The sequence below is a fragment of the Anabas testudineus genome, chromosome 21, assembly GCF_900324465.2.
Source record: "Anabas testudineus chromosome 21, fAnaTes1.2, whole genome shotgun sequence".
NCBI classification, from domain to species: Eukaryota; Metazoa; Chordata; class Actinopteri; order Anabantiformes; family Anabantidae; genus Anabas; species Anabas testudineus.
This window is the reverse complement of record NC_046629.1, coordinates 4,917,778-4,988,724: the sequence shown is the minus strand read 5'-3', so window position 1 is coordinate 4,988,724 and position 70,947 is coordinate 4,917,778. Positions and strand designations below refer to the sequence as shown.

At 38.1% G+C, this 70,947-nt stretch overlaps 5 protein-coding genes across 8 annotated transcripts; all 5 read right to left on the bottom strand.

Annotated features, from left to right (window-relative positions):
• Nucleotides 1–12,837: 12,837 nt before the first annotated feature.
• Nucleotides 12,838–15,085, bottom strand: LOC113173073 (C-type lectin domain family 4 member M-like). The gene is made up of 6 exons (XM_026376358.1): nt 14,895–15,085; nt 14,694–14,795; nt 14,424–14,474; nt 13,892–14,034; nt 13,491–13,594; nt 12,838–13,308 (listed from the first exon to the last, which is right to left on the bottom strand). The coding sequence occupies exons 1-6, from the start codon at nt 14,962–14,964 to the stop codon at nt 13,158–13,160; spliced, it is 621 nt and encodes a 206-aa protein (XP_026232143.1). The 5' UTR covers nt 14,965–15,085; the 3' UTR covers nt 12,838–13,157.
• A 5,358-nt stretch (nt 15,086–20,443) lies between these two features.
• On the bottom strand, nt 20,444–35,094 carry LOC113173074 (CD209 antigen-like protein C). The gene is made up of 6 exons (XM_033326853.1): nt 30,194–35,094; nt 30,009–30,098; nt 22,018–22,200; nt 21,575–21,717; nt 21,122–21,225; nt 20,444–20,671 (listed from the first exon to the last, which is right to left on the bottom strand). The coding sequence occupies exons 1-6, from the start codon at nt 30,261–30,263 to the stop codon at nt 20,521–20,523; spliced, it is 741 nt and encodes a 246-aa protein (XP_033182744.1). The 5' UTR covers nt 30,264–35,094; the 3' UTR covers nt 20,444–20,520.
• On the bottom strand, nt 27,309–37,958 carry LOC113173072 (CD209 antigen-like protein C). 2 transcript variants are annotated; one of them, XM_026376357.1, is made up of 6 exons: nt 37,836–37,958; nt 37,661–37,762; nt 37,148–37,309; nt 36,827–36,978; nt 36,584–36,684; nt 27,309–27,938 (listed from the first exon to the last, which is right to left on the bottom strand). In XM_026376357.1, the coding sequence occupies exons 1-6, from the start codon at nt 37,906–37,908 to the stop codon at nt 27,812–27,814; spliced, it is 717 nt and encodes a 238-aa protein (XP_026232142.1). In that variant the 5' UTR covers nt 37,909–37,958; the 3' UTR covers nt 27,309–27,811. The 2 variants fall into 2 exon arrangements, with proteins under 2 accessions (XP_026232142.1, XP_026232140.1); XM_026376355.2 differs by lacking the exon at nt 27,309–27,938 and adding an exon at nt 35,894–36,370.
• A 2,550-nt stretch (nt 37,959–40,508) lies between these two features.
• LOC113173070 (CD209 antigen-like protein C) lies at nt 40,509–48,093 on the bottom strand. Of its 2 annotated transcripts, XM_026376351.1 has the most exons (7): nt 47,985–48,093; nt 43,296–43,522; nt 43,101–43,190; nt 42,181–42,450; nt 41,734–41,876; nt 41,291–41,394; nt 40,509–40,775 (listed from the first exon to the last, which is right to left on the bottom strand). In XM_026376351.1, exons 2-7 carry the CDS (start codon nt 43,363–43,365, stop codon nt 40,649–40,651), a joined length of 804 nt encoding a protein of 267 aa, XP_026232136.1. In that variant the 5' UTR covers nt 43,366–43,522; nt 47,985–48,093; the 3' UTR covers nt 40,509–40,648. The 2 variants fall into 2 exon arrangements, with proteins under 2 accessions (XP_026232136.1, XP_026232135.1); XM_026376350.1 differs by lacking the exon at nt 47,985–48,093 and having other exon boundaries at nt 43,296–45,325.
• A 5,309-nt stretch (nt 48,094–53,402) lies between these two features.
• On the bottom strand, nt 53,403–68,155 carry parp4 (poly (ADP-ribose) polymerase family, member 4). Of its 2 annotated transcripts, none has more exons than XM_026376020.1 (31): nt 68,020–68,155; nt 67,477–67,604; nt 67,045–67,228; nt 65,553–65,661; nt 65,327–65,405; nt 65,143–65,247; nt 64,846–65,004; nt 64,303–64,440; nt 63,973–64,140; nt 62,791–62,942; nt 62,206–62,337; nt 61,608–61,706; nt 61,234–61,417; nt 60,566–60,707; nt 60,194–60,336; nt 59,848–59,979; nt 59,568–59,654; nt 59,248–59,412; nt 58,875–58,921; nt 58,580–58,661; nt 58,314–58,451; nt 58,047–58,236; nt 57,735–57,805; nt 57,236–57,423; nt 57,013–57,112; nt 56,278–56,448; nt 55,992–56,072; nt 55,187–55,267; nt 54,982–55,077; nt 54,668–54,871; nt 53,403–54,317 (listed from the first exon to the last, which is right to left on the bottom strand). In XM_026376020.1, exons 2-31 carry the CDS (start codon nt 67,600–67,602, stop codon nt 53,550–53,552), a joined length of 4,521 nt encoding a protein of 1,506 aa, XP_026231805.1. In that variant the 5' UTR covers nt 67,603–67,604; nt 68,020–68,155; the 3' UTR covers nt 53,403–53,549. The 2 variants fall into 2 exon arrangements, with proteins under 2 accessions (XP_026231805.1, XP_026231806.1); XM_026376021.1 differs by having other exon boundaries at nt 67,477–67,693; nt 68,020–68,139.
• Between the last annotated feature and the right edge of the window lie 2,792 nt (nt 68,156–70,947).

Genomic DNA, 70,947 nt, shown 5'->3' with positions numbered 1-70,947 from the left:
GAGGGGTTTGGTCGTGGATGCCGGTAAACCCATCAGTAGTGCATTGCAGTAATCCAGGCGAGATAAGATCAACGCCTGTACAATGAGTTGGGTTGATCTGCTGATCTGCTGAGTCTCTGTGATCCTGCTGCTATGTCTTTGTCGTCGTTGATTATTTTTTAAATATTATATATAATATATATATATTCATGGTTCACAAAAGTCGCAATCAAGGTTGTTCACATTTTCAGACTTGCCGGTCATAATCCACATTGCTTTTCAAAATGACAGTCTACAGGCACATTTTGGGGACTTCAAGGACCAGGTTTTTCAGTTTCTCCATAATTTCTACAGAGAATCATACAAAGAATCAAAGTATCTCACTGTGGAAATGCATGAAACCAACAACTGCTATAGTGATTTTAGTGTGTATAGTTTAAATATAATGTTAAATTTTAAATTTAGGTAAATTGCCTGTAGACCTGTTGGGTTTAACATTGATATATATGTTTTCCATTTCTTATGAAAGTCTCCAGGAAGGTCAGATCTGCTGCCCAGACTGCAGCACGTGTAAATGATGAAAAGGTTTCCTGGTTTCAGTCTGTCACTGCTACAGCATCTGAGGAAGTGTGAAGTTTCTGTGGCTTTAATGGTGGTTATTACACACCATACAGCCATCATGAAGAACAAACAATTGAACTAATTCACATGGCCTCAGGAGAACATACAGTACTATAACATATCACCTTTGATCATTTGATGTAAATGAACATGATTTGCCACCAGGCCTCTACCTCTGGTGGTTAGTGTAGTGGTAAGATCACTGTGATCACTGTGATTACTGTGTGATCCCCAGCCACAGTGGGGGTTCAAATCCCTTGTAGGTTGTTTGAATAAAAGTGTCTGCTAAATGTAAAGTCCCATGATAAAATAAGACTTTAAGACATAAAATAGCAAATTACAGTGTCTAATTATGACTTGAGGTTTGGCTGAAATGTATTAAGTTTATACCAACACTGCAAAACACTGTTAAAGCTTCTCGTCTTCCAGACTAACTGAACAGTACTGCCAGCAGTGCAGAAATATTTACTTTTAGAAGTATCTGAGTGAGGCTCGCCTTTCTAGCCAATCACAGATTTCTACTATTCCTGATTGATGATTAAGATTTAGAACTTTTTATTATAGAAATTTCACAACAATAAGTTAAGTTCTGTGCAGAGTCCAGAACAGGGAGAGGGATGTTTACGTGGAGCACAGTGGGTTTATTTGAAGTCTAATGTTGTATCTTGTAGTTCCAGTAAATATCTGTTCCTGAAAATCATTGGTTGACTTTATGTTAACTTATGACATGAACACTCACAGTGGACACCGAGGCCGATGAGTCCAATGAGCAAGGAAACACTCAGCAGCACCAGAGACAGAAAAGCAGCAACAGGAAGTCTCCTCTCTGAGCTCCTGGAACCTGAACAGAGACCAGATCAGTTAATATAATCAATGATACAGAAGTAATAATAGATGAGAACAGATTTATTAACAGCTCAGTGTGATAAAACATTTGTACCTGTCTGATCTGTCGATGGTCTTAAATGATGAGATTTTTTATATTCAACATTCATACAAATTTCTTCCATCGCTCATTAGATGGTCAAATATCTCCTGGAAGATCAGCTCTGCAGCACAGACTGAAGAATGAGTGAAGCAGAAGTTGTGTTTATTTCAGTCTCTTGATGTTTTATCTTCTGAGGAAGTGACGAGTTTGAAATATGACAGAAGGACTAAAGCGCCCTCTTCTGTTGGTATCTGTAGGATGTTGTGTTGTGTAAATTAAACATCTTTTGCTTGTTGACAACATGAAGATATAGATTAGTGCGGTGAACACAGATCAACACACAGAGTGCCATCAAGCTTCACTAAAAACACTGAAACCCACATTGATTCTGCTCTGAGGATCAACTCTGACCTGTTTGTTTGAGGATTAAGAAGTTAAAGACACTTTAAAAGTTTTTAATTTTACTCATGTTTATATGAAAAGTCCCAAGGAGTTTAATATTTAATATAAAACAAAATTAAATTGACTCACACTAAAAACTTTATTCTAATATACTGAAGATTTAATAATCATTGAAGAGCTGAACTTCACTAACATCCTTTTCTGGGCACAAGCTGCTGCACTGTTCCATCTCTAGGCTACAACAGAAGGTGGCGACAAAGATCACTCAGCAACAACAAGAGAAACTGATGAGAACAAACTAAGGCAGAATGAGGAAGAGCACCGCTCAGGTAGGATAACATTCACGGTACTGGAGGTTTAGCCAGAGGCAGGTAAAAACAGAAGTCACGTCCGGTTAGGGGGGAGCCAGGCAGAGACAGGTTTCAGGACAACAGGGTTCATATCAGATAATCAGTCCATAGATAAATGCTGGATAGTATTGCTCTCAAAGCGATGTGAGACTATCTGACATACCTGCTAAAAAAAAGGGACAGGGGAGACACAGGTCCAGACAATTTGCAATTAGCAGGTCAGAGGAGGGAGAAAGCAAGGAATAGGCCCAACCAGGAAATCAGGGGCAGACAGGCAGAAGGAGCAGGAAACATCAGTTACTGTTATTCTTAAACGTTTTGTCTTGGTCCAGTGTGGGAATGCACACATTTGTCTCTCTGTTGTATCAGGTAGATATTTTTTTTAATAGTACACTGCTGCACATAATAATTAAACTATAACTTGCAGGGTGTATTGTGAAGTGTAGCCAGAATTACAGTTGATGTGATGTAGTGTGGGGTAAAATCTCAAAATGGTTAATGTTGCTGTTTGTATCACATCATTTCTTTCTTTCTACATGACAGAGGCAGTGACCATACTTACGCAGAATCATCACTTATACCGTAAATTATTGAATGTAGAGAGATAAAAAATAAAAAAGATAAAAGAGAAAAGATTTTATGTATGACATCTAAGCTTCACCAGTGTTACAATATTTTTTCACAGATCCATTTCAGAGTATTGTTACAGGACAGGTCATTCCAGTCTTGGAAGCTGAAACTCTGATATGTCCACAGTCCTCTTCACCAAGCTCAGGACTTCCACCACCATTACTAGGCTGCCCACTCCCCCAGTACCTAAGAGCATAATGAACAAAAGACACCATGCTGATGATCTTTTAACAGACATAAACACAGATCCTTAATGTAACTTTATGTTCTGTATGTTGCCTCTTGCATTACATATTATCTGCAGTAACAAAAGGACTAATGGGCAGAGTGAGACAAAGCATCAGTGACAGAATCTAGAGGATTGTTATCAGACATGTTCTTTATTTGAAGTAGCCATTAACAATTTGTGGTTCACACTTTGACTGTGACACTTCATCTGATCTGGAATGTGTCCATGATACCGAGTTGTGGAGTTCCCAGACAACTTAGTCACAGTCACTCCTAAATGACAGCAGTGACACAAGCAGAGTTACAGAGAGACACTGTGAGTTAACAGTTAGATCTGCTTCTTTTTTCTTGCAGTCCTCTGGAGCTGTTGTCCAAGAATCAGGCTTATTGGAGAGAAAATAGCAGGAACCTCAAAATGTCTTCCATCCTGCATGGCAAGTTTCCACAGGACAAAATAGAAAAATGAAGTAGAACATACAAAATGTAAATAAAAGTTAGTGTGTATGTGCTATTTTTGCTGTTGCATTGAGTCTGGTTGGTTGGATCCACACAGTATTACCTGCATGGCCTTCTGCGTTAGTGCAGACCTTGGAACATGGTCAAGATGCAACTCCACTGCAAAAAGACTTTGAGGTAAAACATGCAAATTTGGAAAAGATGTTTTAGTGAATCACTGAATGAGTTTGATAATGACTTGACTTTTATGTTTGCAGCCATTAATTTCCTTTTTGCCATTTATCCTGTCTGATGTCTAGAAGGTTCTGAGTCAACAGACTTCTTATAGTCAACATTGCTATAGATTTCCTAAGTTGTTCATAAGATGGCCAATGCTTTCCTAAATGGTCAGTTCTGCTGCACAGACTGCAGCAAATGCACATCATGTTAAAACCCTTTGATTTCAGGAAGCTGAGTTGCTGAGGAAAGAACAAGTTTGTGGGCAGTTATAAGACATACCATGCTGCAACCACACTGAAGCAGTGTGGTGGAGTACAAACCACAAAGAGAATGCCGGAAGGTAAATTAGTTGAACAAAGAAACTTACTTCTCAAGGGTGAAACTGTCACCGTTTTGGCCAAGCACCCGGCCAGCTGTGGATTTTCTCCAGTTCTTCCTCTCCCTCTGGTCTCTGTCCACCAGCTACTTCTCTCCCTCTGCTCCCAGTAATTGATTGCACATTGGCTCTGTGTGTCCCACTCCCTACATAAACTCTCCTCAGTCCTCTCCCCTCTGTCAGATTGTCGTCATTCCCCTGCCTGCTCCTAGTCATCCTCCTCAGCCCTGTTTTCTTCCCCCCCTGCACCCTCTGGACTTTGCCGCTCTGAACTTTGGACACTAATTACCAGTCTGTGAGTTGTCTGTCTGCCATTGAGCAGTGGTTTTCTTTTGTACTTTGGTTTCTTGTTTGTTACTTTGTACCCCACCATACTGGTAGGATTATGTTGTTATTTTGTCATCGTGCTTTTCCCTGTTTATGTAGTGTCTGTTGATCCCCCCTTAGTTCCCTGTTTTGTGTGGTTTCCCGTGAATACATCTAGTTTTCCGTTTATACCTGCCACGTCCCTTTTCATTTAACTGTGACAGAAACAGGTGACAAGAGCAGGTATCATCTCCATTGGAAAATGGGTAATTAGATAGCGAGGTGCTTGGACAACTTGGAATAACATGTATCTTAGTTAGTCCAATGCAAGATGCCATGAGGTATGTAAAGAAAAGACGAAAGGAAACTAAAAGATGAGATTTTTGACTATGACGGCCATTCAACTGAATTAGATAAGAAATAATTACAATAAATAAATGTGCAGTGTGCTTTTCCTGTTGTAATGTTGGTGAAGAGAGATTGAGACCAGGATTGGGAACAGGGCCTCGTAACACCTTTCCTTCTGATGGGCCAGTCTGAATTCACATGGCCACTAGAGGTCAGCCTTAGGTTAGATACATGTTAACAGCACAGAGGCCTTTGACAGTGTACATTTCTCTGATATTGTAAATTACAATGTCTTTTGTCCATCTACTCTGATATTGATAATATGAGGAAATATTGTAGTGGTATTGCTGCTACGAGTTGCTGCTGTCAGGATCATCCCCAACTTCTTTCTTGGAAGAGTTTTCCTGTTTAATTACCTTTAGTATACTGTGTAAGTATCCCTAAAGCTAAAACATGAATTGGCCATGTTTAGATTGTTGTTTACTCACTGTCTGGACCACATCTGAAGCCAGTCAGTCTCGCTCATTTGTCAATTAATTTGAATAGTTTTCACTATACTGGAGAAGTTCAGTCAGCTTCACTTTGAAGTTCTATAGCTGAACTACGTACTGAGCTATGATCTGTGTGTGTGTATATATACATATATATATATATATATATATATAAAAATCATGTTCTACAGTTATTTTAATAATGGATCAGAGATATGCCTATACACCAACACAGTCAAAGTAAAATGAAACACTCAAGATGTGAGCGAAGTCAAGACTTGCAGCTTTAATTCGAGGGGTTTAACAAAACTGTGGCATCAACCATTCAAAGATTTACCATTTTTATATATACACCCTCATTTAATAATAATTTATACAGATTCAGCAATTCAACACTTTTTGAATTGGGTTTATAGATTATAAAAAGCAGTCTAGCATTGTTCTGCTGAAATATGCAAGACCCTTCTGTTGGGTCCAAAATTACCACAACAGGTTTCATACACTAAGAGATGGAGACAATAAAGCACAACAAGGACACTCTGCCTTTTTACTTGCAAGGGGAGCCGGCCTGAGGTCTTAGCATCATAAATGCTTCACCCAGGATTTCCTATCTCCAACTCCGTCCGTTCCCCCTTTGTGCAAGCTTTTTATTACAAATGAGACACACCCTGAAGTCACAGATGGGGGCTGGTATGGTTAAAGGATGATCATTTCACAAGGAAAAAGAACTCCATATAAGGATAAAACACTGCTCATAGGTGTATAGCAACAAGAACTGGTCAACTCTGAGAATGCTGACCTTTTTCTGACCTGTCCTGTTTTATGTCTGTGTGCAGAATGCAGCATTAGCAGAGTATAACATGTTCCTGTTACTGACAGGATTAAACATCAAAAACAAATATCCTTCATAATGACAAGAAGTAAGAAACAATAATCAAACAAAAATGTAATAAGAGAATTAGATAATTATCACTGAGTAAATCATTTTTACTCTAACACCTTCCTCAAAAGGTCAAAAAATATGTGCTTGTTTCAGCACTGATGGTGCCTTTTTCATGTGCAAGCTTCCCTTTCCATGGGCACTAATAGACCCCAACACCAGGGAGATATAGACTTTTGAATTAAGCACTATAACAAGCTGGAGGGTAGAAAAGACAGTGGTGCTTCTGAATCCTATTGATATTTGGCTTCTTCTTTGCATGCTAGAGCTTTAACTCACATTTTTCGATGGCACGGAACTGTTTTCACAGTTTAGTATTTCTGAACCCATGCAATGACATGCATCATTTATTCTGAAATTTAAATTTTGTACAGTAGATGCAACATTTTACAGATTGGTGAACCTCTGCCCATCGTTACCTTTGAGAGTCTGACTTAAGATGCTATTTTTATACCTTTTTATGAACTCCTTGAAGCTGAAAATAGAAAAAAGTGACTACGGTGACAGCAGTCCAAATAATAATATATTAATAAACACTTTGATACGTTGAAAATATTGGAACAAAACTTGCCATGCTCAACATTGGCAAATTTTGTCCATTGCTCACAAAATGTCTTATTTTTTGAAGGTTAACTTCTGCGCACAAGCTACAACATACACAGGAAATGAAACTCTTATCAGTGTGTGATCTTTGGAGAAAAATGTATATGCCTACATCTGCCACCTCACTTACAACTAATGTCTGTACTGACAACAAAGAAGTGCAAACGGAAACAGGAAATTTCACAAGTGATTCTTCTTCAATCTCTAGCAATCTTGTTCACACTTACACATTATCTTTTTCCATAGAATTTTATTAATCTAAGATGCTGAAGAGGAAGGCAGTTTAAACATGTGCAATCTTTTAAAAGAAAAAGTAAATAGAAAAATACAGGGCTGCAGACATGTTGGTTTGTGTTTTGCAGTAAATTTCAGTTTTAATTCAAAGTCAAACACCCAGCCAACATCTTCTTCTTCTCTTTCGGCTTTTCCCATCGGGGTCGCCACAGCGAATCATCCTTTTCCACCTCACTCTATCATGAACATCTTCTACCCTAACATTAGCCAACCTCATGTCCTCTGTTATAACATCCATATATCTCCTCCTTGGTGGTCCTCTTGTCCTCCTGCCTGGCAGCTCCATCTCCAACATCCTTCTACCAATATACTCACTATCCCTCCTCTGAACATGTCCAAACCATCTCAGTCTGGCCTCTCTGACTTTGTCGCTAACACAGGCAACGTGAGCCGTCCCTCTGATGTACTCGTTCCTTATTCTGTCTAACCTGGTCACTCCTAAGGAGAACCTCAACATCTTCATCTCTGCTACCTCCATCTCAGCCTCTTGTCTCTTTCTCACTGCTACCGTCTCTAACCCATAGAGCAGAGCTGGTCTCTCCACTGTCTTGTACACCTTTCCTTTGAGTCTTGCTGACACTCTTCTGTCACACAACACTCCTGACACTTTCCTCCACCCGCTCCAACCTGCCTGCACTCTCCTCTTCACCTCTTTTCCACACTCCCCATCACACTGAACTGTTGACCCCAAGTACTTAAACTCCTGCACCTTCTTCTCCTCAGCCCCCTGTAACCTAACACTTCTACCTTGATCCCTCTCATTTAGACACATGAAGGTCAGTCTTACTACGACTGACCTTCATGCCTCTTCTTTCCAGAATCATGAATTCCTCACAAGTTTCTTCATTCTTTAGCTTCCACCACTTGGTCTTCTTTTCTGTCTTCCCTCTCTTCTTCTTCCTGACCTCCAGAGTCATCTTACACACCACCACGCGGTGCTGTCTGGCGACACTCTCTCCTACCACCACTTTGCAGTCACTAAGTCTCAAATGACCTCGTCTACATAGGATGTAGTACACCTGCGTAAACTCGCTCCAGAATCTCTCCTTCTCTTCTAACTCACAGACAACCTGTGGAGCATACCCACTGACTACATTCACCATCACCCCTTCAATTTCTAGCTTTAGGCTCATCACCCTGTCTGAGACTCTTTCCACCTCTAGGACATTGTTCATAAACTCCCCCTTCAGGATCACTGCTACCCCGTTTCTCTTCCTATCCACACCATGGTAGAACAGTTTGTATCCTCCTCCGATACTACGTGCCTTGCTGCCCTTCCACCTTGTCTCCTGCACACACAGAACATCTACCTTCCTTCTCTCCATCATGTCTGCCAGCTCTCTGCCTTTCCCTGTCATTGTGTCAACATTTAGTGTGTGGCTAGATTGTAAATGTAACAATTTAAATTAATAATAAAAATAATAATAATAATAATAATAATAATCAAGATATTAATTTTCAGGTAAAAATCTCCAGCTGTAAGCAGCTTAAAAACTATTCATAAGAAATCAGTAAATGAGAAATTTACATTTTTTAAAACTCTTACACTAAAAGGAGTCATTTTTTAATGGGTTCAATATTTGCTAGTTGTTATAAAATTTTTACACATGCACCCTAAAAGCATTGAACACATTAAAACTTTCACATGAGGTCAAGCTTAGAGACATTTAGACGTTAACTTATGAAAACCAGACTCACAGTGGACACCGAGGCTGATGAGTCCAGCCAGCAGGAGAACACTGAGCAGCCCCAGAAAAAGAACAACAGCTCCAGGACATCTCCTGGAACCTCAAAAGAGAAAAAACAACAAACAATGACAGGTAGACCACATACTATAACTTCTAATATATATTCAAACACGGTACAGTCTCTCAGCCTTCTTACCTGTAGGTTTTGTGAAAATTGTTGAATCAGCAAATTTGAAAATTTTTAGCATTGCAGTGTTGCACATTCAATGTGTCTGTTAGATTTGTCTTCTGGGGAAGTTTCTGCAGGTAAACATGTCTTATCTGTGGTCATTTAACACCTTCCTTAAAAAAACACAAACAATAATCTTGTACAGAAATACAAAACAGGAAACTCGACTATAAGCATGAAGAATATTTCTTGGGGTGAACATGTTTTGGCATCACAGAAACAGATAAATGCTAGGATGTAGTTTGTGATGTAGTCTGCTGTTCTGTTCTTGACAGTGGACAGTTCAGCGGCTAACCCATGTACTGAGCCATAATAATAGAGTAATAAAAGGGTAACATAGGAGACTGCTGACTTTGTCTTGAAAAAGGTAATTAAGAAAGAAAATAGTTTTTAAGGTATGAGAAACTTACTGTTACAGTTTGTATTTCCTCACACTTAGATCATCAAAGGCTATTTTAAGAAAGGTGTGTTGCCACACATCACCCACTTAAACTACAAAAAAAAAAAAAAACATACACAAAACATAGACTAAATGGATCAGTCTGCTTGTTTTGTAGCTTGTGCTAAAGAGTTGAGGTTCAGGTCATCAAGTCAATAATCTGAACCCTGATCCTAAGCCTTTCCAATCGGCCTTCTGGACAAACAGTATGTCCACCTTCCTTCACTGCATCATGTCAACCAGCATTCTGTCCCTACTGTCAGTTCTACACTGTTGAGTTTCCTCTTCTCTCTGCCTACGAACACACCTTCCTCCTTATTTCTTTAACCAACAGTAGGCCAGTTTCCACTGGCACCCTATGGACCACAGCACAGGTGGCAGTTGTTGTTCATCTGGGCCGCGACTGATCTGGTCTGGAAGTCGTGTTGATAATTTGCATGTTTTATTTGGCAAATGTTTTATGTCTGCTTCAGAGACACCAGGATCAACCAGGACCTCCAATAGGAGCAGAACTTTCAATAATGGTACAGTACACTTCAAACGAGTCCATATGTTTCCTTCTCCATTACTGTTTGGTACACTACCTCCACTGCTAAGGACGAGGGTACACTGCTGCATATCATTTACTTGGAAGAGGAAGTGATCAGCTGCTGCAGATCTGTTATAAAGGAAGTTTGAAAATACAAGACCAATTTCTTCCTGACTGCGGTCATATGCTGTGGATTAAAGGTCAAAGGTTGCTGGATGGTGCTCTGACAACTTGCTGTATCCAAGAGTTTGCTGTGAACCAAATTAACATCTGAGAGAAAGCTGTAGTTTTTAAGCAGTTTGAAGCCAGTCAGAAACTGGCCCAGGAGATGCAACATTATTTATCAATTCCCTCACCGAGAGCAAAGAAAGACATTTATGATAGTGTTGATAATGTCGAGTTTGGTTACGCAAAAAATACAACAATAATCTACTTTTGCCATTCTTTGATTTATTCTATTTATTGGTCTCGTCTCTTTTCAGGTTCCAGGAGCTCTTGAAGGAGTCGGTGTCTAGTTGTTTTCTATGTCAGGCTGCAGTTTGTTTTTACTTGCCTCATGTAATTGGATTCTACTGCCGGTCTGGACACACACACAGCATATCTACTATGCAATGCTGGAGTAACTTTATGACAAGTTTGTCCTTAAGTGACCCAAAACATCCAAGACCTAAACTGTAGAACATCTGTTGACAGACCTAAGTTTACTAAGAAGCAGCTTTACTGGAGAGGAAGTAACAGACACAGTTGAACATCGTCCATCCTGCAGGACAAGTTTTCTCTGTAACATAAAACAACAGACAATATTAATCATGAAATACAAAACTCCATCTACTGCCAGTAAAGGACACTATGGAGACAAGTGCAGATTCAGCACAGGGGTTATGATTTAGTGCATGTTTTAAACTGCTATTATTAAATTAGTATCTGAACATGTTACCATTAGCTTATTAATATACAAACAGAATGTGAACAATGTCTCCTCATTCTCTCGGGAACATGGAGCAAATTCATGTAGCAAGACTCACAACAGGAAAGAAAACGTTTTATCTTTAGATGCACCATGTCTCTTACAACTCTTACTCACTCTATAAGGACAAAGCTTTTTCCTCTTTTCAGTCATTTGAAGGAAGCTGGCCTTCATCTGGTCTCTTTCTTGAATCAAGAGAGTGGCCTGGAGCTCTACAGTCGGGACTTGTTTCCTCCATTGCTCATGAGGTGAGGAAAAGTCTCCTAGAAGATCAAATCTGCAGCGCAAACTGTAGTTCTGACAGGTAATGTATAGTAAATTATGAACGTGGTCTTGGTTTCTGTATTTCTGTGTTTTACCTTTTAAGGAAGTGACAAGTTTCACTTTTGCTAAAGCTGGTTTAAAGGGCCATCGTCTGCCAAGAGTGCCTGCAGCTGAACCTTGCGTTATATGAATTATTTTGTAGTGTACAGCACATCCTCCCCTACACATCCAGTACCTGGTGGCCCAACAAACAATGAAGAATACCTAAAGATCTCTTAGTCAGACCTTAACATTTAGTTCATCCAAAGCAAAATGTGAGAATTAATTCTCCATTCTGACAAACACACTTTAGGACCACAGACATGCAATGATCCCTTTGGTTCTGCTAGATGTGCTGAATGCAGTGAGCACCTCTCACTGCTACGTAACAAAAAGTGGTTTTCTTATCTTCATGTTCATCTGTTTATGAGTGAGACACAGTTTGGGCAAATGTGAGAAAATACAAATGAAAAGTATCAGAGTGAACTGAGTGATCAGGAACTTCCTGTAGAGCAGTGGTGTTTGTACAAACTTACTCATTTAGTAGAATTTAGTACTGCAGCTTTATTCAGGGTCAAGGATGCTTGAAATAGATTTTTAGTAGAGTTGATCTTGTGGTGTCATTTTAAACAATATGAATTATCATGTTTGTGTATAAAGATCTATGAGGCAGAGGAACACTGCTTGTTAACAGGCAAAAAACAGGCACAAAATCAAAGAACATCTAAAAATCTTTTCTTTAAGTGTAAAAACAACTACACAGTCTTTCAGACATTAGCTAGGACTCTAACTTAATGTGCATCACACATGGCATGTTATCACACCATCTAACTGAGGTACTGAAGGTTATCAACCACAGTGATGCTGCAAATGCACTGGAAAAAAAAATAAAGACGAAATCCTCTTTCCTCCTATGTTGTACTTCCCCAATTTCTTAACTCACTTAAACATTCTTATTATGTTATTTCAGGTCTTTTGACTGTGGTACTACACCTTCTGTAAGTCATTAAAAAATGACCCCAAATTAGCAGTTTAAATACAAAATAATATATTTACAAAAAACTAACATCTGCCATTTGTCAGTTAGCTTGGACCTTTATTTATCTGCCAGAAAAGATTTCAAACAGATTTTCAGTATTTTCACTAACGCATTGTATTTTGTAAATATGAATTTTTTTTAATTTGATGTCAATCAATTAAATGTATATTTATAGCACTGACTGTCTGTGATGATATGGGGGTGCGTCAGTGCCCACAGCATGAGTGACTTGCATACGTGTCAAGGTTTCAGTGTATCCATTCATCCATTCATTCATTCACATATATTTTATAGAGACGTATACTTGTATGTGTATTATCCTCATTTATACACTGTTGAAGGAATCATAACCTGTTGTGATATAATCAAGAAACAATCTTCAACTAATATTTTACTAAAATAACTTAATGAAATAACAGCACAGTTTCAAATACTTCTGTTTGCTGTTTATTGTTTCAGCTTTAGAGGAGTTTTCAACATCTTTTGAGAAATTCCTGAAAAATAAATGTACACGTTTCACCAAGTGTTGCGATGAGCAAACAATTTGTGATGTAGCCAGAAAATATCACAGCTGTCCATGTGTTAACATAGAAAAACATAAAAACAATAAAAGCAGCTCATGTTTTTTTACATTCAGAGGCATGAAGCATTTCTGAGAAGCATTTGTCCAGTTTCTGGAGAGTTTAGAGAAACGGTAAAATTACTGCTTTCTTTTCATTGTCACTGTGTTTTGTCTGATTATTTTAGATATAATATTACATACAGCTGTAAATAGAATCAATATTTTGAATGTCAAGGCTGAGCTGGTTTTTCACAGATCCACGGTCGAGAAGCTTCACATGAGACATCATTCCATTCCGACGACCACCCAGTTGAGATCTCGACACAGTCTTCGTCTCCGAAATATCGATTTTCATTATTAGGCTCATTTGACCCCCAGTACCTGGTGGCCCAACAAACAGAATCAAGACAGATCTAATAGAGTTTGATCTCACTACAAGCCAATTTGACAGCACAACCTGATTTTGTCATGTAGTATCTAACTATAAATCCACAATTACTAGGAGTCACATTATTTTCAGGGATATTTAGATTTAAAGAAAGTGAAACTTATTTCTGTCTTACGTCACAGTCAGTGGAGTTCCATCGACCCATTTCCAGGTCCCCTCTTCATCTCTGTCATTCAAACCAATCCAAGTTTTCAAGTGGGTGAATGTAGAGAGTAAGGCCTGGTTAACAGAAACAAAAGAAGTCACTGTATTTAATATTGAAGTTTAAACCACATTACATGAACATGTATGTGTGTACACAGACAGATGAGACATATCAATAAAATAATAATCAATCAAATATTCAGTCACATTATCAGCTCTCAAATAGAACAAAAACACAGATATTACCAGTAAACCTTAATGAGAAAATGTAAAAATGAACTTAAACTAAATCCTCATCTGAGTTTGTACCTGCAAATTAAACATCATTCAATCATTCACTCCTTGTCAGACAAACATGAACACACGCTTCACCCGTTCTTCAGCGCTGTGTATAACCACCAGATCTGCTCCTCTGGCTCTGCAGTCCTCTCTGGCTGTTGTCCAGGAACCACGTTCAGTGGAGAGGAAATAACAGGACCAGCAGAACTTTATCCATCCTGCAGGACAAGTTGTTTCTGTAACACAAAACAACAAGAAATGAGTGAAGATGCAGCTACATCTACTGCTAAAGGAAGAAAAGTAAAACACAAAGTTGGATTTACAGTACATGATTCCAGTTTGAAATAACATAAGTATTTTAACATTATTAACTGAACATGACAAAACATGACTAATGCAACTATAGTGAGTTTGGGAAACATTCAGTTCACTGTAGAAACACAAGCATGAATAAATCTCTAATAATCTTAACTGGATCATTGTGTTTGCTGTTTTTCAGCATGAAGACTGTGTTTGCTCCTTTGTTTTATTCTTTTGTTTTTATTGTCATTTTATGTACTATTCATTATTTAAATCAGTCTTAATTCCTTGTTTTTTCTTTTGACTAGTTATGTACAGCACTCACTCTGTCCGCACACTCTCTTCTCTTCAGCCAGGAAGGAAATTGAGACATGATCTGAAAGAATAAAGAGACATGTCTGTTGAACACTAACACTAAAAGAACTACATTAATTTATGTTATGTCCATATATTTCCTAAGTTTGTCCTGTGGGATGGCTAAGTGGAGCACAGTGGGTTTATTTGAAATATCATTTTGTATCTTGTAGTTCCAGTAAATATCTGTTCCTGAAAATCTTTGGTTGACTTTGTGTTAAATTATTAAATGAACACTCACAGTAGACACTGAGGCCGATGAGTCCAATCAGCAGGAAAACACTCAGCAACGACAGAGACAGAAAAGCAGCAACAGGAAGTCTCCTCTCTGAGCTCCTGGAACCTGAACAGAGACCAGATCAGTTAATATAATCAATGATACAGAAGTAATAATAGATGAGAACAGATTTATTTACAGCTCAGTGTGATAAAACATTTGTACCTGTCTGATTTGTCAATGGTCCTAAATGATGAGATTTATTATGTTCAGCATTGTTATAAATTCCTTCCATTGCTCATAAGATGGTCAAATATCTCCTGGAAGATCAGCTCTGCAGCACAGACTGAAGAATGAGTGAAGCAGAAGTTGTGTTTATTTCAGTCTCTTGATGTTTTATCTTCTGAGGAAGTGACAAGTTTGAAATATGACAGAAGGACTGAAGCGCCCTCTTCTGTTGGTATCTGTAGGATGTTGTGTGTGTAATTTCAGCATCTTATGCTTGTTGACAACATGAAGATATAGATTAGTGCAGTGAACACAGATCAACACACAGAGTGCCATCAAGCTTCACTAAAAACATTGAACTCCACATTGGGTTCTGCTCTGAGGATCAACTCTGACCTGCTTGTTGGAGGATTTACTGTAAATAAGTTAAAGACACTTTAAAATTGTACTCATGTTTATATGAAAAGTCACAAAGAGTTTGATATTTATTATAAGAATTTTTTTAAATAGACTCACAGTAAAAACTTTATTCTAATATACTAAAGATTTAATAATCAGTGAAGAGCTGAACTTCACTAACATCCTTTTCTGGGTACAAGCTGCTGCACTGTTCCATCTCTAGGCTACAACAGAAGGTGGCGACAAAGATCACTCAGCAACAACAAGAGAAACTGATGAGAACAAACTAAGTAGAGCAGGAGCTACTGTAATATTATAACAAAGTATTGGTCGCCTGACAGATAATTTTAGTTTTTAAATCACACGTAGAGAAAAATAATCAGAATCTTCCTGGTATTAACAAAAAATATTTAGTATTATGAAACTGTGTCAGCCCTATCTGTGAATTTTCCTTTGCTGATGGAGAAAATGCACAAATTGTTGTTCATGCTAATGTTTATACTACACATGTATTCAACCAAAAATATTGAGGTCTCTATAACACTTCACACAAAAATTATTTCATGTTGAATCTCTTTCACGTTTAGTCTATTACACTAAAAACAAGTTCACTTTAGTTTATAGATAAAAAAAAAAAGAAAATCACAACAGAGCAAATACGGGTTCAAGCTGTAGCACATTATTGATAAAAATCATAAGAGAAGAAGAAGTAAAACTAGCAGATCATTTTTGACTTTGTTAAGTTAAGATGTTGTGTCTTAATTGTTAATCTTAAACTGTATTTACTACATTAGTCTTGGGAACTAAAGTCTAAAACAAACAAACAAACAAACAAATTTTATCTTCATCTTTTGAACATAAATTTGTTGTATTTCAGCTGAAAGTTTAGAAAAGTGAACAAAGTTTTTTTTTTTTTTTTTTTTATATATTCACACTACTAAAACATTACACAATCCAAGCTTTAGTTTAAAAGCATTTCCAAATATAAGATTAAAATTACAGCAGTGTTATGGTAGTTCACAAATCCACTGCTAAGAAGTGCTAAATGACATATAGATACTCTAGCTATTGAAGTAATACTGTAATGAACCCTGAATTATTCTCAGCAGGATATGTTCTTCGACTGATTCACTACATGCAAACCTTAAGTAAATTAGGCCCTTAAGGATTAATAATAAACCCTAAATGTTGATGTTAATGTTAATACTCAACCACAATGAAGCCTTACTTCAGAGTCAGTGGAGTACCATCCATCCAGTCACTCAAACCAATCCAAGTTTGTTGCTTAGTGAATCCAGAGAGAAATGTCTGTTCAACATAAGGAAAGATGTAATATTTTAGGTATAAGCACAACATCTGTAGTTTGTAAGTATTCATCTGAGCATATAATTTCACACGGGTTGGAATAGTTTGGCCTCTTTCCAGGTGTTCCTTCGTTGTGTAGCTCAGCTGTCCCACAGCTCATCTGTTAAGGTACCTGAAAGTTGAGTATCATTCCATGAATCAGGTTTTTATGGTAAAATCTGTTGATGGCACGTCCTGGTTCTTGATGAAATCCTGAGGGTTGTCTTGAAAAGGAACAGTTTCACAGACACAAAAAGTCAAATAATGCTGTACCTGTTCTTCTGCACTGTCTATGACCACCAGATGTGCTCCTTTTTTCCTGCAGTCATCTCTGCCAAATGTCCAAGATCCCAACTGAGTGGAGAGGAAATAACAGGAACAGCTGAACATCCTCCATCCTGCAGGACAAGTTTTCTCTGCAACATGAAATAATAAACAAGATTTACCAGTTGAAATAAAACTATGTACTGCCAATGAAATCCAGTATAACGTAAAAGATGCAAATTTGGCAGAGCGATTATTTTTTAGTACATGACTTCTATTTGTCAGTGAAGATTGTCAGTCATTCAGGTGAGGTTATTTGAAAGTATGCACATAGAAAATGACAGATGCATCAGTACAAGCATGTTTATGCCCATGTCTAGGGTCAGCTCACCCTGTAATAAAGGGTGTTTGATCCATTCATAGACTGGAGTACAGATTTACATGTAAATATACAACCAACTATCTCCAGACTGAAGAAGCTACTTGAATGGGTAGTGAAATTTTTCTACCCAACAAGGAGGAAGTCCAGTTGCTATGACTCAACTTTCAGACAACTTCACCTGGACAACTGAGAATATTCACTGACATTTACATTTACATTTTTTTTTTAAATGTAAATGTCAGTGAATATTCTCATGAATATACTCTTCTAACAGTGCTTAAAGCAAAATTGACTTAAGACATTGAGTAGCATGTATCAAAAGAAATCACAAAAAATGTTTGCATTGCTCACAGAAAAAGAGCAGACACCACAGATAAATCTGAAAAATGTATTTGTAATAAAGAGAGAATTGGAACGAGGGGAGATGAGCAATGATGGGTCTGAGTGTACTGCTCTGGGTGAGTAGGACTTCTCTATAGGATGCAACAGCACAGCAGGTTCATCTCCAGAGATGGTGCAGTGACCATAGCTAAATGTGGAGGGAGGTCACTGGAACACAGAAGATCAGGTAAGATGAAGGAGATCAAGTGACAGTAATAGTTAAACTAGACAAAATAATGAAAGAAAAAACTAAAAAAGCAAATTTAACCTCATCCACTTCATACGACATCATGGTTGCGAGGACAGTCTCAGTGTCTTCTGACCAAACTAGTAGATACTGCAGCAACATTGTCCTCTGTGTGGTCATTTGTTGCCACAGCAACATGCACCTCACCTCATGTAATACCCATCTTCTATGAGCTTATGCTCACACCTACTCCTGCATCTGACAACTGATAGCAATCTTAATCAGCAAGTCGTAGATGGGAACAAGACAGAAAATGGAGTGCACTTGTGATTAAGGAGGAGATTTGGTTTTCTTATGATAGCATAAAAATAATAATATAATGATAATAAATAAATCAGTGACTAAAACATTAATTAATATTGTCAGTTTGTTTTCACTATACTGGAGAAGCTCAGCTTGACTAACGGAAGGGTAGAAAAGACAGTGGTGCTTCTGGATCCTGTTGATATTCGGATATTTCTTTGCATGCTGGAGCTTTAACTCACATTTTTCGATGACACAGTGAACTGTGAACCCATGCAATGATATGCATCACATTATTCTGAAATTAACATTTTGTACAGAAACACCTTTATTTGTCACATTTACATGTTACAGATGAAATTTGTCCTCTGCATTTAACCCATCCCCCTGGGGGGACCAGTTGCATACTAGCGTGGAGTGTCTCAAGGACACACCTGGTGTCCTTCTGTATCTCAAGCCAATGATCTACTCATTGAGCCACCAGGCCGCGGTACAGTAGATGCAGCGTTCCACAGATTGGTGAACCTCTGCACATCGTTACCTTTTAGAGTCTGACTTAAGATGCTCTTTTTATACCTTTTATGAACTCCTTGAAGGTGAAAATAGAAAAAAGGAACTACAGTGACATCAAGTCCAAATAATAATATATGAATAAACACTTTGATTTGTTGAAATAGTGGAACAAAACCTGTCATGCTCAACATTAGCAAAAGTGATGACATCAGCATCTACCACATCTCCAGCATGTCATAATACTTTATCAACCTCATCTGTTATCTCTTCTGGAAGGTTAGAAGGTTAATTAGACGTCAAGTATGTGTGTGCTAACCAACTGTCTGTAAAGCAACAGTTCACATCTGACACTTCTTCCCCAGTGTCAGTCACATCATTTTTTTATCTCCACTGTTCCCTAAAACAAGCTCAAATAGCATTTTTGGGGGGTTTTCTGTGTAATCTTCTAAACAATTATACTTTATAGTGTAAGGTCTTAAACCTTACACTGTAAAAGCTTTGAGATGACTTCTGTTGTGATTTGGCACTATACAAATACACACCTAGCACAAATTCAAACAGGTTGCAGCCTCTGGTGTCTGTAAAAAAGCACAAAATAGAGTGGGGGAAAATATCTTTAGTGAAAAATGACAGAGAACAGCTTTAAGTGAACACAGATGATTAGCCGTTTCATCATCTTCACTCGTTGGCACTGTCTGCTCACTTGCTAAGACTTGATCTGTGTCTCCTCTGGTTCCTGCATCCATTTGTCCATCTCATGTGTCCATCAAATAATCTCCACTGTTTTTTTAATCACCATTATGTCTCTTTGCATCAAGCTTTTAATTTATCTCCTTTTACACATGTTCTATTCACATTCACCAGATATGTTCGGGACCCATGACATCCAATCACTTTTGTCGCCCCATGAAGTCATTTAAAACAACTGTCCCACAGAAAAAGATTAAAGTTTTCTGTTCCTGTTTGAGTTCTTGTGGGAAACGACTGAGCTACATCAGGATTTACAAGAGATAATCTGGTGCTGAACACCTTTAAGAACCTTGTAGGAACACCTGCTGGAGTGTTTTTCATAAGAACGGGCAGCATCTTGACCAAGATACAGTAAATACATGTTGGAGCTGACATGTTTGTTCAATTATAATGCAGATCTTGGCCAATTCTAAAGTTATATAATATTATAGGTTTTAAATAATAATGCTATTTTATTTTTATTTAATAATTAATAATCAGAAGTACTGAACTGCCACTGTTTTGAGGTCAGATGCTGATTTACCTTGAACTTAATCTTTTTTTCTCTACCTATGTTAAATAGAAACACGAGAGGACAATGGGAATAATTAATCTTAGAATAAAGGTGGAAATAGATCTGCAGTTAAAAAAGGTGGCAGAAGGTTTTATGAATTTATGTCTGCTTCAAGACTTATTTTTAAAGTTGGACAATCTAGTGTCACAGAAGCATCAAAACTATAGGTGCTCAGCACCATGATTTAACAGTGTAAACACGATTTATTAAAAAATCCCTAATCAGGGTAATCAGTAAGAAAATTAGTCAGAATTAGTGTTTTTATTATTTTTTTATTGCCTGAGAGCTGGAATTTTAGAATAGTTGAAAACAATTCAATTGCTCAATCGGTTCATTGGACCCTGTATTTTGTCATGACGCTCAAATGACACGATGGTCTTCAGCATAACATCCACTTTTTATCTTTCAAAGTACATTTTTATCAACTTTCCTTCCTCTTCAATAAGCGACAACAAAACTTGACACGCAGAGACTCAGTGATGTTACAGTTATATTAGAAGATGTTACTCAAAGCTTTACATAATCATGATGAAGTTATTCAGCAGTATTATGGTGTTTTTTCACAGATCCAGTGCAGTTGATAACTACATGACAGATCATTCCATAGGTCATTGGTATAAGTTCTGATGTGAGCACAGTCCTCTTCTCCAAATCTAGGGTCTCCACCACCATTATCAGGTTGATCATGTGCCCAGTACCTAGGACGTCAGTGAACAAAAGATTGATGTCACTGTTTATCCCCAAAACAGCCTCACAACAATATTTAAGGACAAAACCTATTACACTATATAACCATGTAGTACTCTAGATGGCACAGCCCTCCACCACTACCGTAAAGAACCTACATCTGCAGCATGGTGCAAAACTTGGGGGCATCCTGTCTCAAAATGATGAAGAAAAAATAGTCAATATACAGATATGTGCCTCAAATGAGCACACATTAAACACTCTTACAGTTTTAAGAATTAAGTATTTATTACCAATTAGTTTGGGTTGTTTGTCTTTATCCATGAAAGTCCTCCAGTGAGGATATTTCTACAGTCTATGCAAGAATTGTTTTGGTAATTCAAACCAACACAAATAAATTCTAGTAAAATACAACGATGTAAATGTTAATCAGTGAGTGAACCACCAACGTGAAGCCTTACGTCAGAGTCAGTGGAGTACCATCTATCCATTTCCAGGTGCCCTCGTTTTCCAAGTCAGTCAAACCAATCCAGGTTTGTTGCTTAGTGAATCTGGAGAGAAATGTCTGTTTAACAAAATAAAAGATATAAATACGAGAGATATGTTACATATAACACACCACAACATGTGCAGGACACACATACAGCATTTATCAGAACATATCTACTAATGCAATGATGGAGTAGCTTTGGGCCAGTTTGTCCTTTAGTGGCCCAAAAAAAGCCCTAACCTAAACTCTGTAGAACATTTGTGGAGAGACCTGAAGTTTGCATTTCACAGATATCACTCTCCGATCACTGAATTTGAATTCTACACAATCAGGACTGTAGATTTATGTTCCCAGTTACATGTAAAGTCCTGTTTAATATTTTTTCCGTCCTTGTTCAGTCACACAAACATCAAAAATACTGCACCTGGACTTCTGCACTGTCTATGACCACCAGGTCTGCTCCTCTTTGTCTGCAGTCCTCTCTACCTGTTTGCCAAGAACCAATTTCATTGGAAAGGAGGTAACAGACACAGTTGAACATTGTCCATCCTGCAGGACAAGTTTTCTCTGTAACATAAAACAACAGATAATATTAATCATGAAATACAAAACTCCATCTACTGCCAGTAAAGGACACTATGGAGACAAGTGCAGATTTAGCACAGGGGTTATTATTTAGTGCATTTTTCAAACTGCCACTGGTAAATTAGTATCTGAACATGTTACCATTAGCTTATTAACATTAACAGAATGTGAACAATCTATCCTCAGTCTCTGGGGAACATGAAGCAAATTCATGTAGCAAGACTCACAACAGGAAAGAATGAGTTTTATCTTTATGATGAATCATGTCTCTACAACTCTTACTCTGTCTCAAATTCTGCAGCCTGTTCCTCTCTTCAGTCATTTGAATGAGGCTGACCTTCAGCTGGTCTCTCTCTTCACTTGTGTTAACTAGTTTAGCCTTCAGCTGGTCTCTCTCTTTAATCAAGAGAGTGACCTGGAGCTCCTCAGTCTGGTTGGCAATTGAACCACATCCTGAGTTATGGTCTGAAATTATTAAGAGACAAAAAATACTGTATGAATTTCTAGAATTTCTATCAAACAATTTTTGCTTCAATATTAACTGAAGTAATTCAAACAAACAAACAAATTACTAAAGTGGTAACTGGTCCCAAAACCCATTTTTATGCTACAAAACATAAAATACATATGAAATATATAATATATATAATATATAATGTCAAAATAAAAGATGAACTCAAGTTCCTGTTTGTCTAATAAATCAAATTGTTTTTTCTTCCTTATTAAAATTTAGCTTTTTGTGTTTACAAATTATAAAAGAAATTAAAATCTCACACCAGAATGAGGTTTAGATAATATATAATAACATGTTTAAAAAGAAACAATTAAAAATAATAATAATAGTAATAAGAAGAAGAAGAAGAAGGAGAAAAGAAAAGTTTAAAGAGAAAGTTCAGATTTAAATGCATCAACATACACTAAAAGTTGTTTAAAAGAAATCAGTAAATGAGAAATTTATTGTGAGTCAAAGTTCAATATCAAGAAACAAGTAAACTCTTAAACTAAAAGGAGTCAGTGCAAGTTATGTTTTTACTGGTTCAATATGTGCTAGTTGTTATAAAGTTTTCACACATGCAGCCTAAAAACATTGAACACATTCACACTTTGAGATGAGGTCAAGCTTAGAGACATTTAGACGTTAACTTGTGAAAACCAGACTCACAGTGGACACCGAGGCTGATGAGTCCAGCCAGCAGAACACTGAGCAGCACCAGAATGAGAACAACAGCTCCAGGACATCTCCTGGAACCTGAACAGAGAAAAACCAACAAACAGTTAATCACATGACAAGTAGACCACACAATATAACTTCTAATATATGATCAAGCACGGTACAGTCTCTCAGCCTTCTTACCTGTAGGTTTTGTTGTTGAATCAACAGACGTGATCATTTCAGCATTGCAGTAGATTTCTTCCATTGCACAGAGGACATCAATTTTTTCTGAAGGGACCTGTGAGCTGTTTGACACAAGCTACAGTACAAGCAGACTTTTCATCGATGTGTCTGTTTAGTTTGTCTTCTGAGGAAGTTTCTGCAGTTAAACATGTCTTATCTGTGGTCGTCTAACACCTTCCTTAAAAACCAGAAACAATAATCTTGGTGTACAGAAATGCAACACAGGAAACTCGACTGTCTTGACTTTTAGCCAAAAGAATATTTTTATGGGGTGAACATGTTGTGGTGTCACAGAAACAGATAAATACTAAGATGTAGTCTGCTGTTATGCTAACCCATGTACTGAGCCATGGGGTAACACAAGAGACTCACTTTGTCTTGAAAAGGTAAAGAAAATGTTAGAAACATACTGTTACTGATACAGTTTGTATTTTCTCACACTAAGATCATCAGAGGCTATTTTAAGAAAGGTGACATGTTCCCACACATCGGCTACTTGAAACCACAAAAAAAAAAAAAAAAAAAAAAAAACTGACATTAACTAAATAGTTCAGGAAGCTTGTTTTGCAGCTTGTGGTAAAGAGTTGAAGTTCAAGTCACGGTCAATAAGTCAACCGTGATCCTAAGATTCTATTCTCTCAAAAACCAGAGCCCCCCACAGAACCATACTCTGCACCCACAGTTCAATTGCCAGCTTGTTTTAAACGTGCATTTCAAAATGTAAAAATAACCAGAGGATGATACAGAACATTTGTAATGTGAAAAGAGAAAATAACACTGGTATAAAACCCGTGTTAACAATAGTTTCCTATCAGAATACTTGATAGACCCAAACTGTGCTAGAAGTGACTTCAGATTTGATTAGCTTCATGCATAGATTCATTACTTAAAATGTGATGCTATCAAATCAAAGTAATGAACCAAAGACAGGAAAAAATTGTGACTCTCCAGAAGAAACAACATTAGGACTTTTCCTGAAAATAAACTGTAACAACAGTTTTGAAGATGCAGAAATCATCCTGAGCACAACTTCCGTATTAAAAAAGAAAAACACACGAAGGCCATTGAAATAACTAGAAACTGATGAAAGTAATAATAAATAAAACATTAACTCACAAAAATCCGACATTGTTTTTGAGTTGTGGTTCAACAGAAATGTGTCTTGAAATGTGTCTTGTCTTTATTTTGTAATCATACTTACTGACTTCATAATGCAACATTACGTCCAAATCTGAATCAAGCAAGTTTCTTATACCTGTGTAAATGGAGTTCAGCTGTGGCTTATTTTGAAGAAGGTAACAGATGGCCACAGATCATTCTTTAGAAACTTCCTCATGAGATGAAAGTCAGATGCACTAATGAAAAGTCTCAGTCTTCTTGGGCTGTAGCTTGTGTTGAACCTGCTGTCTACTGTGAGTCTGATTGTTACGTCAACTTGTTATTTTCAGAAACATTATCTACTCTGAATGTTGTTTTAAAAGACTGTTCATACTTTATTCTGATGTATGTTTGTCTTAATTACTGGCTCTTCTCAAATGGCATTTTGATGTCATATTGTTTGAATGCATGCAGGTGAACACTTATTCAGTCTTTATATAATGTAAAATCTATACAAAGGGAAAAGACAATGGCTCAAATTTTCAACAGGTAGCTTAAAGTGATAGTTCACACTCACCCATCTAATAGATTTTTGCAGGACTGGCTATTTGTTAGGATGAAGCACAACTAGGTAGCAACTACATTATGTGATTTCACATGGTATTTAGTGTTTTACATGTCTCTTCATCATTTCGGTCATTTCAGATTGTTACTCAGGCCCCAGTGCAGCTGCAGGACTCTCCACTTTAAAAGTAAAGGACACAGCACATGGTCTCTTTGGAGCAGATAGAGTTTTGTCTTCACTGATTTCTAATGTCTGTTGTTTTACAGACAAAACTTGTCCTGCAGGATGGACAATGTTCAACTCCTCCTGTTATTTCCTCTCTAATCAGACTAGCTCTTGGACACAAGGCAGAAAGGATTGCATGGACAGAGGACCAGATCTGGTGGTCATTGACAGTGCTGAAGAACAGGTACAGTCCATATGTGACTGAAAGTGTGAGGAATGATGTAATGTAATATAATATAATGTAATGTAATTATATTTCATTGTCATCTGTCTGTTTCTTACACACTGTTCTCATGCAACTTAGTAAAAGGTGCACCTGAAAATAAATGTGGTTAAAATCTTTGATTGTTTGCAGCACATCAGGAATCAACCACTTTAATGAACTGTTATAATTACACTGTATTACACTTAGTTTTATGTGGTTAAAACTGAAACATAAATACTGTGGCTGTCTTTTCATACTAAACAGACTTTCCCTTTCTAAATTCACCAAGTTGGCAGCTTGGATTGGTTTGACTGACAGAGACAATGAGGGAACCTGGGAATGGGTCGATGGGAATCCACTGACTCTGAAGTAAGAGAGAGAGTCAGGAAGCAGCATTAAATTTAAAGTCTGTGAAATAAGTCAGAGGTAAAGGAGAAATCAGATCAGTCATCTTTGATTTGTTTTGTTAGGTACTGGGCGCAGAACCAGCTGGATAATTATGGTAAAAATCCCTGGGATTGTGAAGACTATGCAGAAAAACTAGTTCGTACTGCAAAGTGGAGTGACCTGCCCTGTGAAAACACTCTGCACTGGATCTGTGAGAAGATACCGTAACATTGCTTACACATCACATGATAATCATTTTACAGTGTAAGCTATGATTATGTCTTTAGTCAGTGTGTGTGTATGATCACTTCCTCTGTCATTTATATATTTCATTTACATATACTGATATTTTTCTGTGTTAAAAGAATATTGTGGCTTCTCCCACACTGATTCCATCGAGGATATTCTGAAGACATGTTCATAAAACCTCTAAGTTACAGTTAGAGTAAAACATCATAATATAAGCCTGTTACTGATAATTAGTTCAACACCTCACAGTTCCTGCATCAGAGTGATTTAAACATAATGTCAGAGGCAGTTTCCCTTAGAGATCAGTGGTTCCTGGGTCAGTTCACCTGTTTGTTGGGTACCAGAAAACAAGGTGACTGCTGATGTTTATCTTTTAACAAAGTTTGACGTATTAAAGTTGTCCAGCTAACGTGTGTGTTGTTTAATTTATGTTCCTGTTTCACTGTATCTTCATTTATAGACAGTGACTTTTATAACTGTATGTATATAATTATAGTCCTGATGTGTTGCCTCTACAGTTGTCAGGAATAAAGTTTGAGACGAGGATTAGTAGATCTTTTATTTATCGTTTATGATTAAAATAGCATTCAAATGTTGACTAAGAGGACCACAGAGATCAACATCTGACTTTCATGCAAGTCAAGAAATTCACCAGTTAAGTTGAGACAAAGCACGTCTGCTAATTGAAAACCATTCAACATGACTACTTCATGGTGGTACGACTCCCTCCTCCGGCCAGCTGAGGCAATGTCCCTGGAAGATATCTCTGTGTTTTTGATTTCCTGTTTTGTGTTTTTCCCTCACCTCCGGGGGCATGTCTCAGCTGGTTCGCGTGGCAGCAGGTGTGTGTTTTTAGCAGGTGTTTTGTATTTACTCATTAGTGTGTTGTGTATTTCAGTTGATGTCTGTTAGTTTGTCATTTGCTACTGTGTTAACTGTCCAACCTCCTTTGTTCCCTGCTTCCTTCATTCACCTTTTCCCCGGCCTCTGTCTTTCATCTCCACGCAGCTTGTTGGTTAGCAGTAGTAGTTCATTAGTTTGTCCCTTCTTTTGAAGTAGTTTTCTTTGCTCCTTTGTGTTTGCATTGCGCTTTATTTATTTTTTTGTCAATATGCAATATGTCATTTTACCAGTAGAGGGTGGTAGCATATCAATATTTATGGAGCTGATCTTAAGTTCATATTTTACCATTTGATTTAAACTGGTCTCTTCATCAGGTCGTACATCCCAGTTACTGTCCTGTTACTGTTAGACAATAACACCCTTCACCCAGTGAACGTGTGTCACCTCAGTCCACAGGGTGTCACACTTGGTTTCAGTGAAATGATGAATTGTTTTTTCATCACTTCATGTTTCATGTACAAAACACATTCAACTCACAGACAAACATATTAAGACTACATACTTCGCCTTTGAATATTAGTAAAGTTTATTTTCAATGAGTGAACAGTGTGCAGTTAGTAATTAGATCTGCTGTTAACACAGAACATCACACAAAATACTTTAAAGAGCAGACATGCTCTTCAGCTCGAAGGGTTGTGTGCTGATCAGCAGATCTAAAAACACTGGGCTGTGTAGACCATCTAACGCTGCATCATAGTCTAAAAGGAGAAATAATCAAACAGCTTACAACTGAAATAAGAGGTAACGCTTTTTTTTACTCTACTTAAAAAAGAGAAGTCCTATTTTAGAATATGAGGAACTACGAGTTTACAAACCCAAGTTCTCATATCGGCCTTGTGGTCTTTAATCCCACAGCCATAAAATAACAAGAAATGCAAAATCGAAAAATGATTTAAATGTGTCCTCCAGGAATAAATCACTTTTTCTTTTTTAGAAATGGTTTAATTACAGTAAAACACTGCTCTGGATAATTGATCTGAAATTTTTGTTACCTTTACTGAAAGTACTGTTTAAATATAAACTGCAGCTTTCATTTAAACAAGCAGTGTTAAGCATTTTTTTTACAGATCCACTGCGAAGTAGCTTCACACGACAGATCATTCCAAAAATGATCAGATCTTAAATGTGCACAGTCTTCTTCACCATAATTATCAGGCTGATTTTCTGCCCAGTACCTACAGTAACAGGATAATAAGGAAAAGAATCAGTGACACCGTCATCAGATTTGACACTAGAAGCACAGTTAGCACTGTAAATAGGAGTGATACATTAACATAAAATAAAATTATTACATGTGATAAAAACAGTTATTGTAGTAAGTCAGAAGCTCTGTGCAGTAAAAAATGTTTTTATGGGTAGTGTGACAGCTATGACCTGCTCATTTCCATATACATACCTTTTTTTATTTGCTAAACAAGTATTTGTTACTTCTAGACTGTGATTTAGTACTAAGAGGATGTCCCAGTAACTCCCTAAAAAGCCTTCAGTTGATCCAAAATGCTGCAGCCAAAGCTCTGACAAGAATTAACAAGAGAAATCATGTTTCTCCTACTTTAGCTTCTCTTCACTGGATCGCTGTAAAATCCAGAACAGAATTTAAAATTCTACTACAAGGCACATAACGGTACTCTGTGTACTTAAAACACTAAATTGAAAACTGTCCTTATTAATCAAGCTCAGCAGAGCGGACCCAGGTGATTCTGAACCATTTAAACTACTGGAGGACCTCTGTTTGGTAAGTTGCAGGCTGTAATTCACAGTGTTATAATTCTAGTAATATACAAAGATGTAAATGTTAATCAGTGAGTGAACCACCAACGTGAAGCCTTACGTGAGAGTCAGTGGAGTACCATCTATCCATTTCCAGATGCCCTCGTTGTCCACGTCAGTCAAACCGATCCAGGCTGAATAATTGGTGAATCCAGAGAGAAATGTCTGTTTAACAAAGTGAAAGATATAAAGACGAGAGTATAACCACAACATGTGCAGGACACACATACAGCATTTATCTGAACATATCTACTATGCAATGATGGAGTAGCTTTGGGACTAATTTGTCCTTAAGTGACCCAAAAAAAGCCCAGATCTAAACTCTGTATAACATCTGAGGACAGACCTGATATTTGCATTTCACAGATATCACTCTCTGATCACTGAATTTGCATATTTGTACAGTTACATGAAAAGTCCCATTTAATATTTTCTCCGTCTTGTTCAGTCACAAAAACATGATCAAAAATACTGCACCTGGACTTCTGCACTGTCTATAACCACCAGGTCTGCTCCTCTTTGTCTGCAGTCCTCTCTACCTGTTTGCCAAGAACCAGTTTTACTGGAGAGGAAGTAACAGACACAGTTGAACATCGTCTATCCTGCAGGACAAGTTTTGTCTGTAACATAAAACAATAGACAATATTAATCATTAAATACAAAACTCCATCTACTGCCAGTAAATGACACTATGGAGACAAGTGCAGATTTAGCACAGGGGTTATGATTTAGTGCATGTTTAAACTGCTATTAGTGAATTAGTATCTGAACATGTTACCATTAGCTTATTAACATTAACAGAATGTGAACAATCTATCCTCAGTCTGTGGAACATGAAGCAAATTCATGTAGCAAGACTCACAACAGGAAAGAAAGAGTTTTACCTTTATGATGCATCATGTCTCTACAACTCTTACTCACTCTGTTTGGATAAATTCTGCAGCCTGTTCCTCTCTTCAGTTATTTGAATGAGGCTGGCCTTCAGCTGGTCTCTCTCTTTAATCAAGAGAGTGGTCTGGAGCTCCCCAGTCTCTTTGGCAATTGAACCACATCCTGAGTTATGGTCTGAAATTATGAAGAAACAAAAAATACTGTATGAATTTCTATTATTTCTATCAAACAAATTTAGCTTCAACATCAATTGAAGTAATTCAAACAATTTTCAAGTAGTCAACCATGTTAGAAAAGAAAAGTTTAGAGGTGAAGTTCAGTTTAAATGTATCAACAATACATTTTCAAGTAAAAACTTGTCGTAAGCAGCTTAAAAACTAAAAACTGTTCATATTAAGAAACAAGTAACATTTTTAAAAACTCCTAAACTAAAGGGAGTCAGTGCAAATTACTTTTTTAATTGGTTCAATATGTGCTAGTTGTTATGTTATACATGCAGCCTAGAAACATTGAACACAATCACACTTTCAGATGAGGTCAAACTTAGAGACATTTAGACGTTAACTTGTGAAAACCAGACTCACAGTGGACACCGAGGCTGATGAGTCCAGCCAGCAGGAGAACACTGAGCAGCCCCAGAAAGAGAACAACAGCTTCAGGACATCTCCTGGAACCTGAAAAGAGAAAATCAACAAACACTTACAGATAGACCACATAATATAACTTCTAATATATAATCAAACACGGTACAGTCTCTCAGCATTCTTACCTGTCTGTTTTGTTAATGTTGTTGAATCAACAGACTTTATAATTTCAGTATTGCAGTAGATTTCTTCCATTGCACAGAGGACGTCAATTTTTTCTGAAGGGACCTGTGAGCTGTTTGACACAAGCTACAGCACAAGCAGACTTTTCATTGATTTGTCTGTTCAGTTTGTCTTCTGAGGAAGTTTCTGCAGTTAAACATGTCTTATCTGTGGTCGTCTAACACCTTCCTTAAAAAAAGCAGGGTACAGAAATGCAACACAGAAAGCTCGAGCAAGTAGTATTTGCAAGGGACGAACATGTTATGGTGTTCAGCAGCTAACCCATGTACTGAGCCATGGGGTAATATAAGAGACTGCTGACTTTGTTTTGAAAAAGTAAAGAGAAAATGTATTAATCGTTTTAATGTGTGTAAACTTACTGTTACTGATACAGTTTGTATTTTTTCACACTAAGATCATCAGAGGCTATTTTAAGAAAGGTGACATGTTCCCACACATCAGCCACTCGAAACTGCAACTGTAGCTTGTGCTAAAGAGTTGAGTTTTAAGTGATGGTCAATAACTTGAACCATGATCCTAAGCTTCTAGTCTCGTTGCTTTTCTACCCAGTCTCCTGGACACACAGTATGTTCACCTTCCTTTTCTGCATCATGTCAACCATCTCTTTATGCTTCCCTGTCATAGTCCCAGCATTCAAAGTCCCTACTGTCAGTCCTACACTGTTGTCTTCCCTCTTCTGTCTCTGCCTACGAACACGCCTTCCTCGTTTTCTTCTTCAACCAACAGTAGCCCATTTCCATTGGCACCCTATAGGCCAACAGGACAGGTGACGGTTGTTGTTCATCTGGGCCGCAACCAATCGGGTCTGGAAGTCGTGTTGATAACAGCAGAACATCAGGAGACACAGCAAAGGAGACACAGCAGAGGATGTATGTTTCTACACTTCCACAGTGCCAACGAGTACATCCCCTTCCTTTTCCATCACTGTTTGGTACACTGCAGCGTATCATTCACTTGGAAGAGGAAGTGATCAGCTGCTGTTTTTCTTATTCAAATTTTTGCTGACTTGTTCCTCACTTGTGAGTCGCTTTGGATAAAGCATCTGTCAAGTGACTAAATTTAAATGTATACAACAATTTCTTCCTGACTGCTGTGAATTAAAGGTCAAAGGATGCTGGATGGTGCTCTGACAACTTGCTGTATTCAAGTGTTTGCTGTGAACAAAATTAACACCTGAGAGAAAGTTGTACTTTTTAAGTAGTTTCTTGTAGAAACACATCGCACTCACCCAAGATAAAAAAAAGAAGACTGGATCTTATAATTATGAGATACTGTAGTTAAACTTAAGAGATACAGATCTCATGATTATGAAATACTAACTATAACTATTACACTTAGTATTACAGTTGAACCGGAGTAAGAAGGGGCTCATATGGACACATTTGACACAGAAGTGGAAAATGAGATTGACAGACATGTTGAACATAGATTCTGTTTAATGTCTTGTTGTCTGTGTCTGCAGTCTGTTGCTATATAGTTTCTCAGAAGCCTTGAGGAAGTAATGGGCCTAAGTGATAAAAATACTTCACTTACTTAAAAATAATCACGTCACATCACTTACAGCTCGAAAAGTCTTGTATGAACATGCAGATATAAAATGCATAATAGCACCTGTCTTTTTCTAAATCAGTTTTGTCACAAATCTAGGGTCAGACTCCATAGTCACAGACAACTCAAGAGAGAGAACTGAATTAGAATTAATTTTGGCGTGATTTCCAAAATGGCCGACTGCTGTTGAAAGAACGTGGTAACTGGGAACGGAGGGAATCATGACTGCAACTGCGGAAAAACAGTCTGGCGAGAGATAGAGGTTATCACAAGCATAAAATAAATCTGAAACCCAGAACAAAGCAACCGCCTCCAGAATCCGAATTGCTACAGGCAGGTCGAGATTCCGGTCGGGGGTCATGCATGGTGAGGCGCAATCCAGGTCAAACACTAGAAGACAGGTCCACAGAGAATTCCATTTGACAAAATCCACAGTAGGAAAAAAAGTCCAGGTCAAACATTAGGAGGTCCACACAGAGTCAGAGCAGGGAAGGAACAACGAGAGAGAGAACAGATAAGAGGGAACATTCACGGTACCGAGAGGAATAAGCAGAAGGCAGGTTGAGGTCAGGCAGGTCTGGTAGCAAGTCAATCCGAAGTAATGCTGGATAGTGTTATTCTCAGGAAGGCATGAGACTATCTGGCAAGGGAGGAAGGCAAAAGGATCTGCTTATATAGGGAGAGAGTCACACAGGTGTTGTCCTGTGTAGCTGACCAACTCTGTAAGTCGGGGCAGGCCTTAGTCGTCTATTGGCCGAGGTCTCAAAGGAATGAACAGTTGGGGCAAGTGAAGCGCAGGCTCTACTCCAGGCCAGGTGGCAGCACCGAACTGAAGCCTGTATGGATGAGACCATTGATTCCCTCTCCTGAGGATTAAAAACCAGACAAAAGGCAGACAGAAATTCCCAGAGGTGACAGAACTCAGTCCAGAAACAAGCAGTGAACTGGGGACCTTTGACAGATACCATGTCCCTTGAAGTCGGGGGAGGCGGAAAATATGCTGGATTAGCAGATACGCCATTTCTGTAGCAGATGGAAGTTTGACCAATGGGATGAAGTAAACCACCTTGGAAAAGCGATCCACAATGGTCAGGATGGTGTTAAGGCCTTAGGAAAGGGGAAGTCCAGTGACGAAATCTACAGAGATGTGGGACCAGGGACAACGAGGAATGGAGAGTGGGAGAAGGTGCCCCACAGGTGCTCGATGTACTGGCTTGGCCTGTGCGCAGGCAGAACAGGCTGAAACGAAGGTCCAAACACATGTTCCACATGCTCGGTTTCAGATTTGGAGAAAATAAGGATGTAATCAAGATAGACAAAAGCCAAACTATCCTAACTTTCCTAAAACATCATTAACCAGATTTTGGAACACAGTAGGGGCATTTGTAAGTACAAAAGATATGACCTGGTATTCGTTCAGGCATGAACTGGTACTCAAAGCGCTTTACACTGCAACTCATTCTGATCTGACTTGAACTTGGGGTTCAGCATCTTGCCCAAGGACACTTTGGCATGTGATATGGCAGCTGGAAATCGAACCACCAATCCTATGATTGGCAGACAACAGCTCTACCTATTGAACCACAGCCAAGCCACATGGTAAGAGTTGCGAAGGTCAATTTTCATAAAAATGAACGCGTGCAAAACAGGCTCCCTCTTGGTGGTGAGGTACTTTGAAGGAGGTCTATGGCACAGTCAAAGACTCTATGTGGCGGTAAGGTGGTGACTTTAACCTTATTGAATACCTAGGTGAGAATTACATCACATCACTTACAGCCGGAAAAGTCTTGTATGAAAATGTAGGAGGTCAGTTTATTCCATTCAAGACAAATGTGTCACAGCTCCAATGATGTGTGAACCACAAAACCACAGAATGTCATGTTTCACATTTCCTCTGGCCTGTTCTCCTCCACCCACCTAAATCTGTTTCCTCTCTCTGACATTAGCTCCTCTGATTATAGACGAGCCTGTTTTCCACATCATTTTCCAGATTCTCTATTTTGCTTTGGTTTCCAAAGTTTCCTATTCTCTCTAATGTCGTCTGTGTGGTGATTTTGGACCTCAGCCTGTGTTTCTTAGAGTTCCTCTCATCCCCTCCTCTGGATTGTTCTCGACCACCATCTATCTCCAACTGTTTCATTCACTGAACCCTGTCAGAAACTGATCCAGGAGATGCAACATTATTTACTAATTTCATCATCAGGAGCATTGAGAGCCATTTATGATAATGTTGGAAATGTCGAGTTTGATTATGTAAAAAAAGATCGTAAAACAAATCGTGTAGGTAAGAATCATCACAGACATCATCTGTTCTTCTATCATTTGATTTACTGTATTTATTGGTCTCATCACTGTTCAGGTCTCAGGAGCTCTGGGAGGAGATGGTGTCTAGTTATTTTCTGTCGGGCTGCACATTGTTTTTACTGTGGCTTGTCTCATCATTATCGTTGTCTACTGGGAGTCATTTTTTTATAAGTTTATCACTAAGTCAACGCTGAAAGATGTGTTTAAGATTTAAGCTTAAAAGTTAAAATATTTGTTACATAATTCCAAGCAGGAGTCCTACTCTACATAACACAAACCTCAAGCCATCTTTCTTCAGCATTAGATAATTATAATAATAATTACAATGGTTGTTAATTTCTTGTGTTGTGGGTTTAGTGTTGGTCTCATAAAATTCTAATAAAATGCATTTCTGTTTATGGTTGTTAAAAAAGATGTTGTGAGTCACGTAACAGCATATAACTTGAGAAGTATTCATGTGATATGTGACATTTAGACCCGATCTTAACTATTGTTCTGTTGAAACATCAGAGAATCCTGATTTATATAATTTTTAATATGATTGCAAAAAGTTTATTCACTTTGACAATCTTGTCATGCTACAGGTTTAGCTGTGTGTGTGTTTAGCAGCTCTCATATAGAAACAAAAAAATGTATCATGGCTAAATGTTCTTTTGACAAAAACATTTAGAAATGAATTGTTATCTTTGTTATCTGAGTAATATTTGATGGTGATATGACTAAATAAAACAATGTATTCAACAAAAGGACTGAGCAGAGCTTTAAAGGTTATAAACTAATTCCAAACACAACAAAGTCATGAAACAGCATCTGCCACTATAATGTTAAAGTCAGAGGAGAAATCACATTACTCATCATTATTGTTGTTTCTTTGCAGGTTGTTTTTTGTATGTCCTGTTTATTATTGTTGGTACCATCATTTTTTCCAGGCCAGTTTCATTAGTTTGTTTTTTAATTAACTTCAGTTTAACCACAACTCTGGTCCAATGTCTGATTTTCACGAGTTAATTTTAAGCCTGTTATCAACAATTACTTCAACACCTCACAGTTCCTGCATCAGAGTGACTTAAACATAATGTCAGAGTGCAGTTTCCATGCTGATGTTTATCTTTTAACAAAGTTTGATGTATTAAAGTTATGTTGTCCAGCTACCGTGTGTGTTGTTAAATATATGATCTGATCAATGAAGGAAGCTTCTTTGTTTCCAGACAGTGACTTTTATAATTGTATGTGTATTATTGTAATCCAGCTGTGTTGCCTCTACAGTTGTCAGGAATAAAGTTTGAGACGAGGATTAGTAGATCTTTTATTTATCGTTTATGTTTAAGATAGCATTCAAATGTTGACTAAGAGGACCACAGAGATCAACATCTGACTTTCATGTAGGAATTAGATGTTTGAGACCATCAGACATGATTTGAGCAGTCGCTATTAGAAATGTTTCTCACGCTGATGGTCTCAGACCAAATAAGAAGTCAAGAAATTCAATAGTTAAGTTGAGACAAAGCACGTCTGCTAATTGAAAATCATTCAACATGACTACTTCATGTAGAGGATTTAAAAATATCAACCACAGCAGTGACTAGTTTGAGACAAGGGAGGCAACAGAAGTTATGTCAGAGTCACACAGGACACTGACACCATCACACCGGTTGAACCTGTGTTTATGATTTAGAGTTTTAGTTTTAGTTATTTATTTAGTTATTTATTTATTGTCCATCTGCAATATGTCCTTTTACCAGTAGATGGCAGTAGCAGATCAATACTAAATTCAAGTTCATATTTTACCATTTGATTTAAAGATCAGATCCTAAAGCTCTTCAGCTCGAAGGGTTGTGTAGTATTTTGATATTGCATTAACATTAACGTCGGTCAGTTAGGCATCAGTCATATCAGCAGTGAAATTGAACATGTGAAGTAACATCGGCCACACTTTATTTTCACTCTACTTAAATAAGATAAGTCCTATTTTAGGACATGAGGAACTAAGAGTTTACAAACCAAAGTTCTCATATCGCCCTTGTGGTCTTTAATCCCATGTGCTTTCAAAGCCGTAAAATAACATAAATGCAAAATCAAAAATTGATCTGAAATGTTTTTATAATGTATTAATTTCCATTTTTTGTGGAGTGTTTTAGTGTTAAGCATTTTTTTCACAGACCCACTGCAAAGAAGCTTCACACGACTGATCATTCCAAAAATGATCAGATCTTAAATGTGCACAGTCTTCTTCATGATAATTATCAGGCTGATTTTCTGCCCAGTACCTACAGTAACAGGATAAGAAAGAAAAGAATCAGTGACACCGTCATCAGATTTGACACTGCAAGCACACTTAGCACTGTAAATAGGAGTGATACATTAACATAAAATAAATTTATTACATGTGAAAAAATTCAATTAATAGAAAACTAATTGTAATATTTTGCATCAATAATTAAATATGTTGCGGTCAGAAAATAACCAAAGTGAAGCCTTACGTCAGAGTCAGTGGAGAATTATCAACCCATTTCCACGTCCCCTCATTTTGCTTGTCAGTCAAACCGAACCAAACGTCCTGGGTGAATCCAGAGAGAAACGTCTGTTGGACATAAAGAAATACTCACTAGTCACTAAGCCTTCATAACCACAGTGAGAGAGTGAAGAGACCATGCTGCCATATAAACAGTTTCTACTGTAGTTGGTGTGTTTTGTGTTGTCAACAACACACAGTCGTACTGTACCTGCTCCTGACGACTGTCTATAATGACCAGATCTGCTCCATTGGCTCTGCAGTTCTCTCTGCCTTTTTCCCAAGTATCAGACTTAGTAGAGAGGAGATAACAGGACTGGCTGAACATCGTCCATCCTGTAGGACATGTTTTCTCTGTTTTCTCTGCATCAAACAAGAATGATTGCAAGACCCATTTCAATATAATTGTAAATTATGCCCAGGTCCCAGATGGCTTCTTGAAATACTGAAATATTTTACTCTATATCTTCTCTTTGATCATATTTTGACAAATTTAATTTTATTTTGACCACTTGGTCCTAACTTCACTCACTCTGTTGGGACAAACACCTGTTCAGCTCCTCAGACACGTCAGAGAGTCGAACATCCAGCTGAGCTCTCTCTTCAGTCCAGTTATTACAGGCCTGGACATATTGAGTCAGGTTGGCTTTGATAGAGGACAGTTCAGCAGATAATCCATGTACTGAACCAAAGTCTGAAAAAAGATTTATGTCTGTGAAACACAATAAAATCTGCATTTACACCTGAGATATTCACTGCATTATATAAGGCTGAAGAAAGAATATCAAAAGATGAAGAAAGATAGCCACACAAAGGTTTCTGAGCACGTCATCAGAATGATTTTCCTGTTAAAAGGGGAACAAAAAGCTACTGGATGAATGCTGAACTACGTCCTAAAACTTGTAGAATTTAAAGAGTTTCTTTTTTTCTGTACATTTGTAGCAAAATGTAATTGAAAACAAACTAAACGAGAAAACTGAAATACAACAGACACAGATCCTCAAAGTCCAAAAACCTGTGTCAGAGTAGACTAAAGCAGACTCACGGTAAACACTGAAGCTGATGAACCCGACCAGCAGAACTAAACTCAGCAGTCCCAGACAGACAACAACAGCTCCGTGAAACCTCCTCCCTGAGCTGCCGGGACCTGAACAGAGACAAAACCACTGAATCCAATGTTACGACAGCAATAACCCGTGTGACGGACTGAACATCCCTACCTGTTGGATTTATTGAAAGTGCTGAGTCGCCAAACTTCTTCGAAAACTCAACATTAGCATATGTCTCCTCCATTGATGCCAGTTATTCAGCAGGTATCAGCTTCTTCAACACATTCTAGTTGTTTCAGCTACTTCTCTGATGATTTGAGGAAGTAACAACACGTCACGCCTGTTTCTTGACTCTGCTTGAGTGTTGGTGCTTGATAACAAATGTACATACATACAGTGGTGTGAAAATATGCTGCTGAGTGTTTGCATGTTTCTCACAATTCTGCAAAGATAAGTGGACCAGAATTCCTCCACAGCGCTGCAACAGACTCATTTCAAGTTATTGCGAACGCTTAATTGCAGTTGTTGCTGCTAAGGGGGGCAAACACTTTCTCACACAGGGCCATGTAGTTTTGTTTTACCTCAATGATAAAAACCTTCATTTAAATGCATGTTGGGTTTATTTGTGTTATCTTTGACTAATATTTAAATGTGTTTGATGATCTGAAACATTAAAGTTTGACGAATATGCAAAAAAAAAAAAAAGAAATCAGGAAGGGCCCCACATTTTCACACCACTGTATATTCACAGAACACGTACTTCAGAGGGTTTTGAATGAAAACAGGCACAGAAAAAGCAGAAGCTCTGTAAGACACATACAGTATGAGTGAATTTTTAACTTCTGAGGAAGTCATGAGTTTCAGAGGAGATAGAAACGGCATGCACAGCAAAAACACAGAAATGAAACTGAATATTATTGAAATTCTATGTCTGGCTGTCATGCAACCATATACAGAAGTTTATTTTAGTTAATTTAATGTATAATTATAATTACATGAAGTTAAGTGTCTCTAAACATAAAGGATTGATTACAAGAGGAAACGCTAATGGAATTATGAAGGCTTTTATGGAAATGCTCATTTCCCCACTTGCTTGACTTAACACAGGGAAATAACCCCCCAAGAGTGACCTCAGAACAAATGTCTTTCAGTGTATATTGATGTCATCCCACAGACGTCCTCTGTGAGAGAGAAAATGTTTACTCAGGGTGAAACCAACATAGCTACAACTCTGCAGACTGTCAGCGTGGGTAAAACTAGACAAGAAGAGCACAGCACAGTCTGAGGAAGAGTTGGACTTAAATGGTTTCATCCCCGGTCGGTTCGATTGTTCTGGACAGACACAGACCTGTGTTATACTGCATCACGCTAAACCTCCCAATTGGTGCACGACTGCTGTGTGGACAGAAGACACAAGAAGAGATACTGAGAGACAAGAATTTTAATTTAATTTTTTAAAGACAACATGATCTAAAATATAACTCAGGAAGGTGTTGATCGCTTTATAAGACTGAGAGGAACATAACATAAAGTAATGTACCAATGGACCATGTGCTATGTTTAACTTGTTTCTTAGGCAGATACCTGCTGTCAGCTGTTGACACTGGGCTCATTGTTGCTTCAGGATAAAACAAAAAGTGCTAAATGTTTAAACTATCATGGAAGTGATAGTTTGTGCTTTATAATTGCTGTCATTTCACCATGTATTATAAATATTGACCCATTTTCATTCATCTATTTTACATATTTTACATATTCTGTACATATAGTTAGTTAATAATCCTAGTTCGCACTGTAACGTGGAATGACCTGCGCTGTGAAAACACTACACTGGATCTGTGAGAAGAAACCATAACATCGCTTACACATCACATGATGATCCTTTTACAATGTGAGCTATGATTATGTCTTTAGAAATGTTTCTCACTCTGATGGTCTTAGACTAAATAAGAATTCAAGAAATTCACCAGTTAAGTTGAGACAAAGCACGTCTGCTAATTAAAAACCATTCAACATGACTACTTCATGGAGGGGATTTAAAAATATCAACCACAGCAGTGACTAGTTTGAGATGAGAGAGGGAGCAGGAGTCATGTCAGAGTCACACAGGACACTGACACCATCACACCGGCTGAATCATACGTGTGTTTATGATTTAGAGTTTTAGCTTTATTTAGTTATCGCCAATTTGCAATATGTCCTTTTACCAGTAGATGGCAGTAGCAGATCAATACTAAATTCAAGTTCATATTTTACCATTTGATTTAAACTTGACTCTTCATCAGATCATACATCCCAGTTACTGTCCTGTTACTGTTTAACAATATCACCCAGTGAACGTGTGTCACCTTAGTCCAAAAATAAAATGTTTTTTCATCATTTCACTTTTTCATGTACAAAACACATTCAACTCACAGACAAACATATTAAGACTACATACTACCCCTTCAGATATTAATAAAGTTTATTTTCAGTGAGTGGACAGTGTGCAGTTAGTACTTAGATCTGCTGTTAACACAGAACATCACACAAAATACATTAAAGATCAAACATGCACCTGTGTGCTGATCAGCAGTGATCAGCAGATCTAAAAACACTGGGCTGTGTAGACCATCACAGATCATCAACACTGCATCATAGTCTAAAAGGAGAAATTTTAGGATATGAGGAACTATGAGTTTAAAAACCAAGAATCTCATATCGCCCTTGTGGTCTTTAATCCCATCTGTGTTCATGTGTATTAAATATAAATATAACATTATTATATTCATATTAAACATATAAAATAACATAAAATGATTTTAAATATGTTTCAGGAATAACTCCCTTTTTCTTTTTTTAAAATGGTTTAATTACAGTACAACAACACTGCTCTGGATATTTGACCTAAATTGTTTTTATAATGTTTTTATTTCCTTTTTTTGTTACCTTTACTGGAAGTACTGTTTAAATATAAACTGCAGCTTTCAATTAAACATGCAGTGTTAAGCATTTTTTTCACAGATCCACTGCAAAGAAACTCGACATGGCTGATCATTCCAAAAATGATCAAATGTTAAATGTGCACAGTCTTCTTCATGATAATTATCAGGCTGATTTGCTGCCCAGTACCTACAGTAACAGGATAGTAAAGAAAAGAATCAGTGACACACACATACATATATCTATATCTATATCTATATCTCTATCTATTCTAAAAATATGTCTTTTATTTGCTAAACAAGTGTTTGTTACTTCTAAACTTTTATTCACTACTAAGAGGATGTCCCAATAACTCCCTAAAAAAACTTCAGTTGATCCAAAATGCTGCAGCCAAAGCTCCGACAAGTATTAACAAGAGAAATATCATGTTTCTCCTACTTTAGCTTCTCTTCACTGGACAGAATTTAAAATCCTTCTTCCATACAAAGCACGTAACGGTACTCTGTGTACTTAAAACACTAAATTGAAAACTGTCCTTATTAATCAAGCTCAGCAGAGCGGACCCAGGTGATTCTGAACCATTTAAACTACTGGTGGACCTCTGTTTGGTAAGTTGCAGGCTGTAATTTACAGTGTTATAATTCTAATAGTATACAAAAATGTAAATGTTAATCAGTGAGTGAACCACCAACGTGAAGCCTTACGTGAGAGTCAGTGGAGTACCATCTATCCATTTCCAGGTGCCTTCATTTTCCACATCAGTCAAACCGATCCAGGCTGTTTTCTTGGTGAATCCAGAGAGAAATGTCTGTTTAACAAAATAAAAGACATAAAGACGAGAGATATGTTACATAACCACAACATGTGCAGGACACACATACAGCATTTATCTGAACATATCTACTAATGCAATGATGGAGTAGCTTTGGGACCAGTTTGGTCTTGAGTGGCCCAAAAAAAGGCCCGGACCTAAACTCTACAGAACATCTGTGGACAGACCTCAAGTTTACATTTCACAGATATCACTCTCTGATCACTGAATTTCATATTTCTACACAGTAAGGACTGGAGATTTTGTTCCCAGTTACATGAAAAGTCCTGTTTAATATTTTCTCCGTCCTTGTTCAGTCACACAAAAATACTGCACCTGGACTTCTGCACTGTCTATGACCACCAGGTCTGCTCCTCTTTGTCTGCAGTCCTCTCTACCTGTTTGCCATGAACCAGTTTTACTGGAGAGGAGGTAACAGACACAGTTGAACATCGTCCATCCTGCAGGACAAGTTTTCTCTGTAACATAAAACAACAGATAATATTAATCATGAAATACAAAACTCCATCTACTGCCAGTAAAGGACACTATGGAGACAAGTGCAGATTTAGCACAGGGGTTATGATTTAGTGCATTTTTCAAACTGCTATTAGTGAATTAGTATCTGAACATGTTACCATTAGCTTATTAACATTAACAGAATGTGAACTATGTTTCCTCAGTCTCTGGGGAATATGAAGCAAATTCATGTAGCAAGACTCACAACAGGAAAGAAAGAGTTTTATCTTTTTGATGCATCATGTCTCTACAACTCTTACTCACTCTGTTTAGACAAATTCTGCAGCCTGTTCCTCTCTTCAGTCATTTGAATGAGGCTGATCTTCAGCTGGTCTCTCTCTTCACTTGTGTTAACTAGGCTGATCTTCAGCTGGTCTCTCTCTTCACTTGTGTTAACTAGGTTGGCCTTCAGCTGGTCTCTCTCTTCACTTGTGTTAACTAGTTTAGCCTTCAACTGGTCTCTCTCTTGAATCAAGAGAGTGGACTGGAGCTCCTCAGTCTGGTTGGCAACTGAACCACATCCTGAGTTATGGTCTAAAATTATGAAGAGACATGTCTTTGAAACACAAAACTGTATGAACTTCTAGAATTTCTATCAAACTAATTTCGCTTCAATATCAATTGAAGTAATTCAAACAATATTAATAAAATTAAAGTAACTGGCTCCAAAACCCATTTTTATGCTACAAAACATGTTTCCTTTTTCTGTCCATTAAATGAAAACATAATGTATGTAGACATTCAAGCATAATATAAATATGATGTTAAAATAAAAGATGAACTGAATTTCCTGTTTGTCTCAGTAACTTTGCTCTACTGTAGAGTTGTTACAGACTCTGAGAAACAAAATACCACATTGATATGCAATTCAAATAGTTTCTTCCTCTTTTTATAAAAGTTTAGTTTTGTGTATTGTAAGTGTTGTAAGAACAAATGTAAAATGAACATTAACAATAAATAATAATAATCATCATAATCATCATAATCATCATTTTTCTATAAAAGATCAATTGACCTTAAGACATGTCAGGAAAAATGTAGTCAAACATGTTAGGAAAGAAAAGTTTGGAGAGAAAGTTTAGATTTAAATGTATCAACAATACATTTTTTGGTTAAAAAACGTAGTCATAAGCAGTTTAAAAACTAAAAACTGTTTATAAGAAACTTATGAAAACCAGACTCACAGTGGACACCGAGGCCGATGAGTCCAGCCAGCAGGAGAATGCTGAGCAGCCCCAGAAAGACAACAACAGCTACAGGACATCTCCTGGAACCTGAAAAGAGAAAAACCAACAAACAGTTAATCATATGACAGGTAGACCACACAATATAACTTCTAATATATATTCAAGCACGGTACAGTCTCTCAGTCTTCCTACCTGTAGGTTTTGTTAAAGTTGTTGAATCTACAGACTTGAAAATTTCAGCGTTGCAGTAGATTTCTTCCATTGCACAGAGGACATCAATTTTTTTCAGGAGGGACCTGTGAGCTGTTTGACACAAGCTACAGCACAAGCAGACTTTTCATCGATGTGTCTGTTTAGTTCGTCTTCTGAGGAAGTTTCTGCAGTTAAACATGTTTTATCTGTGGTCATCTAACACCTTCCTTAAAAAAACAGAAACAGAAATGAAACACAGGAAACTAGACTTGCTCGACTATTAGCAAGAAAAACATTTGCAAGGGACGAACATGTTGTGGCGTTCAGCAGCTAACCCATGTACATTTTACAGGACACAGCTGACTTTGTCTTGAAAAGGTAAAGAAGAAGTGCTTTTAGAGTGTTAGAAACATACTGTTACTGTTACAGTTTGTATTTATTCACACTAAGATCATCAGAGGCTATTTTAACCCTTTCATGCATGTATTTTGAAAGCCACAGTCAAGATTCTTTTTTCTCAGTGCTTTTATTACCCTTTGGGCATTTTAAAGCGAGGAAGCAATTTCACAAAAACACAGAAAGAAACTATATCTGAAAGCTAAGAAATTATCTTTGAAATTGATCAATTTGTTGTTACTACTGTTTATTTTTTAACGGTTTCTAACACTACTAAATGCATTGCAAAATCACTAAACTCTTTATTCTTGAACATTGCACAGTTGCTTTTCACCCTTCAGTTTCATTTGTGCTCCCTGGAGCCGGTTGATTCTGCATGTGCCAGTGCCATAGATGCCCTGTTGTTGCAATGCCTGAATGAGTGGAATGGTGCCAAAGAAATGATCAATAACACCTTTGATAAAAAGATTATTTTTCTGTATGTCATCACAGAGATACATGACTACATCTGCAGCCATTCCCAATTCACTGACTTGACCAGGCCTAGAGGAACCCTGATATATATCAAATCTGTGCATGTATCCAGAGGCCCCTGATCTGACCCAAACTTTAACACCCCAGGGTTTGGGTTTTTTTGGAATATACTGCTTGAGGGACAGATGACCTTTGAAGGGAATGATCTGTTCATCAATCAATTGGAATCGATTGCTGAATGGAAGGTTTTCTCAAGTACATCTAACACTGGTCTGATTTTATTAGTATTAGTATTTCATTTATCAGCTCTTCTGGAAATAGATACATGAAAACGTCCACTGGTTAAGTTCCCTCGACATTTACACTGCACGCTCCTAAAAAGGAGGCAAATCTCCTTTGAAGTGGTTGTCTTTGGTTTTCCAGACATAACTTCTTTTTTTCTTTTCTTGAGCTCTTTTAGGTGGTGCATCCTCACCCTCAACTCCCTCAGCATCCTCAGTTTCATTGTCACTACTGGCTAATCCTTCTTTTTCTGAGAGCCATTCTTCATCACTGGTACTAGCATCATCCTCACCTGATGCGGATGTAATTTGCTCCACTATCCTGTAGTCCTTTCTATCAAGCTCTGCACTTAAACTCTACATAATACATATACATTACCTGTTATACACATAATAGAACTTATCTGCACAAAATAAAGTTTTTGTTACAAAAACTGCTAATTACATTGTAATAGCATAGATAGATTGATTTACAGCCAAAAACACACTGCAATTATATTATTTACAATAAAAACAAAGTTCTGATAATTTAATGAACTGTTGTTAAAATATAACCAGCAATACATGATGTCCAAATTAGTGGACAGATAAATAATCCAAATTTCCTTGATAAAATCAATACTTTAATTTGAATTTAAATTTAACAACAGTTATATATTATAATTTAGATTTAGTTAGATATTTTAATTGTTATATTTTTTTTTTACCTCCAAGGGTTTCCTCCTATAAAAGTATTGACAAGATATTCCTGAGGTAGTCGTCCCATGCACGTACAAGAACACAGCTTTTAAATAGCTGTCAACTGTAGTGACCAGTATGCATGAAAGGGTTAAGAAAGGTGACATGTTCCCACACCTTAGCCACTTGAAACTGCAAAAAAAAAAAAAAAAAAAAAAAAAAAAAAAAAAAAGGCCTAAATGGTTCAGTCTGCTTGTTTTGTAGCTTGTGCTAAAGAGTTGAGGTACAAGTCATCGTCAATAACTTGAACTCTGACCCTAAGCTTCTAGTCTCGCTGCCTTTCCACTCGGTCTCCTTGACACAGTTTGTCCACCTTCCTCCTCTGCATCATGTCAACCACCTCTTTATCCTTCCCTGTCATAGTCCTAGCATTCAAAGTCCCTACTGTCAGTCCTACACTGTTGTCTTCCCTCTTCTGTCTCTGCCTACGAACACGCCTTCCTCCTCTCCTTCTTCGACCAACAGTAGGCCAGTTTACACTGGCACCCTATAGGCCAACAGGACAAGTGGTGGTCGTTGTTCACCCGGGCTGCGGAAGTCGTGTTGATAATTTGCATGTTTAATTTGGAAAATGTTTTATGTCTGTTTCCGAGACACCACAATCACCCAGGACCTTCAATGGGAGCAGAACATCAGGTTCTTAACAAAGGAGACACAGCAGAGGATGTATGTTTCTACACTTCCACACTGCCATCGAGAACATGTGTTTCCTTCTCCATCACTGTTTGGTACACTGCCTCCACTGCCGAGGACACTGCAGCGTATCAATCACTTGGAAAAGGAAGTGATCAGCTGCTGCAGATCTGTTATGAAGACTGTTTGAAAAAACAAGAACAATTTCTTCCTGACTGCGGTCACATCTGCTGTGGATTAAAGGTCAAAGGATGCTGGATGGTGCTCTGACAACTTGCTGTATTCAAGTGTTTGCTGTGAACAAAATTAACATCTGAGAGAAAGTTGTACTTTTTAAGCAGTTTCTTAAAGAAGCACATCGACTGGATCTTATAATTATGAGATACTGTAGTTAAACTTAAGAGATACAGATCTCATGATTATGAAATACTAACTATAACTATTACACTTATTATAACAGTTGAACCAGAGAACAAAGTGGCTCTTATAGACACATTTGACACAGAAGTGGAAAATGAGATTGACTGACATGTTGAACCTAGTTTCTGAGAAGTTTTGAGGAAGTAATGGGCGTAAGTGCTAAAAATACTAGGTGAGAATTACGTCACATCCCTTACAGCTGGAGAAGTCTTGTATGAAAATGTAGCAGCTGTCTTTTTTTGGTTAGTTTGGTTCATTTAAGAGAAATATGTCACAGCTCCCATGATGTGTGAACCACAAAAATCACAGAATGTCATGTTTCACATTTCCTCTGGTTTGTTCTCCTCCACCCACCTAAATTTGTTTTCTCTCTCTGACATTAGCTCCTCAGACGAGCCTGATTTCCACATCATTTTCCAGATTCTCATATGATAATGTTGGAAATGTCGAGTTTAGTTATGCAAAAGAAGATACAACAAATCGTGTAGGTAAGAATCATCACAGACATCATCTGTTCGTCTATCACTTGATTTACTGTATTTATTGGTCTCATCTCTGTTCAGGTCCCAGGAGCTCTGGGAGGAGACGGTGTCTAGTTATTTCAGGCTGCAGATAGTTTTTACTTGTCTCATTGTTATCGTTGTCCACTGGGAGTCTGTTTTTTATAAGTTAATAAATAAGTCAACGCTGAAAGATGTGTTAGATTTAAGCTTAAACATTAAGATATTTGTATCAAAACGTAAAAATAATCAGGTGTTTTTTCATGTACTTATCAAAGATAATAATTTGACAAAATAATAATATACAGAAAAGTATGTATATTTGGCCTTTATTTAAGTATTCATACTTAGATATTTCTATATTTCATGTGTACTAACAAGTATACAGAAATACCCTGCATGACTTTTAACAGTCTTTTGAAGAGAGTAAGTACGGCAGGTAATTAATTGTTACTAATTAATCATTATTAAGAGGGTTAAGCAGTCAATCGCTCTCAATTACTCTTACAATTAGTAAGATAAATAATACTTTTTGCAGATTAACCATGTTACATAATGTCTTTAACTGAGTCAGGCAACAGCATATAACGTGAGAAGTATTTGACTATGTGACATTTAGACCCGATCTTAAGTAGATTTTGATCAACTCAACACTGGGATATAACTGATTTTTCCATTATAATTAATTTTCTATTGTTCTGTTGAAACATCAGAGAATCCTGATTAATATAATTTTTAATATGATTGCAAAAAGTTTATTCACTTTGACAATCTTGTCATGTCAAAAAAATGTTTAATGTTATAACAGAGGCAACAAATTATTTTTCACTCTACTTAAATAAGATAAGTATTTTAAGATAAGAGGAACTAAGAGTTTACAAACCAAAGTTCTCATATCGCCCTTGTGGTATTTAATCCCACACGTTTTCACAGCCATAAAATAACATAAAGTGCAAAATCATAAAATTATTTTTAAAGTTCATAATATGTTAATTTCCATTTTTTGTTACCTTTACTGAAACTACTGTTTAAAAAGCAGACTCACGGTAAACACTGATGCTGATGAACCCGACCAGCAGAACTAAACTCAGCAGTCCCAAACAGACAACAACAGCTCTGTGAAACCTCCTCCCTGAGCTGCCGGGACCTGAACAGAGACAAAACCACCGAATCCAAATGTTACGACAGAAATGGCAGAAAACAACTCATCTGATCACAGCTCCGTGTGGCGGACTGAACATCCCTACCTGTTGGATTTATTGAAAGTGCTGAGTCGCCAAACTTCTTTGAAAACTCAACATTAGCATATGTCTCCTCCATTGATGCCAGTTATTCAGCAGGTATCAGCTCTGCAGCATGGCCACAGTTACACATGAATCCACACATTCTAGTTGGTTTCAGCTATTTCTCTGATGATTTGAGGAAGTAACAACACGTCACGCCTGTTTCTTGACTCTGCTTGAGTGTTGGTGCTTGATAACAAATGTATACATACATACATACATACAGTGGTGTGAAAATATGCTGCTGAGTGTTTGCACGTTTCTAACAATTCTGCAAAGATGAGTGGACCAGAATTCCTCCACAGCGCTGCAACAGACTCATTTCAAGTTATTGCGAACGCTTAATTGCAGTTGTTGCTGCTAAGGGGGGAAAACACTTTCTCACACAGGGCCATGTAGTTTTGTTTTACCTCAATAATAAAAACCTTCATTTAAATGCATGTTGAGTTTATTTGTGTTATCTTTGACTAATATTTAAATGTGTTTGATGATCTGAAACATTTAAGTTTGACGAATATGCAAAAAAAAAAAAAAAAAGAAATCAGGAAGGGCCCCACATTTTCACACCACTGTATATTCACAGAACACGTACTTCAGAGGGTTTTGAAAGAAAACAGGCACAGAAAAAGCAGAAGCTCTGTAAGACACATACAGTATAAGTGAATTTTTTAATTTCTGAGGAAGTCATGAGTTTCAGAGATGGAAATGGCATTTACAGCAAAAACACAGAAATGAAACTGAATATTATTGAAATTTTATGTCTGGCTGTCATGCAACCAAATACAGAAGTTTCTTTTAGTTAATTTAATGTGTAAATATAATTACATGAAGTTAAGTGTCTCTAAAAATGAAGGATTGATTACAAGAGGAAACGCTAGGTTCGATTGTTCTGGACAGACACAGACCTGTGTTATACTGCATCACTCACTGCAGGTGAAACACTTTCTCTGTTGCCCCTTTTTCTTTCCATTCTTTCCCCTAAAGTACAGGAGGCAACGCCGTGTGTCCACATCAGAGTGAGATGTGAAGTCTGCATGTGGGACTATTTACGTTCTTTGGCTCCTTCGAGTTTCCACACCTCTATAGAAAGGTCCTGTTTTGACAGGTTTAATAATAACAGCATGAAAAGGTAGCGCGCAGAGCAAAACGCTAAACCCCCGAATTGGTGCACTACTGCTGTGTGAACAGAAGACACAAGAAGAGATACTGAGAGACAAGAATTTTAATTTGGTTCATGATCACACACAAACAGTGTCAACCTCCACCATGACATCTGATAAAGAAAACTGCCTAAAAGTGCAACTCTGCTGTTTGTCATTAACTTTCATAACAAAATGACAAAATGAAAATCAAACACTGTATATGTAAATGAATCAGAACTGCTCACAACAAAAACCTAAACACGAAGACAACATGATCTAAAATATAACTCAGGAAGGTGTTGAATGCTTTATAAGACTGAGAGGGACATAACATAAAGTAATGTAACAATGGACCATGTGCTAGGACATGTTTCATAGGTAGATACATGCTGTAAGCTTTCATTGTTGCTTCAGGGTAAAACAAAAAGCGCTAAATGTTGTTATGGATTTATTATGAGATATGTCCTCTGACACCACATGTTCACTGTATAGGTGTAAATGTACAGCGTCTTTCAAACAAACATTTACATGCACTCAATAAGAAACTAGGTGAGTAAACGTTATTTAGGAAGTATACAGTTAAAAGACAGGGCTTCCTTCTGGTTCTGGTAGGTCTCTGACAGTGATCCTATGAGAATGTATCTAAACTTAATACTTGCATTCAGTGACTCCTTTAAACTGCAGGAGCTGCTGTGTCAGTATCAGCTTGTTTGTCAATGGGAAACTTTGGAACATAAAGTGAGACACACTCTTCACATAAACTTAAGTTACCAGTGGCTCCCCTACTTTATTTCTCTTAACTCTTCTGAGAGTTCCAATAAAATTTGACTAACAAGATAAAATGTGCAGGATTAACATTTGATGTTTTATTTTTATTCAAAGCGACTTTCAGGGGTACAAGGTACAAGACTGAAACCCCGGTCTCCCACAAAGGGGACAGTGATCTTATCACTGTTACCACTATGCTAAGCAGCCACAAGCGAACATGGATACAGCGAGCGAGTCCGTGAACAGTCCGATCAAAAATCAACATCAAATCCATCTCATATGATCAGGACTCAAATTACCAGACTGGTAACACTCTTGCTCAGTTTGTCTTTTTTACTTTTTTCTCTAAATCCTAAATAATGTTCTCTTTCTCTCTCTTCATTCTCTTGTCATCTCATCCCTTCATTCACTCTCTGAAAACTGGTCAAAATATTCTCCCCTTCTTAAAAATCTCACTGTGCTTTAACCTTTTCTCAAACTTGCACAGTATGAAAGAGAGGAACTACATATTAACAATTTCAATTAACAAAAAGGTAACACAACTGACACTGAACAGACTAACTTCCATTCTGCAGCTTACTATTTGGATTAAGTAGGGACGCAACGTTCCAAAAACAAATGATGCTAGTGAGAAAGCCCAATTTTAATCCCACCACATTTACATGCAGATGCTTCTATCTAAAGTGACTTAAAAGTGAGGAACAAAGCAAATATCTCAGCCAAGGAGACAGACTTTAAAGTAAGGGGCTCTGGAGCTGAAGCTGAAACGTTTTGCCTGTTTTTTGCCTGAAGTGAAGGGACCACAAGACGTTGTTCGCTGGCAGAGCGCAGTGAGCGAAAATGCTGCTGAGATCATTTTGTAGTTAACAGTCAGAGCTTTACATGCGATGCAGCAGCGCAGAGATCTGAAAAGTGGTGTAACCTGTTTTATTTGGCTGATCAGAAATGAGATGTGCTGCTGCATTTGGACCATCTGGAGCGGTCTCATGGTGCAGCGGGTAGTCATGTAATCAACCTGAGATATGACCAGAGCTGGGTTGCATAGTCGGAACAAAGATATAGGTCACCTATGCCTAATTGTGTAGGTTTGTCCACAGACACTATTAACACTGCTTGGATTCACCATCCAGACAAACAACATCAGTAGACAGGACAGGACAGGTCAATCTGTCTGTTCAAAAAACACGTTTCATATTGTTTCACAAAATGCAAAGAAAGAAATACGTATCTATGTAAAAACTAATCAAAAAGATAATCTTGTCCCTACAGAAAAGGCAAACTGGTGTCGTTTTCTGATCTTTTCTCCGCGCTTCCTCACTCTTACTTGTCCACTCAGCAGGATATTAGAGGTACCGGGGTCTTCTGCAGCTTCAGCCCACTGAGAGGTGAGAAGGGAGGGAGGCGCTCATGGCCTAGCAGCTGACGAGTGGAGGACTCCCAGCTCAAACCGAACTCCAGGCGGCTGTAGGCGCATGGATACTGCCGGTCAGCCCAGCAAACCCAGTCCACTGCCCTCTTCACCTCCTCCCACCACTCAGGCCTGGAAAGGAAGTCGGTTTTTACCAAAAGATGAAGGTACTCTACTCTTTAAAGGTCCATACCCAAGCTTCTTACAGTTACACTAGATCAATTCAAGCCTCTATGCTGAACTCTGGATGTATGTGTATTTTGAACTTAAACATCAGAGAGTTTTTGTCTCAACAAAGTAAAAGTATTTTTCTATGTTTATCTTGTCGAGTCTAGTTGTGCACAGACCTGGGCTGAGCCTCATCCAGGGAGAAGAGGGTGCGGAGCAGTTTGCCTGCCTTCAGCTTCTCCACCCTCATCAGCTGCAGAACCAGAAGAGTTGCCACCAGCCTCAAGATGTCTGTATGGGCCCTCACACCTAAACACACACAGACACACACACATTTACATATTTTACATTTGGTGGGAACAGGTTAGGATCAAAGCTCAACTCCTGTAAAATAATCTATTTAAAGGCACCACAGACAGTGTCTTTATTATCAGTGCACAGCAGCATAAAGAAACAGAATGTAAAGAAAAGTACAAGTATAGTGTAAAACAATATTTATATTTGCACTGTGTATGTATTTACTGCAGATATGCGTTGTTCTCTTACTCCGCCATTCAGTATCACAGTATTTACACGTTTACACACGTTCTCAAATGTTTACTTACTAGCTACTTGTAGTAGTAACTTTTATACCTTTTATGTTTTTTTTTTCATTTCAAGCCTGTTTGAAAAAAGAAGCCTGACATATTTGTTTGTGAGGAAAAAAACCTGAACCTGACCTAAATCCCCTAAAACATGAAAATCTCCAATATGATGCAGTAGATTCTCTGCTGACGGATGATTTAAACCATCCAGTGCTTAATTTCATGTATTTTAAATTCATTATTAAATATATTTATAAGTGTGGTTTTTACTGTAAAAGCCTGGAATAGTTTCTAAGTTCTCACCTAGAGAATTGATGCCCCTGCTTTTCAGAAACACGTTGGTGAAAGTGTCTACGTCAACATTTATGAGTTCACCCAGCTCTGTGGTCAACTCCCAGTAGCCCTCCTGTAAAACACAGACAAACATAATTTAAAAAGAGGTAAGTAGCCGTCCTTAAGAGAAAAAGGCAGCCATGGCAAGTCAGAGCTGAACAGAATTAAATCTAATCTTAGTTCAATCAACACCACGAGAGCCATTTAATTTTAGTTAATAACAGATCCCATTCATATCATAGAAACAGCTTTGTTTCTCACCCATATACAGATGGCATGTTTGTAATATTTTCCAACAACAGTATTTTACTTTCATATTTTTATGCAAACATTATACAGCTATACTGTGTGGATGCATGGAAAACCATAAAGCACGTTATGGACAGCTATTACTGTCAACCTAGTCATTGAAAACAAATTAAACATTCACATGCTGTATTAGAAGCAAAACTACAAATGCACAGATAAGACACATGTACCCGTTTGTCTGGATTCAACCTATCTTGAAGTCAACATACATCATATCACTAAAACACCCAATAAGAATGTGAAATATCTTACTGTGTGCTGCATCTGGAAGATCTTTGTCCATTTGAGCTTCAATGCGTTTTCTGTGTCTGCTCTGAAAACACAAAACCACAGAGGACTCTCTTAGTGACTACAGGCAATAGCGAGACACTTCTTGTACACTGAATTAAATCCACATACTCATCTATATATAAACACACACTTATGCTAAGTTTGTCAAATATGGATATGGAACACTCGCAAAGAACTTTTATATTTAGTCATGTCAAGTCAAATACTTGCCGTAGTCTACCATTTGTCAACCAAAAATATTTAACAAGAATTGTTCTAAGTGAAACACATTGTAATGAAAAAAAAAATTTATATTTATATTGGGACTTACGTGCTGCATATCACTGGGTACGCCCTTCTTCTCAATGATTTAGCACAGAAACGTGAACGTTTTGCTGGGTCCAGTCCTGACCCAAAAAGTGAACCTCCTTGTGGAGGGCATTCTTGAGAAATTCCAAATGAGGAAGTTTGAACCAGAGACTGAGGAGTATATGAATCTACGGTTGAAAGGCCAACGAATGTATGTGATTTATTTGTGTCAGTGTAACTAGAAAATGACGCCATTGATCCAATTGGACCTCCAAAAGCTAATGGTACTCGACCCAAAAGGCACTGAGGCTGGAGATGATTTCACTGTGAGCGAATCTGCACAATGCAGACTCAGATCAACTGGACCAGGTGCCGCATTAGGTGCAGAACCCATCAACCCAATAGAGTGGGTGGGGCTTCTTTCTTTTTCTAGAGAATCAGCAGCGAAAGAATGCATTTGGATTTTTGAAGACATTGCACTCATGGGGGCTTGTTGAAGCTGCATTCTGACTATGGCCTGTGGTTTAGATAAACGGTCGACAGCAGGAGATGCAAACTTCTTTTCCTTCCTTTTACTTTTGGGGCGCCAATGTAACTCACTCTCTACAGGTAGTGTGTCACAAAGATCAATTACAGCTTCAGGTTCAAAAAAAGCCATTGGGAGAGGAGGAGTTTGACATATGAGTCCCGTTGGTAGGTAAGGAGGAGGAAGAGGTGAAACTGGACACGGAGGTACAGAGCTAGAATGAGCCGAGTTAAAACTATAAAGTATTGGAAGTGTTGGAGGTGGTGGAGGTGGTGGAGGTGGACAGGGTGGAGGGGGAGCTGACAATATGGTGAGTGATTGCAGTTGAGGAACAGAGGGGGAAGTGGGACAGTAGGCAATTTTTGGGGGTGGCATGAAGTCTCTTGAAGCGTCTTCCTCCTCATCTGCATCGCACAACATTGCACTTTCAATCATTGCGTTTCCATATAGGTCTCCATCATATGATATGTCATCATACGCCTGTAAAAAGGCAAAAAGAATCAAGAAGGATAAAAAAAAAAATAGAAAAAGGAATCAGAACTGATTTTTGCTCACAAATTAAATAGCTACAAGACAAACGTGTAGTGTATATTTACTGTTGTTCACGTACATAATTATTATTTATTATGCAGGTTCTTTCCTCTACACTGTGCATGCATTAAAATTAGCAGGTCAATCTCAAACATTCATGTTTTGCCGTCACTCCCTCACTTTCATAAGCACTAACTGGAGCTTCTTGCCTACTAATCTTGAATTCTTCATTATAAAGAAGAGAAATTCAGGATCAATAAACAAACAGCTCTGAACAAATTACAGACAGCTTGACCTACCTCGTCTTCATAATTGAGATTCATGTCCATCATTTTGCACTTTTCATAACAATAGTCAACCTCTACATAATTGTCTTCATCATCTTCATAATAGTCATCACTTTCCTCTTGAGAAGTCCAGCTGATGTAGGGGAGGATGTCTACATCTTCCTCTGCAATCAACTTGGGGACATCTGTGAAGCCCTGGTCCGTCTGTTCTGAATCCTAAAACAGAGCGGATGTGTTTAGTTCGTTTGGAAGCTACAGGGCGGGGTCTACCAGAGGTGAATACAAAGACCATTATATGTGATAAAAAAGCTCAAAACTGCACAAACCCTTTCCTCGATAGCCACAAAGCTGGTGAACTGAGACAGAATGGAGAACTCTTTGCTTAACTCAATGATGTAAGACTTCAACTCCGCTTTCTTCCCCTGGAAAAGCAAAAGTCCACGTCAATATGTGGAGCTCAGGCCAAAAGACAAACAAGGTGCGTTTATTTTGCTCTCAGAAAAGCTGTGACAGTGACGTACACCAACACACCTCATGTTCAGCTTCATCGGTGTGCAGGTTTCCATCTTCAAAATCCCTGATAAGGGCCCTCGCTGTGAGCTTGTGAAGAAACTGGAAACACACACACACCAGTGTGAATAATTGGGAACACATTTACATGCACTGCAGAAAGTAAGTGTAGCTTGATAAATGTGTACACACAGTAGATGCAGCAGATTCTTGCTTTATATCATCTTGTCTTATTTTCTAAGGTGGCTCACAGATTTTAACCGTTTAGTGGTAGAATATATAGCTTCACATTTTGTCAGATAAAGTCTGGCTCTAAATGTTGTTTCATTTCACCAGAATCGCAATGATGTGTGATTTTACAGTTATTTCTTCATTTTGACATATTGAACCTAAAAAGCACACAAGAAACATAAAATCAAAATAGAAAAAGTATATGTTGTTCAATGTGAAAAACAAAAACTTGTTTCTACTGAAATGACAAGAAATGACAGAGAAATACAAGGGAAATCATTAATGGGTACGTAACTCACTAACAGTTTTATTTGCCCTATGAACGACATTTTATTGGATACAGAAAGTCTGAAGTTCAACCCAAATTGAAGTTGAGGTGAATTGTGCTACTGTCTTGTTGCTACGTTGTCTTAATTGGTCACGAGACTTGGACACGCTGACATGTCTGTTGACCCCAGGGGGTTAATAACTCGACTTACTGTAACCTGCTCACTAAAGCCAATGTAAACAAAGTCAGTATGTAGAGAGTAAACTTGTTGTGTGTTGTGTGATCGGCAGCAGAAGCTGTTGAGACTGTTGAGTGTTCTGTTCTTACTGTGCCCCTCGTCTTCTGCAGCTCACTGGTCGACACCATAGTTTTAAGCTCCTGACCACTCAGGTTTCCAAGGAGGGTGGCCTTGTATGAAGTTAAAATCCTTTTAGTCATTAAAATATGCTGCAAATATTTGCTGATTTTTAGATTCTTCAGTAAAAATTGATGAAAATCAGTGGTTTTAACAGTTGCTTAAAGCCCTTTAGTACTTTAAACTAGCTAATAATATTTTATAGACTAAACAATTACGGTGTCATTCAGTTTTCATTCATGTATAGAAGCTGTGTACCTGAGTGCAGTGTGGCACAAAACCATAAACCAGAGTGTGACAGTCACTGAACAGAGCATGGATCTGCTTGGGGGCCTGCACAGGAGTGGGTGCTGATAGGCTGAACTGCTGCCACTTCACTGACACTGAATTGCAGCCAGGAGACGCCATCCGCTTCACCTGACACGCCACCTGCAGCCAAAACAGACAAGTTAACCATTGTTGTTTCACTGTATGTATGTGATAATGTATAAGAAGCTGCATGTGTTAAATGGGGCTCCATGTTGAGAACTGCATATACACAGAAAGAACACAACTCATGCACGTGGTCTTTCCAAACTGCAATAAATATAAAATAGTGCCAGAGCAAGGCCTTGATAGAAGGTCCATTTCTGCATAAGTGTTACATCATAGCAGCTAACAGTCAACATCTTTATGACAAATTAGGTGACAATGTGAAAGGTATCACTACTGTTGACAAACCAGGAGCGAGGCAATACCTGAAAATTCAGCTCTTCTCTGTTTTACAGAGGTTATAATTGATAAATTATCATTGCTAGTAAATTTGCCATGTCAACACCAAAATATGTGTTAATTTGATGTTTATTTGATGTTTATGTTTATATGAAAAATAGTTAAATCTTAATTTTGGCTTTGTTTACATCACATTGTTATTAAATATGAGTGTATGGGATAATTCACTCACAATAATCAGTCATTAATTATCTATGATTGACTAAACATAGTCATTGTCACCTTCTCTTGCCAGTTGTGTTTGGTTTTTGTGTCAAAGAATTCATAAGCGCCACCTCCTGCCTGGGCCAGGGCTCTCAGCATGTGTCGATTGGCTGTTGGGCTGAGAAGAAAAAATACTCAGGTTTAATACATATGTCATCAAAAAACGCTCAGTGTGCAGAGCTGCTGTGCTGTAGACAAATGGCATAGATGAAAAATGTGGATGTAAATGTGTCTGTAACACCTGAGGCCACAGGTGAAAAGGCGGCTGTGCTGAGCGTTCTCTCTGAGTAGTTTCAAGGTGAGCTCTGCGTTCTGGATGTGACCGTCTGACAGCAGCAGAATGTTCCTGATGCCGCGCGTTGGAGGCAGCAGGTTGAGCGCTTGCAAGGGTCGCCATAGCTCTGTGCTGCCCCCTACTGGAGTAAAGCACTGACAACACAGAGAGGAAGAGAGTTCTAAGAACTCAGAGGTATATATAAAGTAGTATATATATGTCTGATGAAAGAGACTGAAGGTATGTCAGACTGTGGACTGTCAGTATTATACTTTATTTTGTAAGGTCAGAAACAGGTTATAGTTGAATATCTTAAACTTTGGTACTCCAGCACTCAATACTGTAGTTCCAAAAAAAACATGCTCGCCTCATTTCAGAGTTCTGCAGGAACACTACTCAATAGTCCTTATAGCAATAGCTTCCAGGCTGAACTGCAGTATCAAACAATCTGCCAGTCATAACTCACCTTGAGGAACTGCTCTGCATCGTGATAAGCTTCAACACGGGGCTGTGCTGTTATGAAAGCTTCTTTGTGATCTGACAGACAGAACACAGTGAAAGTCAGAAAATAACTGTCTTGTACATAGTTATTTTTTAAAGTAGTCTGTCATCTGTAACCTGTCATCTTCAACTGAAATTTTCTTTAATGTTAACTTTAATGGTGACAGGTTGTGAACAAAAAATACAGTTTTATTTTATTTTTGGGAAACTGTTCCTTCTGTGTCTGTCTACATTCTACTACTGCATACATAAAATCTACATAAAAGATAAAACTGACCTGTGCCGAACAGAATGACATTAATTTTGAGGTTATGGTCAAGCGTTTTCAGGATTTGCAGAGCGATTCTCTGAGCTGTGCAGAGAGATTCCCCCCTCATGGACTCTGATGTGTCCAGTAACAGAATGACTTCATCGGATGCTGAGCTAGAGCTGATGTCGAAATCTGGATAAAAGACCAACATGCAAGCCTAAGGGGGGGGAGAGAGGGATTAATGTTAAAAGTAACAGACTGAGACAAAGAGAAAAGAAAGACAGACAAACAGACCTGGCTGTCCTTGTCTGGGTGTTTCTCCACCCACATTCTGGGCAGGTGGACATCAGAGAGAGTGATCGATAGCTGGAAACCTTCTGAACCCATGACCTGTCCTGGCAGCACACTCACCACCGCCTTACAGTCAGTTCTCTATGGGATAACACAAAAAGAATAATCACATAATTTAACCTTTTGTATTATACAACATCACATTAAAGAGGATTTAAAAAAAACAAAGTAATGACATTTGAAAACACCCATATTTACACACAGATTACCTTCGTTTTGACTTGGTGAGTAATGCATTGGAGCCTGGAGATCTCATAGGGCATCTCAACTGACATGTCCAAAGTGAACTCCCTGAACAAAAACAAACAGGGCATTGGACAGAAACTCTATTTTACACATTTTGATGTACAAAATAAACTCGCAGGGAAGAACACAAAGGCAAACACTAAAAGGACAACAAAGATTCTCTATGCAAATGTTTTTATGAATGACTAATGAATGTCTTTGTCAATTCATGTTTGTGGATCATGTAGTCAAATTTTTAAACCATATAATATAGTTTACCTTGTACTTGATGCCTCATCAGTCACACACACCTTTTCCAAAGTGACCTGTTGAAAGATGGAAACACACAAAGACATTTTACTTTTAATGCCAAGCTTCTGGTGTCCTCCGACATGAGAGCTGTTATTTAATATCATACAAATTCCAAACACAATTTAAAAGGATGTAGCAGTTGTCATGATGGGAAAACACACGTTAAATACAACAAAATATAGAAAAAAATCACAAAAAGGAAAATCACAGCAATAAAAAAAACATATGTATATACAGTATATTGTTCAGTAGCAGGCTCTACCCCTCTGTTTTATTACTACTTTGTTTCTATGGGGATCTTCTGCCATTTTCATTCAGCTACAGAATCTGCTCCTCTAACCTGTGTGGTCTGGTTGAGGGCAGCACTCTCCTGCCACGGAGCCACACTCCCAGGCAGGGAGAAGAAAACACTCCCATCCCTGACGATCAGCTCAGACACAAAGGTAACTTTAATGAGAACAGTCGCACCAGGAGGCAGATTGCCCACACTGATGGTGAACACGTCCTGCAGAGAGCACACAAATAACAACTGGTGTAATAATACATTTTTGTTTCAATGAAATCACAGACACAAGTTTTAAACAATAACAAAATCCTGTGTAGTATGCTTGATTTAAATGTGCATGATGATGTGTGTTTGTTTAACTGAGGTGGACATACAGGGGCATCTTGATCCATGAGGTATGCCCCGTGGCCTCTTTCTATAGCCTGCTTGTACTCCTTGCGAGCTGTTTCTTTCTCCTTCACCTGAAAACCAAACAGAGAAACAAGGTGGAATTGTTTTTTCTGACTATCCATGTTAGTTTTATCCTATGAGCTTTGTTTGTACATGAGGTTTTCTGAACGGCGGCTGAAAATGTATGCAAAAAAGGCAGAATTTAAACAGAGGAAATCTAGGAATCTAAGAATCTAAGAGAAAAGTTAAGCTACTGCAGGTTACCTGTCCCACCACATGTTTCCCATTGATGAAAGCTTCAAACCCACACACTGCTGCAGAATCATCCAATGGGAAGACATACTTTGCCTCAATAGGCACAGAGCTTGTGTTGGTGTATTTTTGGAAAATGATGACCTAAAAGAGGAGAGTAGACAGGACAGGATTTCAGGACCGCTGTGAGAAATACGGTCAGTGCTTTATTTGAGGCACTCAAGCCTCTCCTGCATTCCTCTAGTCTCAGCAACATTAAAATTTTACATCCAGTAATCTGATGCATTTTTGGAGGCTAAATCAAGTCAACCACAAGATCACAGAGCAGCCATCAACCTAACAGAAAAAACATGTTCACCTGAGAGAGAAGATCCATCAGTTTACACTTCACATGAACCGCCTGCAGGGGGAGCTGTTGACCAGAGCTGTCTAACAGTCCGGCCGTCACGTCCTCCAGTGGGTTTTTAATGCTTTCAATCCCATCATCCTCCGCACTGAGTTCTACATAACATGTGTGATCACAACAATCACAGGAAAACAATGAATAGGTCAAAGTATTTAATTAGATTCATGTGATAATAAAATGCACGTTTGTAAAAACATCATCTTTGCTGATGAACTTCCAAACTGAACAATACGTGGCTGTGCTCAGGAAACTGCATTAAAAATCAAATTTCAGATTTCTCGTCTCTTCAGTGTGAAAAAGCCTCTGAGGAGAACTAGTGCTCACCTTGGTCAGTAGAGGGCAGACACACCTCAGCTGAGGTGCTGATGGCAGGACTGAACTCCTTCAGCTGGTCTCCGTCCACACTGAACTGAACCACATACTTCAGTTTTATCTGATCAGGACTGTACACCACATATTCATCATCCTAAAGCACAAAATAATATATGTTAGAGTACACCCTGCCACAGAGTCATAGATCTGTAGGTTTGATATGATACGTCCATTATACAAACATGATGATAATTTGTGGATAATGTTCCTGCCTTCAGAGGAAACATTTATCATTTGGGTATAATTAATAAATAAAGCTTATAGCATCTTTCAAAAAACAACACAGCCTTTAAGAACAAGAAGAAATATTTTTGGGTCCCCGAGGGTCCCTCAGAGGCAGCCCAAAATCTCTGCAGACAATCTGCACTGCAAGCTTCTCATATGTAAACTGGAGGCTAGGTCTGTGCACTGTATGTGCAGGTTATTTTCAATCAGCTGTACTTTATTGTTAATCTGTTGCACATACTGCATTCTTTTTCTTTTTTGATTTGCAGTATGATGTTGTTCAGTCAAATACAATTAATTCTTGCTGTCAGGAGATCATGTTTTCTAATGCACAGATGTGGAAAATGTTCACGTACACAAAGCCCCTGACTGAATTACGAATTGAAGAATCCTACCTGAAACTCTGAACGAACATTAGCGGTGCAGCGGACCCCGTGCACACTGTGGTGTCCCTCAGGAGCCTGCGTCAGTGTGAAATCTCTCTTGTGGAGGTCCCTGCAGCATCCCAGTGCCACATCACACACCAGCAGCATCCGAGAGCCATCTGTCTCACTGGGCTTGGTGTATTTCACACTGGTGCTGAGGATGGAGGACAAAAAGAGATGATTGTGTTTCTGCCTTGAAATCATGAAATGATGTAACTGAAGACTGCAGGCTCAGCAATGCAACAACATCCTTCATAAAACAAATTATAATAAACACATCGTGAAGAATATCAATTTCATACAAAAACTATAAAGGAGGAATGAGTTTGAGATTTTCTATTAACCTCATGGCATCACTAAAGTAGATTCCACTGCCCAGATTACCAACGTCTGTTCTCTGTATCCCATGAAGCTCCACTCCAACACGGGGCAGCAGCAGGCCACTGAAGACAGAGTGAAGATACAAAGTAAAAAATTAAAGAGGAGACAGAAGCACTGTGCAAAATAGGAATGAACCTATTTAAAGTATGTAAATGTTTAGAAGGAATTATTACATCAAATATTAAAGTACCGAGTTATAAAACTGTCATTACACACAGGCTCTTTCAGTCCAGGCTATAAAAAGCTCTAGAGGGTCACTGCTTGGAAATTCGAGCTTTATTTCTTCATATATCCTGTAGGGTCGAGCTGGGAAAACTGCACCTAATGAAACCCGCTGAAGTAAATGGCTGAAATCTAGGGTATACCTTCATCTTATAACTGCAATAAATCCAAACCTACAAAATGTCCTTTTAGAATTACATTCACTACCTGCACACAGTCTGTAACACATCAATACTAAACTGTTTTGTGAATGTAATGTGAAAGTCCCATTATGGACAAAGCGTTGGATCATAATTATTTAAATCAACAATGTGACACAATGTGAGTGTATGATCTCACCGAGACAAGATTCCTACAAAGTTACTGGGGCTTGAGGAATGCAGGAGAGGCTTGATATTCCCAACCTCACTCTTAAACATCTGAAGCTCCACTCCCCTGTTGACACGCATAACCTGCCGGATCGTCACCTTGCTGTAGCACAAAGATAGAAACATAGGCAATGAAATACCACACACATCTGAATAAATATAAATGTGGAGGGATGAACACGCCTGACTACACGAGGGTTTAGAACACAGACATAAATGCTTGTCAGGCTGTGTTTAAAATTTGAAATTTGTAGTACTTGGTTGACAACGAAAACACCATGGCAAAAAAGCTGTAAGTTGGATGCATAAAACAGCTAAAAGAGAATGAGATTCACTTTTCGACTGTGTGACAACTGGTATTTTCTGGTGGATCTGTGGCAATGTGGTATATATAATAGATATATAAATAACAGGAGGTGTGCTTTTACATTTGCAATAGGTTTCGTGAATAGGAATATGTGCTTTGGGGTTTAGAAGCAGAAGAAGTGTCACTGCAAATGTGTTCCCTTGAGAATATCACAGATCTAGAACATGAATTTCTGAAGCGATACACTACCTGTCCTGCAGCAGAGCAGTTACAGCCTGAAATTCAGAACTGCTAGAAGGAACAGCTTCAATGCTGCACCGCAGAGCGCGGTACTTCCCCACACTGGAAGGCGCAGGACTTCTCAGGGTCATCTCACTCACGTTCAGAACATCTCTGATTAACTTGATATAGAAATGATTGTGTTCATGTTAGAAGGGAAATTCCCAGCGGACAAAGAACTTTTATCACAAATACAGTTAAAAATGTTAAAAGTGTTAAAATTGTAAGCTGTACACAATCATACATTTAAATGAATTAATGGTTTTAGAAGTCTATTATGTAAATTTATTATGTATGTGGCAGTAGAAGAATATCAGACTTTCATCTTATCTACTGTAAACATCCAACCTGTAGCTTCTATTTATCTACTTAACATTTATTTGTTAAAAGGCTTAAATACACTGTTAGTCACAGAACAGTGTTTAACAAGCAGACTGAGCAAAATACTAATTGTGTAGACAATAAATTAATTGTCTTCACATACTGTTACTGCATTAATATGCTTGCATGTTTTACATCAAGAGAAATTTGTTTTTACAGGATCTACTTTTTGTCCTTCTCTCTCTGGGGTTCCATAAAGCTGTTTCACTACCATCCACACTTTGGTTTAATTTTTAAAGCAGTTGATTTCTCTCTGTGCATTGAATTATTGGATAATATTGTCCATCAACAGCACATTTAACTTATGTGCACACTAACTGTTTTGAGCTTGATTAATTTGGTCACTTCCAGTGTGAACACACCCCAGGCTCAAAACCTGTTGAGATTTACAAAACTCAGTTCCAGGAAAGTTGGGACTTTTTCTAAAAGGCAATACAAATAATAATCTGACATCTGCATTACCTTGTCATGGTGACATAACAGTTATCAAGAAAAGTGCGAATGTCAGCATCTGTGATGTTTGGGGGCGCATGACTGTCTACAGCACCGGTGACTTGCATATGTGTGAAGGTATCACTGATGCAGAGGCGTATACTGGGATTTACAGAGACATCTGCTGCCATCAAGGCAACATCTTTTTCCAAGAAGTCAATGGATACTTCTGCCAGACAAAGATTAAGTATTCTTGCCCTTTAAACCATTACCATTAGTCTCTTTGTGTCAGTATGTGTATCATATTGACATGTTGTGCAGGTGTGTAAGTTGTGTTACCTGGCAGAGGTCCAGCTTCTGTGAGATGAGCTTGGCACTGGGAGGTAACTGAGGTGCTCTGTGTGGCAGCAGAGTGTAAACGTCTTCCAGAAGAGATTCTGCCTCAGTATGATTGCCTTCTTTTAGTTTCCTCTGAGCCTGAAGCAACAAGCCCTCAGCCCTGCTCACCTACACACACAGACACACATTAACAAGACACAAAGCACAAGTGAAATTCTCACGGGATCCGTGATGAAAGTCTTTTCTCGAAGTTAGAATGAACAACAGGCTCATGGGACAAATTTCAGTCGTCTGACAACAGACAGAACAATCCACAGGGGAGAACCTTACATCATTGAGGCTGAGCCCGTCGATCGGAACTTGGAGGATGTTCTCAAGGCAGCCCAGGGCCTCTGTCCACAACAGCTCCACAAATACACCCACCTCCTGTGATAAGCTTCCTGTATTCAGCTTCTCTTCCAGCAGCAGCTGCCAGTACAGTACAACATAGCATGGCAGTCAGCTGATCAGCTACACATGTCCAGCTACAGTGACTCTAAAGGCTCCAGACATCATAACACAAGTATATTTCAGAACCTACTAAATAAGCTACTACTGACTCATATCAGAAATATCTTTGTAAAGTCAGAACAACACAAAATAAACCTTAAATAAAAAGCACACAGATTTAAAGGTGTTTTTTGATGATAATATATAACATATCCCTATTAAACTTAAGTATAATCTATTCATTTGTCCTTTAAACAGTATATATTGGTGGATAATTTCCAACTTCCAACACTCCAATACAGCATTACCTTTCTTTGTTTGTTAAAAAAGACTTCCACCAAAACATGTAAACTGTTTAAGAAGTGTGCAGGCAATGTTTCAGACCTGCTGCAGGGGACCAGAGCCCAGGTCCTGGGCCTGAGATGGGATGTTGCTCCTCAGCTGCAGACCAGTACTCTGCAGGTTCTCCCTCAGAGCTAGGTATACTTCCAGAGCATCCTCTGAGGTGGGCAGAAAAACCAGCTTATCCTTCACCGCTGCCTTCTGTTAGCACAAACAGCCACAAATGTAGATTACTGTTGCTAGAGGTCAAATAATAACCAACATTATTTGGTTACAGTTTCCTCCGGTTTGTTTATCAGACTGTAATCTGAACATAGTAATACACAAAAGACTTTATACCTTAGCTTCTATATCATTCATCCAGTAACAAACCACGCGGTATTGCCGTCCATTATCTCCTTTGACACTCTGTAGCTCCAGCACACACCAAGTGTTACTGTTTGTCTTGAGAGAAATAGATATTATCAAGATTAGTAATTCTAGTATTACTATAATGACAGTATTACTCAGCTAAAAGTTGCACCTTTTGAAAGACAGAATACTTTGCCACTTCAAAATTATCCGGAAAAGTTGGGAGATCAGAGTCTGTTTCAGTATAAATTCTGTGAAATATAACAAATGACAACCATGATGAAAAGATTAATGACATTTCATGTACTATTATGATACTGGGAATGTAATGTACAATAATGTTAATATTAAAATGTGTCTGTTAGGCAGGCCGGCATGAGGATGATTGTTCTTCACACCTGAATCTTTCCAGGACATTTCCGCTCCTCTCTGGAGTCTCTGAGATCTTAGGCTTGAGTTGCCTGTTGGGTGGCTCAGGAAATGCTTTCCTTGCTGGTACTTTGGACACTATAATGCACAAGACAGAACAAATTGACATTTACAACACAGTCAGCTTCATGTCCATTGTTCTGCAAGAACTGGTTTGCATTTAAACCTGCTTACTTAGTCAATGTACACACAGGTTAAGTAAGCTGGGTGGTGAACAGACTGCTAAAAATACAAAACTACTGCAGGTTTAACTTCGCTGTACAGAAAAGCTGCATGGGTAACAAAGTACAGGACTGCAAACACTTAATGGCCAAACACACCCCTTATCTGAACCTAAAGAATGTCCATATATCAATGTAGAGACTGAAGTGGGAGGGCAATACTGTTGAGCCAGCACAGAAAACTCATGACTTGTGTGAGTGATAAATTCCTAAAAAAACCATTGTGAGTCACTGCGCTGGAACTGGGTGGAGCCCTAATTCTGCTTTAGCTGAGTGACTGAGGCAGAAAATACAAAATGAGTGATTAGCATTTATTTTTATAAAACAACTCTACATCAGTAGAAATCCCACATGAACAGTTTGCACATATCAAAAAAATTATCTAATTTCAAATTTGATACATTAACAGATACGTACAGTATTTTAAAGTATCATGACAGACAGTGCCTATAAAACATATTCACCCCCTATATATTTTAATTTAATTGACATTACTTTGTTGAAACCTGTTTTGACTTTGACATTAATGAGGTATTTTTCTGTAATTTTTTTTGTCATAGTCGTCAACTTTTATTGACCATGACTGATTTATAATGTCAGTAAAAGGATAAAACATCCAAGGAGGTGAATACTTTTTATAGGTACTGTACATTACTACCAAAAACACATTTCTGTCAATGCCATCATGAGATCTAATAAATAGATTTTTGAAAACTTTCATGATTAAGAAAATTTTGTTGTCAATTAATTAATTGTTAAAGTGAAGGAGATGTATAGATATTTATGCACTGCATTAAATTTATTAATGCATTACTGTGTACATCAATGTACTTTAATGGTCTCTGTCATATAACAACCCTGTCAAGAGGAGCAGCCAAAAATTCAACCAGAATTCAGCTGAAAGCTTGCCGAGGGCATTTAACCACATGTTAGGTGTTTTGTTTGTGTAGTTTTGACCTTTATGTGAATTTTCAGCCTCTTTAAAAACCCTCAAATAAACAAAACCTTGTGCAACACACAAACTGAAATAAACAATTTGCTAACTATACATCTCTCAGATAAATATAAGGGAGTAGAAAGTTGAATATTTCTCATTGAATTCCAATGGAATAAAAAGTGAAAAATGAAGTAACAAGCAACCCAAAGCAGTATCGCCATTTTACTTTCCCTGTTTACAAAATCTACTTAGAGTTTCTCTAAATCTGTAGGTTTTCAAAAGTAATCACTACTTAGACAGTACCTTGATGTGACTCTTGCTCTGTGATGGACACATCCAGCTTGTAGTCATCCACAGGCAGAAGAATCCCAGCGTTGAGGCTGCTGAAGACATAATCCACCCCGACCACAGGGGTCTGGTGCTTTTGGATGCTGCGCAGCCTGTTGGAGCTCAGGCTGGATACATCGCTGGTCACTACCAGAGAGCACTGTGGGAAACATAAACAGAAAGAAAGCAGAGAGGGAGTTTTGATTTGTGTTACAGTACATGAACACATCCAACAGGCAGAGGAAGAGGTGCTGCATGCTGTGCAGCATGGTACCACTGTGATGGTACGGTATACAGCACAGCCACCAAAAGATTGATGCTACTGAAGGAGGCCGATAAATAATAAAGGACCCTGATGATATCTCTGCACTGTACTGGTGTTTGTGGAGAATAACCACATCCTCTGACCTGTTTGTTGACCACAAAGGTGATGCTGCCTCCATTCTCTGTTATGGCCGACTTCAGGTTCTTCTTCTCTTTGAAGGGCAAAGTTTTCAGCTCCAACAGGACGAAGCAGTCCTTAAACACCGCCATGCCTGGGAGGAGAAGTGTAGTAATATGAAGCCTAATAACAGTATGATTCACAGCTACTTCCTTATTCTTCTGTGCGCAGGTGAACACACACCTACACGGGAAACAAATGCGGAAACAAATTCACCAAACTAGGCTGCAAAAAGTACAACTTCTAAACCAACTAACCCTAAAGTGCACTGACACAGTATTAGTCACTTACTAACATACTGTATATTTTATATAGCGAATATAAACACATTCACAGTGTAAATAATCTGAATAAAACAACTAATAAAGTCAGGAAAGTGAAGGTGTCCCACATTTCCTAGTACATTAATGACCCGTAATAAACACGTAACTTAGCTAGCTAGCAAAAAACAAGTTAGCTAAATAGATTTAACGTTAACAGCTAAGTTCGCTTATAGACGAGACTCTTACTGTAAATATCCACACGTCACTGCTGCGTTGTTGTCAGAAAGTATATAAGATATAAGATCTTGGAGTCTGTTGAAGTGTTGTAGAATCCACAGCTGCCACAGCTGCGACAACAGTTAGCATCAAGCTAACAACAAAACCGACGGCTTCCGGTTGGCCTTCAAAATAAAGTGAAACAAACCCATCACATGCTCATTCCATCACTTTGAAAATAATATTAAAAATCTGTCTGTTTTTTTATTTATTTATATATATTTACAGTATTTTCAGTGTCACTGCCATTTAAAATATATTCTTTTTTCCACAAAAGTGCTCTGAAAAAGCACTTGTACATTTAGTACACTGCCCAGCTGCAAATGACAAAGCTAAGTCAAAGTCCAGTCAAGTTTATTTGCATTGCACTGTTCATATACATCTGTAAATAAAGGTTTATCACATCAGCATAAAATCAAATGAATTAATATTATAAAATCAAATGAAATCAAAACAACATTACCAAATCCAAATTTATAAAATCAAATGAAATCCAAATAATATCACCTGGTTTTATGTTGAACTTTGCCCTAATGGGGTTTACAATCTGCTCTACAACAACACCCTGTGTCCTCTGTGCACCCACCTGTAAGATAAGGAAGATCTCCTCAAACAAATCCTTTTAAATCAATTACACTTGAATTAATTCATTTGTGAATTAGGGTGGGACTTTTATTTTGAAAAGACGTGCAGAAAGTGGAAGAAGTGTCAGTGTATGGTTCAGTGACTTGTCAGAGTGGGTCAGTGGGCGTCTTCCTGGCCCTAACACTCCTTCTTCCAGTCATTCACATGCACTGCTCTGTGCTGACCTCCTCTGGAAAAAGAGCTTTCACATTCAGGAGCAGCACAGCTGGATATCAGGTTTCACTGGGCTTTTCTCTGGAACATCCAGTGATGGTGATGTGATGGTAAATTGAGTCACCATATTAGAAACACATTCAGCTCTAAGACTATCCAGTCATTCGTTCAAACTTGAATAAGGACACATACACTAACACTGTATAACTCCTAAGGTTTCAAAACAACAGAGCGGGTGGGTCGAACATTTGGACCGTGCTGCAGCTTCTTGTAGCTCTAAGCCCTGGTCTTATACTGTCAATACAGGCAGCTGTGAGTTGTACTGTATGCAACTGTAATGACTATTCAGTAGTTCTGTAACAGGTGGGCATCGTACCGTGGTGCACAAAAAGCTTGGTAAAGATTCTACAGGTAGAAAAGAGTTAATGATGGTGATTTACATCATATATCTCCTTCACAATAAATTAGTCAGATGGCCCTGGAAGATACTGAAATATTGCTTGTGAGATTATGTTAGCATGATTAACTTCTGAATAATCTGTCTGTCAACAGACTCACAAGAATTTGTATTTAATTTGTCAGCAACAGCTCTGAGAAAGAAAACTTGTTGGAACGGGGCAGCACTGTGAACAAACTCATAATTATTGCAAGAGAAGACTTCTGGAAATGTGTCATGAATATTCAAAGGATGACTTTCGGGTTTCATTTAGCATCACTAATTTGCAGCCTGAAGTGTTGCATTTGTGTATTATAAGACCAGGAAGAGGTGGAACATGCACTGTTAAAAACTGATAAACTGACAGGGTCAGGACACGGGCAAAGGTTGAAATCTGGGTGTGACAATCTGTGTGACTGTCCAAAAGGTACAAAGTTTAAAATTCTTCCAGGTCAGAAAGTAGGCAGGGCAAAGAAAAAAGAGAACTCAAATTAACGGTTTGGCTTGATGCAAATCTGAAAAATGGGAACAGGTGTAGAGAGGTGTGGTCGAGGGAGACAGGGATGAGTAGGTAGGAGATGGAAATCAGGTGAGCGTGTGTCTGTTAACACAGAGCTAAGCACAGACTCAGAAATGATATGAGTGATATATTATACATATGCTTTTCTGATCTTAATCACAATACAGTGTGCTGCAGTCCACAACAGACCTTCACACCCTGTGAGAATATTTGGGACCTTTGTCAGCAGGTCAGATAACAAATATGTGTGTCTATGCCCTTTCGTGTCTGTGGTACTTAATTCCAAACTTTTTTATTCTCACTAGAGAAAAAAACTTGTGGGATAAAAATATACACATACATTTCCACAAAAGGCTGAATAATCTCTGAAACAGGAGAAAAAAGGGTACATTTATATTAATTTCAAATAGTTCCTGGACAGCAATCAAAGCTCATAGGCAAAAAGGAACCAGTTAGACTGGACTTCAGCAGCACAGAAAGTACTTGTCGACAGAATCAGTTCATTGTTAACTGGTAATTTTGTGAAATTAGATCAGTTGTTTCCCTGGTTCTCGATGGACAGTTAAACAATCAAAGCTTGATTATCTGGTGCCTAAGTTGAATTTCTGCTGTGTAACGTTAAACATCTACAGCTAGAAGCTGAATGGTGGTTGTCAGAGTTTGTTCAGTAGATTCTAGTCGAACACTTATTATACACTGAATGATTCATACTGAAGAAACACCAGGGATGTAGATCTCCTTCATTCATGGTTACCACAGATTTGTAATCATGCATTTTACATCATGTTTATAATCATGTATGAATGTTAATAAATGAAGACAATCTCGATGTTCCGTGTGTCTGCTGGAATTTAGACTGTATTAATGTTTCTGCTCCAGCTCAGCACCTTGACAGATGAGTGAGCTCACAGCTGTGCACAGGATTCTCATCCACTGATTACTTATTATACCCTCGTTGCTGCTGCAAGATGTTTTGCTGTTACACCAGCTATTGTATTATATTACACAAAATAGATTCTTTTGGACGAATTGATTTTCTTCGCCTGGATGTGGATGTAGTGAATGCAGCCTGTGCAACTGACTGAATGCTGAAGACCACTGACATTTTCTCACATTTGTAAAAAGCTTTGTGATGAAATTATCA

Bases quoted from the DNA above. Each gene is read 5' to 3' on its own strand.
- LOC113173073 (XM_026376358.1), bottom strand. From the start codon at position 14,964: ATGGAAGGAATTTATAACAATGCTGAACATAATAAATCTCATCATTTA. The intron at 14,035-14,423 runs GTGAGTGCTGTA...TTTGTGTTACAG, and splicing joins GAAGAGAGTGTGCGGACAGA to AAACAACTTGTCCTGCAGGA. The intron at 13,309-13,490 runs GTAAGACAGAAA...TTGGGCCACCAG, and splicing joins GGAACTCCACTGACTGTGAC to GTACTGGGGGTCAAATGAGC.
- LOC113173074 (XM_033326853.1), bottom strand. From the start codon at position 30,263: ATGGAAGAAATCTACTGCAATACTGAAATTATAAAGTCTGTTGATTCA. The intron at 22,201-30,008 runs GTGAGTCTGGTT...TAATAATTTCAG, and splicing joins CATCAGCCTCGGTGTCCACT to ACCATAACTCAGGATGTGGT. The intron at 21,718-22,017 runs GTAAGAGTTGTA...TTTATGTTACAG, and splicing joins GCTGCAGAATTTGAGACAGA to AGAAAACTTGTCCTGCAGGA.
- LOC113173072 (XM_026376357.1), bottom strand. From the start codon at position 37,908: ATGGAGGAGACATATGCTAATGTTGAGTTTTCGAAGAAGTTTGGCGAC. The intron at 37,763-37,835 runs GTAGGGATGTTC...GTCTCTGTTCAG, and splicing joins ACTTTCAATAAATCCAACAG to GTCCCGGCAGCTCAGGGAGG. The intron at 36,979-37,147 runs GTGAGTGAAGTT...TGTTTGATGCAG, and splicing joins CAGGTGTTTGTCCCAACAGA to AGAAAACAGAGAAAACATGT.
- LOC113173070 (XM_026376351.1), bottom strand. From the start codon at position 43,365: ATGGAAGAAATCTACTGCAACGCTGAAATTTTCAAGTCTGTAGATTCA. The intron at 43,191-43,295 runs GTAGGAAGACTG...TTCTCTTTTCAG, and splicing joins AACTTTAACAAAACCTACAG to GTTCCAGGAGATGTCCTGTA. The intron at 40,776-41,290 runs GTAAGGCTTCAC...CTGTTACTGTAG, and splicing joins GGTACTCCACTGACTCTCAC to GTACTGGGCAGCAAATCAGC.
- parp4 (XM_026376020.1), bottom strand. From the start codon at position 67,602: ATGGCGGTGTTTAAGGACTGCTTCGTCCTGTTGGAGCTGAAAACTTTG. The intron at 65,406-65,552 runs GTGTGAAGAACA...TATATTTCACAG, and splicing joins AATGTCCTGGAAAGATTCAG to AATTTATACTGAAACAGACT. The intron at 58,237-58,313 runs GTCTGTTTGTCT...CCCCCCCCTTAG, and splicing joins ACCCAGACAAGGACAGCCAG to GCTTGCATGTTGGTCTTTTA.